This window comes from Aquarana catesbeiana, linkage group LG03, assembly GCF_042186555.1.
Source record: "Aquarana catesbeiana isolate 2022-GZ linkage group LG03, ASM4218655v1, whole genome shotgun sequence".
NCBI classification, from domain to species: domain Eukaryota; kingdom Metazoa; phylum Chordata; class Amphibia; order Anura; family Ranidae; genus Aquarana; species Aquarana catesbeiana.
Genome location: NC_133326.1, coordinates 657,965,186 through 658,026,133, shown reverse-complemented (window position 1 = coordinate 658,026,133; position 60,948 = coordinate 657,965,186). Strand labels below are relative to the sequence as shown.

The 60,948-nt window shown below is 42.1% G+C and overlaps 3 protein-coding genes across 4 annotated transcripts in view; all 3 read left to right on the top strand.

Annotated features, from left to right (window-relative positions):
* The first annotated feature begins 369 nt into the window (after positions 1-369).
* Positions 370-34,054, top strand: LOC141133403 (uncharacterized). The gene is made up of 3 exons (XM_073622778.1): positions 370-626; positions 711-1,326; positions 31,642-34,054. The coding sequence occupies exons 1-3, from the start codon at positions 435-437 to the stop codon at positions 32,310-32,312; spliced, it is 1,479 nt and encodes a 492-aa protein (XP_073478879.1). The 5' UTR covers positions 370-434; the 3' UTR covers positions 32,313-34,054.
* Positions 34,055-41,850: 7,796 nt separating this feature from the next.
* Positions 41,851-42,757, top strand: LOC141134059 (uncharacterized; the record flags this gene model as incomplete). Its single annotated transcript, XM_073623645.1, has 1 exon — positions 41,851-42,757. A coding segment is annotated over one exon (693 nt), but the record flags the coding sequence as incomplete, so codon positions are not given.
* A 5,552-nt stretch (positions 42,758-48,309) lies between these two features.
* LOC141133402 (uncharacterized) overlaps positions 48,310-60,948 on the top strand; it is a 218,714-nt gene continuing 206,075 nt past the window's right edge. For both annotated transcript variants that reach the window (XM_073622776.1, XM_073622775.1), the window contains exon 1: positions 48,310-48,525. The gene's annotated coding sequence lies outside the window, so the exon portion shown is untranslated. The remainder of the gene's footprint in view (positions 48,526-60,948) is intronic.

Here is a 60,948-nt window from a genome sequence, read left to right as displayed (position 1 = left end):
ACTGAGAAAGTCTAAACACCAATATATTTAGTGTAGACAAGCATATATTTATTGCATTTTAAGAATCATCTGTATCTGCTGTTAATGCTAATCTATAATTTACTAATTTTCTTTTTTCTTTCAAACATTTACCATAATTATCACATTTTCCATTTGCAGTCTGAAAACATATTTCAGCTAAGTAGATCTTCATCAACCCTCAATAAACCCTGTGGGAGACGAGCCATAATAATGCTTTCAGTGTGGAAAAACTTTTGATTCTAAGTCACATCCTACAGCTCAGCAGAAGATTCATACTGGACAGGAACCAATTTTTTGCTACATATGTGATTTCTTTAGTGTTCGATCACAGTTCATTACACATCAGTCAGTCAGTCATCATCAATTACATAGGAAAAGAACCATTTCAATGTATTGAATATAAAAAGTCCTTCATGCACAAGACAAATCTTACACGACACCAGAAGACTCCTACTGAAGAAACTCCATATATGTGTTCAGAATGTGATAAGTGCTTCTCAAAAAAGAGATATCTAACTCTCCACCAAAGGAGTCACACAGGACAGAAGCTTTATAAATGTTCAGAATGTGACCAATGTTTCACAGAAAAGAGAAATCTTACTAGACATGAGAGGACTCGCGCAAGAGAGGAGACATTTAGATGTTCAGAATGTGACAAGAGCTTCTCACTCAAGATCCAGCTTACACATCACCTGAGGATTCACACAGGAGTGAACCTGTATAAATGTTCAGAATGTGACAAGTGCTTCCCACAAAAGGCCGATCTTGCACGTCACCAGAGGATCCACACAGGAGAGAAGCCATATAAATGTTCAGAATGTGACAAGTGCTTCTCACAAAAAAGACTTCTTACTGAACACCTGAGGATTCACACAGGAGAGAAACCATATCAATGTTCAGAATGTCACAAATGCTTCTCACACACAGGATTTCTTACTGAGCACCAGAAGATTCATACAGGAGCAAAACCATATAAATGTTCAGAATGTGACAAATGTTTCTCACAAAAGGCACACCTTAATCGTCACCATAGGTTTCATACAGGAGAAAAACCACATTGGTGTTCAGAATGTGGCAAGCATTTCACAAGGAAGAGCCACCTTGAAAGGCACCAGAGGACTCACACAGGAGAAAAACCATTTAAATGCTCAGAATGTAACAAATGCTTCTCACGAAATAAATATCTAACTGATCACCAAAGGACTCACACTGGAGAGAAACCATTTAAATGTTTGGAATGTGACAAGTGCTTCAGACAAAAGACAAATCTTCTTTCACACCAGAAGATCCACACAAATACAAAGCTGTTTTGATGCTCTGAATGCTAGCATCCGCATGATTGGATGATGGCAGTGAACACCACTTAACGTCATTCACTAAGCAAAGTGAACATAGACTTTACAAAAACATGCTCTTTTACTTTAACCACTTGTCCTCTGGAAGGTCTTATGCCGTGTACACACGACCGGTCTTTCGGCAGACTGAACTCCGATGTACTTTTTGACGGACTTTCAACGGAGTTCCGACAGAGTTCCGACGAAACGGACTTGCCTACACACGATCATACCAAAGTCCGACGGATTCGAACATTATGACGTACGATCGGACTAAAATAAGGAAGTTCATAGCCAGTAGCCAATAGCTGCCCTTGCGTCGTCTTTCGTCCGTCAGACTAGCATACATTCGAACTGATTTTTCGACCGGACTCGAATCCGTCGGAAAGTTTTGAAACATGTTCCAAATCTAAAGTCCGTCTGATTTTCGACAGAAAAGGTTCGCTGAAGGTCCGATGAAGCCCACACATGGTCGGATTGTCCAACGGATGCGTTCCGTCAGACTAGTCCGGTCGTGTGTACACGGCATTACTCCTTTCATGACCAAAAGATTTTTGCCATTCAGCACTGTTACTTTAACTCGCAAACGTGCAGCCATGCAACACTGTACCCAAATAAAATTTGTATTTTTTTCACACAAATAGAGCTTTCTTTTGGTGGTATTTGATCACTGGGATTTTTTTTTGTTTTTTTGTTTTTTGCTATATAAACGAAAAAAAAATTTCAAATAAAAATTTTATATTTTCTACTTTTCGGTTATAAAATGTATCCAATAACCTCAACGTTCTTCATAAATTGGGCCAAAATGTATTCTGCTACACGACTTTGGTAAAAAAATATCCTAATAAGTTTATATTTCATTCTATTTTGTGTGAAAGTTATAGCGTCTACAAAGTATGGTATATATATTTGAAAATTTGATCAATCCTGATGTATTGACTGCCCTTTTCATTTCTTGAGACCAGTGCGCATGTGCCGGATGACGAACAGGTATGTCACCTGGCCTGCAGCTGCCGCCAGCAATAAATCTACTGTGGGCGGGCAGAAAGTGGTTAATCAACTCCAATTGTAGTGTACAGAGTTAATTTACGTATTAGATTTTCATGTATATTAAAATCCACTCCACTTTTAAACTTGACTAACCCTACACACAAAATCACCTCCATTGTATCTATCTTGGTGAAACTATTAGGATTTGGCTGGCAATATAATTTTAATTTAGTTACAGTGCCTTGAAAAAGTATTCATGCCCCTTGAAATTTTCCACATCGTCATGTTACAACCAAAAAAAGTAAATGTATTTTATTGGGATTTTATGTGATCGACCAAAATAAAGTGGCACATAATTGTGAAGTGGAAGGAAAATGCGAAGTGTTTTTTAATTATTTTTACAAATAAATATGTGAAAAGTGTGGCGTGCATTTGTATTCATTTGTATGGAGAGCATCTGTGAACAGCAACTTTCAAGTCATGCCACAGATTCCCAATTGGATTTATGTCTGGACTTTGACTGGGCCATTCTAACACACGAATATGCTTTGATCTAAACTATTCCATTGTAGCTCTGGCTGTATGTTTAGGGTCGTTGAAATGGCTGGAAGGTGAATCTCGTCCCCAGTCTTGTCTTTTGCACACTCTAACAGGTTTTCTTCTAAAATTGCCCTATATTTGGCTCCATCTATTCTCCCATCAGCTCTGACCAACCTCCCTTTCCCTGCTGAAGAAATAAAAAAAATAAATAAACTGCAGAGCTCTGAAAAATTGATCGATTGCAATCCAAAGTGATGCTATGTGCATAAATAAAATTTGCTACCAGTGAAATAAATGAATAGTGCTGTTTATTCCATAGGATTAATAAAAGTCAAAAGAAAAATATAACAATCAAATGACTGATGGTGGTAAACCTTACCAGTGACCTCCAGGATAGATAGTGGGGGAAACAATCATCCGGCAGGCTTGCTTGGGGGTGGTAAAGCACCAATCAGCATCCGGAGGAGTAGAGAGGAATTTTTCAGAGTGCTGCAGTTTGTTTTTTCTTTGACTATTTGCATTTTTCCATGCTGTGCTGGCTGCACTGACTTTGATCCATCCATTTGGCTACCTTCAATTAGATTAATTGATCTTTGCTGACCCCTAGACTTTCAACGCTTCAGGTTTTCTGTGTGAACCTGCTGAAAAAATGCTGCCACCACCATGTTTCACGGTGGGGATGGTGTGTTCGGGATGATGTGTAGTGTTAGTTTTCTGCCACTCAGTGTTTTGCTTTTAGGCCAAACAGTTTAATTTTGGTCTCCTTGACCAGAGCACTTTCTTCCACATGTTTTCTGTGTCCTCCACGTGGTTTCTCGCTAACTGCAAATGGGACTTCTTATGGCTTTCAACAATGACTTTCTTCTTGTCACTCTTCCGTAAAGGCCAGATTTGTAGAGTGCATGACTAATAGTTGTCCTCTGGACAGATTCTCCAACCTGAGCTGTGGATCTCTGCAGCTCCTCCAGAGTTACCATGAGCCTCTCGGCTGCTTCTCTGATTAATGCTCTCCTTGCCTGGCCTGTCAGTTTAAGGTTTGCAGTTGTGTGCCATACTCTTTTTTTTTTTTTTTTTTTTTTTTCCATTTTCGGATGATGGATTGAACAGTGCTCTGTGAGATGTTCAATGCTTGGGACATTTTTTTATAATCTAACCCTGCTTTAAACTTCTCCACCACTTTAATCCTGACCTGTCTGGTGTGTTTCTTGGCCTTCATGATGTTTGCTCACTAAGGTTCTCTAACAAACCTCTGAAGGCATTACCTAAGAGCTGTATTTTTACTGAGATTAAGTTATACACAGGTGGACTCTATTTACTAATTAGGTGACTTCTGAAGGCAATTGGTTCCACTAGATTTTAGTTAGGGCTATCAGAGTAAAGGGGGCTTAATACAAATGCATGCCACACTTTTCATATATTTATTTGTAAAAAAAATGTGAAAATCATTTTCCATCCACTTCACACTAATGTGCCACTTTGTTGGTTTATCACATAAAATCCCAATAAAATACATCTACGTTTTTGGTTGTAACATGACAAAATGTGGAAAACTTCAAGGGGTATGAATACTTTTTCAAGGCATGGTAACTTACTTTTGTATAGTGTTTATTTCATAAATAGGCGAGGCTGAAATGAACATGACAAAATTATAGTTGAATGTCTTTTTACAGTGTTTGAATAAAGTTTTCCTTGACATCAAGCATGTCTATGCAATATTTCCTTATCCCAACTGCATTTATTGTCATAGCAAACCAAACATAAGTTGGGGGGGGATGGTAAGTTTTTGGTACTGAAACCATGAAGATCAATGTAAATGATGAACATTGGTAAGCTTCACCCAGGGAGTATATTATCTAGTGGGCTAATCTTTCTACCCATGATCATTTTGTTTTCATGTCCCAGGCAGTAACATTGCAATGTGCCTGGTTGAGGTCAAGTTGATGACCACCTTTCCAATTCTTCTCTGGTCCATTCCAGTTCTTCTCTGGCCCAATACCCCCTGGAAGTGATAAAAAGATATAACAGGACAAGGAGTGGCATGGGTACCTGCAGAGGATCCAGACAGTCATAATTCAGTCTGGGATCTGCTCATATGCTGAACATGATGAAATCCACAGGTGCAGGCAGTAGCAGAGTCAAAGTCCAGGCCGTTGTCAATACCTGATGGGCAGCAAAAGCATAAAAGCAGCAGGCAGAAGATAGTCAGGACATTTCCCAAGGTCAGTAGTGGAAAAAGAGATTATCATTGGGTCAGGAGGCAAGATGGGTCAAACCCAGAATAGCGAAATGCCGATCAGGTCATGGGTTACAACAGTTGACAACCATGCAGATACTTCTCCTCCTGTGCTTTTAGGATGGTTGGCACCAAAGCCAATGTCATCCATGCATGCTCGCTCATGCTAACTCGCATTTAGCATGAGCATGCTCATTGCCATGACTTTGCTTGTTGGGCCACAGGCTCTGATATGCACATGAACCATGCACTCAGTCTTCCAGAAAACTATCCTGGTATCTAAAGAAGTAGAATGTAACCCAATCACCTAAACGTTATAAAAAAATGATCATACTTGTCTAGCAAACATGAACCCATCTCTCTGTAGCTATATTTTCTTTATCATACCTCACGGGACACAGAGCAGGCTTATAATCATGACCATCTGTGCCTGAGTTACATAGAGCGATGTAAGATGATTTTTACTGTAATCTGGAAATTATGGTTTGGAACATTTTTGATTTTACATGCTGCAATTATTATGAATAATTCTGAAAATATTAAACATTTTAGTAAATGTAGAAGTATAATAGTAAAGTTGCAAGTGTTTAAAATCAGAACATGAACAACTGTTATGGAAGATGAAAGATCTTGGACTCTCTGGAGGAATACATGAGCAATCTATAGGTGGGGGAGCTTACAGTCTATCAGGCATAACATTAACCATCTAGACATAACATAAAAAAAGTCTAGAATCTGAGAAAGATAACAATGCGTTCTGACATAACGGAGGGGTACAGAATATGAGAAAAATTACAATATACTAGATTATTTAGGAATTATGCAGAAAGTAGGAAACCTTACAGTCAATTGAAGGAGATCTAAAGCCTCAAAAATGCATTTAGTTTGCCAAAGTACTGTGTATCAAACACAATTACCATGTTTTAACTATAATAAAATACTGTTTATTGTTTTTCATTTGTGTTTTTACTTCCTCAGTGTTTCTGATTTCTTACTGCCTATTTTCAGCTTCTTTCTTTTTATAACATATGCAATACAGTGGAAGTTGCATGTAAGTGTTATGGGAATGCTGTATGATAGTGACAATGGAGAAATATGTCTTTACAACAGCTGTCAGCACAAAGTTGTCATTTATAGTCTCCACTGGAAATGTATGTGACAGGGTGACAATGCAGGAGAGCAACTGGGAGACAGGAACAAAGTGTTTTCATCCCATAAGACCAGGTTCTATTGTGTTGTTATAACACTTCATAAAGCAGAGTTCCACCCAAAAATTGAATTTCTGCTTTAAGTGATGGTGACCCCCTGACATGCCACATTTGGCATGTCATATTTTTTTTTTTTTTTTTTGGGAGGGGGTGTGGGTACCCAGTTTTTATGGGCACCCAGCTCCCACTTCCTCCGCAGCGCAGGAAGGAAGTTCGCCTCTCCCCCCCTCCCTCCCTGCAATCTTCTGGCACAAGTCACAGGTCCCAGGAGATTGCCCTGCCATTCGCAGCACGGCTCGTGCCCAGCTGTGAAGCCACAGCTGAGCGCCCACATTTAGAATGCTGGTGCCGTGGAGAGGAGGGGGAGAGGAGCGTGGCTTTGTGTGCCCGCATCGCTGGACCGTGGGACAGGTGAGTGTCTGATTATTAAAAGTCAGTAGCTACACTTTTTGTAGCTGCTGACTTTTAAAAGGGTGGAACTCCGCTTTAACAAGCATTATATTAGGGGGTTTGTTCACCTTTTTTATAGAAAAAAAAATTCAAAGGTAAACTAATACCGGATACCCACCCCGGGTCCCTTCTGTACTTACCTCCGGGGTTGCTGCACTGTCATCACCCCCACTGCTCGTCTCGCACTGCATGGATTTGAAATTCCCACTCTTCTCACTCTTCTTCAGGCCTTGCTTCTAGGTGGACCAGTTCAATTCTGATTGGCCAATATCAAGTTTTTTTTTTTCCTCTACTTGCTAAAAACATTTTAAGGACTGGTAAGCTGAAATATTTCATCTTTCTTTTTGGTGGGTCGGGGGAATTTAGTCATCTTTTAACCACTTGACCTCCAGAAGATTTATCTGCCTTCCTGACCAGGCCATTTTTTGCGATATGGCACTGCGTTACTTTAACTTGCGCGGTTGTTCAACGCTGTAGCCTAATAAAATGTATGTCCTTCTTTTCCCACAAATAGAGCTTTATTTTGGTGGTATTTGATCACCTCCTGTATTTTACATTTTTTTTTTTTTTTTTTTTTTTTTTTTTCTTTTTTTTGTGCTATAAACAAAAAATGACCGACCATTTTTGAAAAAAAAAATGTATACTTTTTGCTATAACACAAAACCTATCCAATAAAAAAAAGTAAACATTTTTCTTCATTTTAGGCCAATACGTATTCCGCTACATATTTTTGGTTAAAAAAAAATCCAGTAAGTGTATATTGATTGGTTTGCACAAGGTTATAGCGTTTACAAACTATGGCATATATTTTTGGAATTTTTTTTTTTTTTTTTTAAACTAGTAATGGCGGCAATCAGCAACTTATAGCGGGACTGCAGTGGACAAATCAGACACCGAACTGAAACTTTTTGGGTACCAGTGACACTAATACAGTGATCAGTGCTAAAAAATATGCACTGTCACTATACTAATGACACTGGCAAGGAAGGGATTCACATCAGGGGTGATCAAAGGGTTAAATGTGTTCCTAGGCAGTGCTTGCTAACTGTGGGATGGCATAGATCATCCGTGTTCTTAGCAGGAAGACAGGATTACAGCCTTCACTTGTCACAGAACGGCGATTTGCCTTGTTTACATTGGCAGATGGCTGCTCTGCCTGTCTCCCGAACGATCAGTGAGTCCTGGCGGATCCACTGATTGGCTTCCGCTGTGTCCAATCACAGCGAGAGCGGGTCGGCGGCGGTGCATGCCCCAGACCTGAAAGTGCAGAATAACGTACATAATGTATATGTTTTTTGAAGTATAACCAAAACACCATGTCTTCTCTATTGTGTAACTCTCTACTATTTTTAATCATGAGAACTATTTATAAAATTTGAAAAGTTTAAATAGATGTGACTTTTCATTTAAACCATTAAGGCTGGGTTCATACTGCAGATGGATGCGGCTGACGGCAGGGGTCTGCTGCGTCCCTGGTCTCCATTTTTCGGGGATGAATTGGGCCTGAATTTTGCCTGAATTTGGACCTGAAACAGAGCCAAAGACACACAGAACTCTGTTCAATCCGCTCCGGAGATATGTGAACCAGCTTCATAGAGAGCTGGTCACAGTCTCCTGTAAAGCGAATTGGATGCAGGAGAAACCCACATCCAATGTGCACTAGTGTGAACCCAGCTATAATCTTTTTGCTTTTCAGAGACCTTAACCACTTAGTGGTAGTCACCTCTTGGGGCTAACTGTGGTAGGTACTTCACATGTTCGTCACAGCAGTCTATTCTTCTGCAGCAAGATGCCATGCCTGTCCTCAGCACCTGAAAGGAGAACTGTCTAGGGCCCCTTGCACTCTCCCGGGCACCACCTGGGGCCTCTTGCAATGGAAATGCTTGACCTCTTGATTTTTAAAGCAGGACCAAATCTGAGGAAACACTCACTCTGCTTACCTCACTGCCACAATGTAGAGACGTCATATAAGGAATTCCCCACCACCTAGCTTCACTCCTGAAATTGGTTAGGGGGAGTCTGCAACTGGCTGCTCTATCTTCTATACGTTTTAATTCCAGGGCACAGGGGTCAAGAGCTTTACAGAAGCATTGGGCAAATCCCACTCACTACAAAATTGTACCCCTTTTTATGTTTAGGCTACATGCACATGGACATTTTAAAAAAACGGGCTGTAAAGCTAGTACAGACGCCAGGAAAAAAGCAGCGTTAAAAATGAGTTTTGTTTTTTTTTTTCCGCATTTTGCATTGAATTCAATGCGTCTTAAGCCGTGCTAGCTTTCAGCCGCGTTTCTCTGTCTCTATTCAAAAATCAATGGTTCCCTATGGGAGCCTATTGATTTGAATAGAGGTCGCACCAGAAGTCTGATCAAGATGATCCGACTTACAGTGCGATTTGTGTGCTGAGAATCTTGAAGGGGGAACCCCGCGAAAAATTTGCGTGAGGTTCCCCCCCAAGACGATACCAAACTGATACCAAATCCTATGGATCTTAAGGGGAACCCCCACACCAAAAAAATGGTGTGGGGGGTTCCCCCAAGATTCATACCAGACTCTTCTCCGAGCACGCAGCCCGGTAGGTCAGGAAAGGGGGTGCGAGCGAGCGCCCCCCCCCCCTCCTGGACCATACCAAGCCACATGCCCTCAATATGGGGGGAGGTTGGGGCAGAGGGGGCCCTGCGTCCCCCACCCCAAAGCACCTTGTCCCTATGTTGATGAGGACAAGGGCCTCTTCCCGACTGTGACGTCACCCGGTGACCACGCCCCATGCCTATATAAGTTGTTGCGCACTGCACACACGGCATTACAGCAGGAGAGAGCATCATGTCAACATCGGAGGAAGACCAGGGGGAAGAAGACGAAGGAGAAGACCGGGCCACCGCTAGCAAAAGAGCGGCAAAAGAGCAGAACATAGCGGAGGAGCCTGGCAGAAGACAGCGGGAGAAGAGGCTGGAAAGCACACAGAAGTCGGAAGAGACCCCCGGAGCTGCCTAATAAATTACTTTAAAAACCTTTGTAGTGTGTTTTTTTTAATTAACTTTTTCCCCCAGGTGAAAGGGTAGGGGTACGATGTACCCCATACTCATTCACAGAGGGTAGGGTGCCAGGATTCCGATACACCCCCCCGCCCGCAGACCTCGACAACCACCGGGCAAGGGTTGTCGAGAAGAGGCCCTTGTACTCATCAACATGGAGACAAGGTGCTTTGGGGTGGGGGCGCAGGGCCCCCCCTTGCCCCAAAGCAACAACCCCCCCTATGTTGAGGGCATGTGGCTTGGTATGGTCCAGGATGGGGGCAGGCCATAGATGGATCAAATCTTGCTCAGTTTAACAGGGAAAGCCTGAGATTCAATCCATCTATGGGCAGGTTGATTGTACCCAAGTTGATTCATTGATAGACTTGGGTACAACCAGCATGTCAGATTTTTAGCATGCGATTATTGCCAGCGGTTATAGTTGCTAGTAGGCCAGGAGAACACAATAGATCTGTGGAAGAGATTTTACCCACCTTTTCTAATGTAATCTGGATCACTATACTCCCTTTTTACCAACAAAAGACACTCACATGAGTGTAGACAAATGGGCTGCACACCCCACAAGATGCATAAAAATACTGCGAGAACCCCCTACCGGGGCTTTAAAGCAGCCAATGAAATACAATATAGATAGTCAAAAAGTTAATTTTATTGGTACAAAAAATAGTATAAAATAAATAAGTTCTGACTTGTGAAGTCAGGACATGAACTAAGTACAATATAAAAGTTACAACGGACAATGCCCGTGATTGGGAACAATATACAATACAGTGTGTTTAAGACCACAAGAATTTTAGGTATTGAATCCTTAAAAGTTACAACAGACAAAGCCCGTGATTGGGAACAATGTACAATACAGTGTGTTTAGGACAACAAGAATTATGGGTATTAAATCCTGACGCGTTTCGACCCTCACTGGGTCTTCTTCAGAGGATAGTTGTCAACTGTAGGGATGTTAGGATATATCAGACATAGCATAAAACTCAACAATAACAAACCTCTGTATATACAATGCAACATATCTGCATAAATTGTATAGATACCCATCACAGAGTTCCCGACAATTCAAAGTATTCAAGATGGTATGGTTCCTCCTATGTACTTTGTCTCCCCCGTACCGGGCCAACTCCCCAGAGCGCGGGTGATAGACCAGATATGCCTTACGAGGGATCACGCTTACACTGCCCCCCACAGGGGGGAAGGAAAGGGACAGCGGATGGCATACACTACACCCAGGTAAAGTAGCGGTGGTACTAAAAACAAGGTTAAAAGCAAGGAGTCAATTAGTTCCTCCAAAGGGCTGGCAATTCCCCTACTTGAGGGCAGTATACTCATATTGGGATATAGGTCCGTGGGTATGCAGGGAACAAAGAGTGCAAAGGGCAAAAGGAAAAAGGAAAGGGGAAGGAGGGGAGGGGGGGGAAGGAGGAAGGAGGGGGAGGGAGAGGAAGAGGGGGGAGGATAAAAAAAAAGCACCGCTCCATAGTGGGCTCTTTCCCCTGTGGACATTGTTCCTACTGCTCACTTATCAAAAAAGACAAAATCTTTGCTCTTCCTAACGGAAATACATTTACACCTACACAATTTGAATTGCCACACACGTGGAATAGTATATCTGATGGAATGCGAATGTGGCACTTACTACGTGGGGAAAACCAGGCAGGAATTTTGGAAACGCATTTCCCAACATGTTTACAGCATGCAGGTGGGGAACCCATATCTCCCTATTGGGAGGCATATCATTTCCACACACAACTACAGGGTTCCAAGAGTCACCTTTGTGGCCCTCTGTAGAATACAGATTCCAACCAGAGGTGGCGACTGGAACAAGTCTCTGCTACAAAAGGAGCAGAGATGGATATTCCAGTTACAGGCCACCTCTCCACCAGGCCTTAACGAATCGATCTAGTTCGCCCCCTTCCTGCAGGGGTTTTCATCTGGTAAGACACAGTGAATGTATGGGAGAGGATTTTTAACCCTGAACACTCTGCAGTCTCCTGCGGAGGTGCGCAAGGGATCATATTACCATCACATTTTTTCCCCCCTTTATTTAGACCTGGGGATAGCTTTTCACAACACATATAAAACCAACATTTCCACCTTTTGGCTTACTCCTGCCTGGTTTTCCCTGCGTTTAGTAATCTAACTATGACCATCTCTAATATTCTTTATTGTGTGATGTATAACTTTCCTGTCCAAAGTGTAATGTAAAAAAGTAGGTTTCATTTCCTGAAATATCCTACTCTCAGAGGGACTCAGCCTAAAAACAGTTCATAGTTCTTTTTATGTATAATTTTTTCTATGTATACTCTGGTATTATGTAATTCCTTATTTGTACAATATGTTATTTTATTTTGAAATTACAATAGGATGATGCTATTATAATCATAGAACCATCCTCAAGGTGATAATGGCATTGTACAGTACGATGTATAGATTATGGTCAACAAAGGGTCAATTAAGGGTCATGCAGACCCTATGTATAGTACCTAGTCAGTGTTTGACGAAGGCTGGTGAGGTTACATCTCTTCAACGTCACTTGACAATATGTATATCTAATTTGTTGCCTCGTTCTGTGTCTCTGGTTGTCTCCCCTTTGGTACCTGTGCTCTTCCTCTAGGGGGCAGGACTGCACCACTTATGCCTTCCTGGCAGGACAAGAGGGGTGATGCTTGGGCCCTGCGTCTCCTGTATGCGCCCACCAGGTGGCAGCACCTGGGTTCAGGCGCCTCTTGTCTGCCAGCGGCATCCCGGATCCCTTCCGGATGCCGTGCTCACGAGCGCGCGACCTAGTGCGCGTGACGTCACGGCGCCTGCGCAGTTGCGGCGGAAGCAACGGGGGACCCGAGAGACTATTCTCCTCTGGAACGCCGGGGGGGTCACGTGTGAACACACAGCTATGCCGCTCTCTCCCCCAATGGAGGGGGAGGAGGGAGGAGGGTATTTGAGCGTCTGCACCTGATGGGATTTAGTCGATTGACACTTCCTTTAAATGCACTAATTTCCAGGGGAGGCTTATTGATTCCCTCCTAACTCTGCGATACCTGGCTATGCAACCACCGATCTGAATGATTGGTAAGTACATCCAAAACGTCTTTAATGGTTTCTATTTAAGCGTGGTTTACACCACGATTCCCCAGTATCTCCTTTCTAGAAATCACATTATCCAGTGATGTCTGATTACCATACCTTAATCTTCCAGAACCCTGGGCATTTTGATCCAACCATTCCGGTTCTTTCGATTGGGTAATCAGCACTGTCGTCACCACATGCACTTTATTCCTAGTGTTGGTATCACGCACTGTTTGGTTTTGTGTACGGTTGTGTATTTTTGTTTTTTTTTCACTTCATGAGTCCTCTCACTCTCCTTTCCTTTCCTTTTCCCACTCACAGGCACCCCCTTCCATTCCCAACACTGCACTACCCCTCGTCCCCCCTTTTTTCCCGCCTATTCTTCTTCCCCCCCCCCTTTTTCTTCTGTCCCCTCCCTCTCTCCCCATTTTCTAGCTTTGGCTGGTCTTCTCTATCTCGTATTTGGTCACTTCACTGGTGAACGGCTAGTGCTTTTACTCCAATGCTTTTACTCCAATACCTTCACCGCTGCATGGCCCTGTATGGGCAGCAGGGCATTTGTTGTTTGTTGCTTGTTTGTTCTTGCAAGTCACTCACTTACTTTTTTCACCTTGTGGGTTTCACTGTTTCTTCCTGCGTTCGCACCCATTCAATTTCCCTCCTTTCTTTCTTCCCCCACATGTCCCTTCCTCCCTTCCCAGTTTTTCCTCCCCCCCTCCCTACCCCCTCTTCCTTCCCCCCTTTTTTTTTGTCCTTCCCCCCCCCCCTTTTCCTCTCCCTCCTTCCTCCTTTCCCCCCCTCCCCTCCTCCCCCTTTCCTTTTTCCTTTTGCCCTTTGCACTTTTTGTTCCCTGCATACCCACGGACCTATATCCCAATATGAGTATACTGCCCTCAAGTAGGGGAATTGCCAGCCCTTTGGAGGAACTAATTGACTCCTTGCTTTTAACCTTGTTTTTAGTACCACCGCTACTTTACCTGGGTGTAGTGTATGCCATCCGCTGCCCCTTTCCTTCCCCCCTGTGGGGGGCAGTGTAAGCGTGATCCCTCGTAAAGCATATCTGGTCTATCACCCGTGCTCTGGGGAGTTGGCCCGGTATGGGGGAGACAAAGGACATAGGAGGAACTATACCATCTTGAATACTTTGAATTGTCGGGAACTCTGTGATGGGTAACTATACAATTTATGCAGATATGTTGCATTGTATATACATAGGTTTGTTATTGTTGAGTTTTATGCTATGTCTGATATATGCTTACATCCCTACAGTTGACAACTATCCTCTGAAGAAGACCCAGTGAGGGTCAAAACGCGTCAGATTTAATACCCATAATTCTTGTTGTCCTAAACACACTGTATTGTACATTGTTCCCAATCACGGGCTTTGTCCGTTGTAACTTTTAAGGATTCAATACCTAAAATTCTTGCTGTCTTAAGCACACTGTATTGTACATTGTTCCCAATCACGGGCATTGTCCGTTGTAACTTTTATATTGTACTTAGTTCATGTCCTGACTTCACAAGTCAGAACTTATTTATTTTATACTATTTTTTGTACCAATAAAATTAACTTTTTGACTATCTATATTGTATTTCATTGGCTGCTTTAAAGCCCCGGTAGGGGGTTCTCGTAGTATTTTTATACTCCCTTTTTATTTTAATTTATCAACATCATCCAGGACCAAATTTTTGAAAACTTTGATGAATTATCCACTACTATTTGGAGGGATTGAAAACCGACTTATTCCTTAGTAATGTATGTGTGTTGTATTTTTGTTTTTTTAGTGTATCTCTAAGAAAAAAATGTTTTATTTAGTTTTGGATAGACAGGGGAAGGTTTAGACCCTCCACCAATGCTTCTGTGTTCCCAGTGGGGAGATCCACCCTCTCTATTTGTACTGGTAGTCATTGAGAGAAAAATTTGGGAAAATCCAGCATTTTTGAGTTATCCACAGAACAAGAGGTAATGGAAATTTTTACAATGGGGCCACCTATTCCCCGGACAACTTTCTAAGGCCCCTTTCACATGGTCGGTATTTTTAGGCGGACCTGAATGGACGCTCCATGCAGGTCTATGGAGCGATGGATGTCAGAGGTGACATGTCCGATGACATCTGATCCGCTAAATTAAGACGGATGGAATTCCTATTTTCCATCTGTCTGGCGGATTGAACTAAAATGGACAGACGGTCTGTTTTCATGAGATCCTGCATAGAGAGTGGAGCTCTGTCAGGTTCGTCTCTCCACAGTGTGTAGAGATGGACCTGTCATCCGCCTTCTCAGCGGGGATCAATGGAGCGATCCCCGCTGAGCAAAGCAGAGTCCGTACACGGACACGCCCATGTGAAAGGGGCCTTAGTGAGTAATTCCCCTGTGTTTTGGAGATTTCTGCTCACTTTGTCACATTTCTTGGACAGGAAAACGGAAAATTTATATCAAATACTTACTGTAATTCTCCTTTCCTGATGGACTCCATGGCAGCCTATGTATGGGTTAATCCCGCCTCTCATACATCATAGGACCCCACTCCCATAAATCTTTTCTTCAAGCCAGAGACCGTGTTCTGTAACTTAGCCTATTCCAGCAAATGGGAGGGAACTCCTGCTGCCATGGAGTCCATCAGGAAAGGAAAATTACGGTAAGTATTTGATAGAAATTTTCTGTTTTCCTGACAGACTCCATGGCAGCCTACATATGGCAAATAACTAGCCATACACACCCGGGTGGGCAATTGCTGGTTAAAGAGAAAAAGGTTTAATTGGCACCGTCAACAGATAAGACATGCAAACCAAAATTAAACGAAGACAAAGAAGCCAGTTCTATACAATAGTGGGTCATAAATGTGTTAATCGATGACCATGAGGATGCTTTACAAATTACTTCCGGGGATACATGTTGGGAGACTGCCCACGATATAGAAACACACCTGGTATAATGAGCGGTCACTGCCTCCGGAGGAGCCAGACCCTTAGCCTTATAAGCCCACTGAATGGCCTGAACAAGCCAGGCTGCGATGGTTCTGGAAGAAGCACGCAATCCTTTGTTTTTCCCATGGAACAAAATGAACAGATGCTCAGACTGGCGAAAAGAAGCTGTGGCTTCTAAATATTGCTTTAAAACTTCTCCAACATCTAAAGGATGAATACTAGAGTTCTCAGCTGACCGAAAGGTTGGAAGAACAATCTCCTGATTCTTGTAAAATACAGATGTTACTTTGGGATTTGATCCTAGCATAGGAATCAAGACTACTCGATCAGGGAAGAAAGTAAGGAATGGCTCCTTGAATCCTAGACAACCAATTTCGGAAACCCTCTTAGCCGATGTTATGGCCACCAGGAAGACAACTTTTGAGAGAAAGATTCCTTGATAGATAGCTGACCCATGTGTGGCATTTCTCTTCCTGAGAAGAAATCCAGGACAAGGGGAAGGTACCATTTGGAAAATCTTGGTTTTCTTTGAGGTCTGAGCCTTATTGCTCCTCTGCCTAATAAGAGTGTCTAGCCCAGGATATACCCATGAAGGCAGAGATTGCAGAAACCTGAACTCGCAAGGAGCTAACTGATAAGGACAAATCCAGGCCTGTTTGAAGAAAACCTAGGATATCCTGTATCTTTGGATCATTAGAAGAACTACCAGTGGTAGAAATGTAGTCTGCGAATTTTGACCAAATCCTTTAGTAGACTTTGGTACTTGCTCTCCTGGCATTCAGCAATGTAGAGATACCCCTGCTTGGGAAACCTTGTGCCTCCAGCCTTCCCCTCTCAAAAACCAAGTCGTTCCCTGCAACAGGAGATCTGGTCTGGATGGGAGAGGAACCATGGCCTGTTGGGCCAGTACAGGACTATCGCCGCTATTTCGGTCTCTTCCCACCTGAGTCTCGACAAAAACCGGAGAATGACAGGTACCGGGGGAAAAAAGCATAGGCCCTGTGGAACCTCCACTGATCCGTCAGGGCATCTACTCTGAAGGCCTGGGGACAACGACATCTCCTGTAGTACCTCTTCAGCTTAAAGTTGCACGGAGAGGCAAACAGGCCCACTTCTGGTACAATTCCCAGAGACAGGACCCAACTGAAGACCTTGGTGTGGAGAGATTATTCGTTGTTGTCCAGGGACACCCTTGAGAGAAAGTCTGCCTGAAAGTTCTGAGTTCCGGGGAGATAGACAGCTGTCAGATTTGTCAAATTCGTCTGAGCCCATGACATGATTGGCTCCACTTCCCTCAGCAGGGAGAGACTGTGAGTGCGTCCCTGTCTCTTGATGTATGAGACTGCTGATATGTTGTCCAGTCTTAGGAGAACTGAGGCACCCCTTGTCAAGTAAAGAAATGCTTGTAGAGCACAGAAGGCTGCTCAGCGCTCTAGAACATTCAATACTATCCTTCCGGATGGGAAGTCCCATTTCTCCTGAGCTACCTCCGTCAGGCAAAGAGCGCCCCAGCCTCTGTCACTGGCATCCGTTGTGATCGTGATCCAGGAGATGGGTGCTATGGAATGGCAATTGAGGAGATTCTTCCATAGTAGCTACCAGGTAAGGCTCTCTCGCATGGATGGGGTTAACCGGAAGAAATGATTTTGAGACCCCGGATCCCACTGCTGGAGGAAACCCCTTTGAAAGGGCTGCATCTTCCATTGTGCCCATTTCACCATGGGGGCTGTGGTTACCATGGTGCCTATTGTCTTGAGACACTGTGAGGCCCTGAGTAGAGGAGAAGCCATTGCAAGACGAATTCTGTCCCGAATCACTGGAATTTTCTCTAGGGGCAAGGAGATGGTACTCTTTAGTGTATTGACTTGAGCACTGAGGAATATCAGGGACTGTGTAGGCTCTAGATGGCTCTTTTTCTCTGTTCAACAGTCAACCGAACTCAGTCAGAGTGGAGATGACCTGAGATCGATGTATTAACAGCTGCTCCTTGTCTCAAGAGAGTAACAGCAGATCGTCCAGATAGTGATGTAACCGGATACCACTGGTCCTGATTAGTGCCATGATAGCCAGTAAGAGCTTCGAAAATACCCGAGGCGATGTTGTAAGCCCGAACGGGAGACATGTAAATTGGAGGTTTGCTTGGTCTACTGCAAATAGAAGATACTCCTAGAACTCCTCTGCTATCGGGACATGGAAATAGGCATCCTTCAGATCTATGGATACAAGCGAGTGCGTCCCTGTCTCTTAATGTATGAGACTGCTGATATGTTGTCCAGTCTTAGGAGAACTGAGGCACCCCTTGTCAAGTAAAGAAATGCTTGTAGAGCACAGAAGGCTCTACTGCAAATCGAAGATACTCCTAGAACTCCTCTGCTATCGGGACATGGAAATAGGCATCCTTCAGATCTATGGATACAAGCCGTCATCTGAGTAAATTGTCTGACGTATTGTGAGCAGCGACTCCATCTTGAAATTTTCCTTTTTGATAAAAGAATTCAAGTGGGTCAAGTCTATGACTGGCCTCTAGGAGTCGTTCTTTTTCAGAACCATGAAAAGGGGTGAGTAAATCCCTTAAAGTCTTTCACCTGTTAGAACTTGTATGGCGGTGTCCTCAGCCACAAGAGAGTCTGCATATGATAGAAGGACTTGCTTTTTTTTTTAAGCAAGGCAAGACTGTGGGTACAAACTGAAGTGTGGGTGAACTGACAAACATCCAAGAATTACCTGAGGAGACCGTTTTGACAGTCCATAAATCCTTTATCGAGGCTGCCCAGACGTGTTGGAACTGAAGTAACCAAGCCCCAACCTGCTCCATCTGGGCCGACCCTATATCAAAAAGACTTGGAAGCCTCACGTCCACCAGAAGATGCTCCCTTTGAGGATTTCAAGTCAGAAGGCTAGTTTCTCTTCCAGTTCTTCCTGAACCCGCCACCAGGCTTATAACGACGAGCATCTCTTGCACGATCCTGATCTTGCCTAGGTTGAGCTCTTCTTTGACCTAGAAGGGGACGATCCTGGGGAAGGAACCCTGGCTTACCCATGTGGCATGGGTGATAGCACTGTCAAGCTTGTTCCCAAAGAGGGAGGAGCCCTCAAAGGGAATCCTGCACCATTCCTGTTTAGAGGCAGGATAAGCTACCCAAGGGCGCAGCCACAAGGCACGTTTAGCTGTGACGGAAGACAGCATGACGCGTGCTACTGGGCAAATAATGTCAAGGAAGGCTTCTCCCAAAAAGACTGATGCCATCCTTAGTTCATGTATCGGTATGCTCCTGGCCATCTCCTCAGACGCTTCCAAAGGTAGAATCCACTTCATCTGTCCAGGCCTCTATCGCTTTGGACAGGGCTGCAAGGGCCAGAGCTGGCTTACAGGCCATACCTGCTGTAAAATATATATATATATATATATATATATATATATATACACGTTTGAGGTCCGTATCTATCTTCCTCTCCAAGGTGTCCTTAAAGGAAACAGTGTCTTCCAGAGGGAGTGTGACGTGCCTCACCAACCTTATTAAGGCTGCGTCGATGAGAGGTGCCGACTCTAGATGTTTCACATCCTTTTGAATGGGTACATTTTTGCTATTTTAGATAGTAGCGAGTTTTTTTTTCTCTACATGCCACCCCATTCATCTGTAATGATTTCACCAAGTTCACCCAAAAAGGGGAAGTTTGTGCGCTCCTTCTTGAGGCGTTTGAAATACACAGGCTCTACCCACCTCAAAGTTTCTTTAACTGCCTTGACCAATTGTGGTACTAGAGAAAAATCAAAACCCGTGCCAGGGTTAACGCCTTCCACCTCACTGTCTGAGGCTTCACTTAAGGAGCGGTTATGCTGAGAGGGACCCGGAGCCTCAAGGTCATCCTGCACAAGGACTGGTGCTGGGTCAACAGGAGGAATGATGGTAGGGCTGGAGTCAGATCTGCTCAGGGATTGCTGGACCCTCTTCCTGACCAGGGCCTACACTTGATGGTTTCCACCTCCTCTTCCCCTTACGGCTCGGGAATAACATGGCTCACAGAAGGATTTACCTTCCGGGACCTGAGCCCTACATCCCCAGCAAACTATTCTTCCAGAGTGGCTGAAATGGTGGTGAGAATGGTGCCCAGATCCAGATTTGGGCTCTTTACTATGACGTCTAGAAGATGATCTAGGACGCCTAGAACTTGATGAGGAATAATGGAATGTTGTGATCTAGAATGGTTATTATATTCGCGTGCCGAATCCCGATGTTCAGACCTAGAGGGGCTGAGGGAAAGAAAAAAGGGAATAAACAGGCTCCAGGTGAATAACCCAAACAGACAAGCAGAAGGAAAAGATTCCTATCTGCAGCATAAGGGTTGGCCACTGGGGGGGCGGTGACACATCCATAGCAAAATCTTGGTAATTGAAAACATCAAACCTATAATCAATACAGGTAACACAAGCCATAGCAAGTCATCATCAGCCAGCAGCATAGCTTCCTACCTTAGTAACTTCAAACAAGTGCACCAGGAAGCCGCCGCCTGAGCCCGCAGGACATTTCAAGTAACAGCTGTATCTGACAGCCATTTAAACTTGGCGCCAACGATGACATCACCGCTCCCCTGGTGCTCCTATGATGGGGCCGTCGTCACCCAGCGGAGCTCGCATGCTTGCGCGACCGCCGCCATCTTACCGGGACTGTGCATGCGCGAACCAAGCCTCGATCTCAGATGAGGCTCGCAGATGCGCAGACAACCCGGAAGAAGAGGCGACTGGAACGCAGATGTGGTGTAAGCCGCATCCAATTCGCATAGGTGTGAACCCAGCCTAACGATTTTTTTTAGCTAAAGTCTGGTGTCTCTTTTGCAGACTTTTGGATAGAAGTAACAGGTGCAGAAAAATTGGTCCTTGGTTGTTGGTATTGCCTTTACATCGTTATCACAGTTATCCTTGGCAAATGCAGGATTGGACCAATAATAATCCTTAAAAACTAGGAATAAATAGAAATAAATCTATGAATTATATGGCTATAATAGACTACACATATAAAGTCCTTTTTTAGTGTCCAAAAAAGTTCACTCCCTTATCAACCTTCTTTCTAAAGTGCTCCGTGCTCATAAATTATTCAAAAGATGCTTGAGTGCTCAAAAACATCATAAAAGTGAAGTGTGGCCCACACCGCTCTCATATCCTTACTCACCAGATGAAATGGATCACCAGCCAGTAGTCTTGAGAGTCTAACATGCTTGTTCTAGTGAGGAGGTGATTCTTTCCTCCTAGATATCCAGCGGACCAAAGTAATGGAATATGCAGCTAGCCCATAGTGATGTCCAACCAGGATCAATAGAGGGGAAAAAGTTCTCAGTGTAGTAATTTTGTTTATTGTGATAAAAAGAATAAAATGACACTTGCTAACTGGAATACATGTAATCGCTTTGAAAGGCACAAGGTGTTGGGCTGGCAGTGGTTAGTGTACGCCTTCCAGGAATGTCGTGGCTTCAGGTGCGCTCTGTGGGAAAGTGGACATGACTACACCAGGAAACAGAAATTCTATCAATGCATTTAACCCCTCCCGCAGGACATCTTCAAAGACTTTGACGATGCGTCATTTTCAGAGTGCGCTTTTTCCCTCCTATTGATCCTGGTTATAAGCGACGTCACTATTGGCTAGCTGCATATCCCACTACACCAGTCTGCAAGATATCCAGGTGGAAAGAATCGCCCCCTCATTGGAACAAGCGTATTAGACTCTCAAGCCTAATAGCTGGGGGTCCATTTCATCTGGTGAGTAAGGATATGAGAGGGGTATGGGACACACTTCGCTTTTACAATGTTTTTGAATAATTTATGAGCACGGAGGACTTTAGAAAGAGAAAAAGGTTTATAACGGAATGAACTTTTTTGGACACTAAAATGACTTTTATATGTGTGGCCTATTGAGGCCATATAATTCATAAATTTATTCCTATTTGTTTTGGTGTACACTGTAATACACTGTGTGCATTTATATTTTTTTCTACGGGCACCTTAAGCGGACCATAGATTGATCAAATCTCGGCTCATTCAGCAGGGATTTTTTTCAGCAGTAATAATTGTGTTCTGCCAGTAGGGACGGCTCCGCATTGGCAGAACATTATGCCACTGCGGGAGGGATTCCTCCATCAACACTGTCTGTGTTGATGAGGGGAATTTGAGAAATTTTCTGTCCTGCAATGCTGTCCTGCAAAAATTAGCAGCACTAATGCAAAAGACAATGTCCTTGATATAGATTAAATTAGAAAGTCTGCATAGAGTAGTCAGCTGTATCAAGATGACCCACACTGCCCGGGGAGGTGTTGGAAAAATATATTTTCAAAATATTTAATGACTGAATATCTTCATCCCTTCACCACACCACGTGGCACACTGCTCCCTTAGGATGTTAAACTCACCAGAAAACAGGTGAAAATCAGCCTTAAAGTCCACAAATTAGCAGATTTCCTCCTCTGATCGTCAGATCATGGTACAGACTACCTCTTTAGTTCCTGTTTCAAATACGCCAATAATGGATCTATGTGTACTAAAATAAGGGGGGTACTAATGCGCAAACCCCAAGATAAGAAAAAACTAAACAGTAGCTGCCAACATAAATGGTGTTCTCACACTAGATAAATTTGAAGGCAATAGGAATGTGGCACTTACTAAATCTAACAAATAATAATATTAAAGTGCATCCGATATGGATATGGATATGGATATAATGGATGCAATTTAATATAATTTGTTAGATTTAGTAAGTGCCACATTCCTATTGCCTTTGAATAGATCTATGTGGACTTATATACTCTCTTGAGTTCCAAGCTCCAATTCACAGGTATTAGATCTTAAAATACCGGTCTCCAATTCATTTCTAATCGATCCACAACTCGTCAGCGGTAATATCAAAGGAGTAAAAAAGCTCACATAGCGTAATTCTGTTTAAAAACAGCTTTAATACAAAACCTAATACCCCCCTTACATATTGCACTTACAGTGTAAAAATACAAAAGCGCATGTAACAGTCGCTTGCCTGCCTGGTGTCCCTCACCGCTACTTAGATTCCAAAGATTGCAGCGATGCCCGGGTTAAGTTCCACAAAGATGGACAAGCAGAGTGGCCGTGTAGCCCCGCTTTAACGCAGTTCATCATCAACACCTCCTTTTATCTTTGACCAGTTATATTGTCAGTAACTGCAGAAGATGTATTTTACCTTATTTAACCGTTATTAATTTCCACTGTAATTAACCATTAATGTTATTAATGGCAACCCAAGTATAACTTCTCAATACCTAGTACTGAATATTTTGCCCTTAGGAGTAATGCATCTACTAACATAAGGGGTTTTGGATATAATATGAGGTGTTAAATATAGATACGCTTTAAAGCACACAATGGTTATATCAGTGGTAAGATTAAAGGCAAAACATAGGGGCCATTAAAAGCAAAAACAATACAGATCAACATTTTCCAGGAAAGAGCAAAAGGGAGATGATAATAAAAACCATAGAAATTAATGAATAAATTTTAATAGGTCTGATTTAAAAAAAAATTAATATCAGTGGACATACAGTATTTCTGATGTTTTTATTGTAGTCTTTAGTAAACTACGCTTAATGACAGCTCAATGACATGGACCACTTGTATATAATAATATAGAAGTGGTATAGAGACTTGTATATAATAATATAGAGATCCATATAAATCTATACAAGAATAATAAATAATCCAAGGGGTTGTGTCATGGAATTAAAAATTCAGCTGGTTATTTAGTTAACATTTCCTGTTTTATTTCCAAAATATAAATTAGAGGGGTCTACTCTGTATTTTTATAACTACAACACTGTTGCAGAAGTTAAGAAAATGGCAAAAACTGTATAACAAAAGTTTGATTTCCATGATCCCAGTTGATTTGCCTACTCTTAGGAAGGAAGAATGTAAACACTGCAAGGGAATCAGCTGTAGTAAGAATAGAACTGAAAGCCTATATATTGCATAATGTGAAACCTGTATTAATAAATTATTATAGTTTCAAAAAGGGTTGGGATAAACTAAAAAATCTACCAAATATTTCAAGTTTATTGCATGCTCTGAAACCTTATACATAGATGAATGAACACCTGTATGTGACTGGTTACTTAAGCCATGTATAATTATGCAACAATATTCAAGTTAAACAATGGCCTATCTTCTAAAACAACCATAAAGTATGTTTTACATTTCTGTAGATGTTAAAATGAGGTCATCGCCTGCTGTTAGTATCTGTTGAGTGTTTTAAATTAAATCTCCTTCCTAAAATATTCCCTCCCAGTATTAAAATGGTAATGACTTACTTGGGCTGAGTGGAATCAAAGGATATTCACACTGTCCAATTATATTGTTGGAAACATGCCTTTTGTTAATTGGGTAAAACCTATTAGCAAGTCCAAAGTCACCCCATATTGGTGAGGGGTGGTAAATTGTATTTAAAGTGAGGCAGAGTTCAGTCAAGTACAAGAATCACAGACGAGTCAGGAGATCAAGGAGCTGCTGATATACTGTATCTGCACTAAACAATTCCAGGTACAGTTTCTATATACTTTTTATGATTGTAAACTTGATTTGGATGTTTGTGTTTGCTATGACAAGTATATTTTTGTTTGGTTACAATACAGTCTTTAAGCCCTGTACACACGATGAGATTATCGGATGAACGAGCATCTGTTTTGGTTTTTTTTGCACGCTAATCTCATATTAAAAATAAGAGGCCTCTAAAGTTATGAAAATTCCCTAACAACAGAATACAACTGATGTAATGTATTGTATTGTAATGTATTTTTTAGTTTCCAAGCATGCACGGTCTTGGTCTTCTGATTTTTTTTGGATTAATACTGTATTGATTAGCCACTTACCCACTGGGCACTTAAACCCCCTTCCCCTAGACCAATTTTCAGCTTTCGGTGCTCTCACATTTTGAATGACAATTACTCAGTCATGCAACACTGTACTCATATGAATTTTTTGTCCTTTTTTTCACAGAAATAGAGATTTCTTTTGGTGGTATTTAATCACCGCTGGGTTTTTTATTTTTTGCTCTAAAAAAGAAAAAAGACTGAAAATTCTTTAAAAAAATGCATTTTCTCAGTATCTGTTATAAAATTTTGCAAGTTAGTCATTTTTCTGCTACATATCTTTGGTAAAAATAACCCAAATTGGTGTATATTATTTGGTCTGAGTGAAAGTTAGAGTCCACAAGCTATGGTGCCAATCTCTCAAAATTGATCACACCTGAAGTACTGACAGCCTATCTCATTTCTTGAGACCCTAACAAGCCAGGAAAGTACAAATACCCCCCAAATGACCCCTTTTTGGAAAGTAGACATTCCAAGGTATTTAGTAAGAGGCATAGTGAGTTTTTTGAAGTTGTAATTTTCTCCCACAATTCTTTCCAAATTTAAGATTTTTTTTCTTTTTTTTTCACAAAATTGTCATATTAGCAGGTTATTTCTCACACACAGCATATGCATTCCACAAATTACACCCCAAAACACATTCTGCTACTCCTCCTGAGTACGGCAATACCACATGTGTGAGACTTTTACACAGCGTGGCCACATACAGAGGCCCAAAATTGAGGGAGCACCTTCAGGCACCTAGGAGCATAAATTACACATATAATTTCTTGACTACCTCTTACACTTTTGAACGCCCTGGAGAACCAGGACAATGGAAACACCCCAAAAATGACCCCATTTTGGAAAGAAAACACCCCAACGTATAATCTATATATAAAAAAACAAAACAGAATTCTAATGTCATAATATTGACAAATTTTAGGTGCGTACTTGGAATTATATATCCTATTACCTTAATTAAAGTTACTTTGTCACTCCATAAAATTCTTGTAAAGGATACCATTGTTATTTATTTGTCTGTGCCACTGATCTTTATTCCTGGGAAATCAGGTGTCCACTCTCCTACTAGATTCTTCTGTTTGCCATACATTGATCTAACATTTTCCAGTCCAGGAGGCCACATTTCAATCAGTGTGTGGCCTCCCCCACTCAACAGAAGTTGCTTATTTTTTGACTTATAATAAAGGCACATTTTGGAAAACTTTCTGTCGATCAGTAACACGTCTTATTTTACACTTTTGTTCATCTGTTATTGTGGCATTTCTTTTACATAGCAAACTATGTAGACATGAGCATACATGTTTATGTGCTTGTCAACTGTCTAGTAAATTCAGTGTTCAGGTCAGTTTCTAAACACTGAACACCTCCTTCTATCTTAGACCAGTTATATTGTCAGTAATTGCAGATGAATTTTGTCTTAAAAGCTTTATTCCACTCAGGGGCGTAACTAGAAATAGCAGGGCCCCATAGCAAAATGTTGTACGGGGCCCCCCTGCAAACAGCCCCCCCACAGCTGCCCTAGTGTCAATGCAGCGTGACCTGTGCCCAATGCAGCATGACCTGTGCCCCATACAGCGTGACCTGTGCCCCATACAGCGTGACCTGTGCCCCATGCAGCGTGACCTGTGCCCAATGAAGCGTGACCTATGCCCCATACAGCGTGACCTGTGCCCCATACAGCGTGACCTGTACCCCATACAGCGTGACCTGTACCCCATACAGTGTGACCTGTGCCCCATGCAGCGTGACCTGTGCCCCATGCAGCGTGACCTGTGCCCCATACAGCGTGACCTGTGCCCAATGCAGCGTGGCCTGTGCCCCATGCAACGTGACCTGTGCCCAATGCAACGTGACCTGTGCCCAATGCAGCATGACCTGTGCCCAATGAAGCGTGACCTGTGCCCCATACAGCGTGACCTGTGCCCCATACAGCATGACCTGTGCCCCATCATACAGCATGACCTGTGCCCCATGCAGCGTGACCTGTGCCCAATGAAGCGTGACCTATGCCCCATACAGCGTGACCTGTGCCCCATACAGCGTGACCTGTACCCCATACAGCGTGACCTGTACCCCATACAGTGTGACCTGTGCCCCATGCAGCGTGACCTGTGCCCCATGCAGCGTGACCTGTGCCCCATGCAGCGTGACCTGTGCCCCATGCAGCGTGACCTGTGCCCCATGCAACGTGACCTGGGACCCATACAACGTGACCTGGGACCCATACAATGTGACCTGTGCCCAATGCAGCATGACCTGCACCCCATGCAGCGTGACCTGTGCCCAATGCAGCGTGACCTGTGCCCCATGCAACGTGACCTGTGCCCAATGCAGCGTGACCTGTGCCCAATACAGCCCCACCTATGCAGAGGAAGAGGCAAGCCACCCGGATCACCAGAGAGCGGGATTGCCCACTGTAATAGATTTCATTTGAATTTCCTGTCTTCCCGGGGCTCATCGTCACATAGCCCCACCTCTTGGCCCGACGCCTTTGATGACGTCACATGTCCTGCATTGGATCGGCGTTCTGTCTATCAAAGGCGCCGGGCCAAGAGGTGGAGCTATGTGACGTGAGCCCCGGGAACACTGGAAGTTCAAATGAAAGCTCTTACATCAGGCAATTCAGCTCTCGGCTGATCCGGGGGGCTTGCCTCTTCCTCTGCATAGGTGGGGCTGTATGGGGCACAGGTCACGCTGCATTAGGCACAGGTCACAGCTCGCCTCTTCCTTTCCTCTCTCTTCCCCTGGCTGGGAGACTGTGCCGGCGGTGCTCTCATCCTCACTGGGCCCCACTGGGCTGCGGGCCCCATAGCGCCCGCATGGGTCGCTATGGTGGTAGTTACGCCCCTGATTCCACTGTAATTAACCATTAATGGTATTAATGTAAAGTATAAGTTCTCAATACCTAGTACTGAATATTTTGCCTTTAGGAGTAATGCATCCAATATTTTCCATGAAAAGCAAAAGGGAGATAATAATAAAAGGCATAGACATTAATAATAAATTTTGTGGTATCGTCATACTCAGGAGGAGTAGCAGAATGTATTTTGGGGTGTCATTTTTGCTACGTACATGCTATGTGTTGGAAATATCTTAAAAATTGACAACTTTGTGTAAAAAAAAAAAAAGTGCGTTTTCATTTTTTTTCCACATTTTCCAAAAACTTCTGGAAAAAAATGAAATGAAAAGACTCATTATGCCTCATAGATTATATATCGGGGTGTTTGCTTTCTAAAATGGGGTCATTTTGTGGGCGTTTCCATTGTCCTGGTGCTCCAGGGCCTTCAAAAATGTGATAGGTCGTCATGAAATTATACAGTATGTCCAATTTATGTCCCAAGAACACCTGATGGTGCTCCTTGCATGTTGAGCCTCTGTATATGGCCAGGCTGTGAAAAAGTCTCACACATGTGGTATCGTCATACTCAGGAGGAGTAGCAGAATGTGTTTTGAGGTGTAGTTGCAAGCATGCATATGCTGTTTGAGAGAGATAAACTGTTAATGACTATTTTGTAAAAGAAAAAAAAAACACATCTTCAGTTTGCAAAGAATTGTGGGAAAAAAATTACAACTTCAAAAAACTCACCAATTGACCTACTAAATACCTTGGGATGTCTACTTTCCAAAAAGGGGTCATTTGGGGGGTATTTATACTTTCCTGGCTTGTTAGGGTCTCAAGAAATGAGATCGGCCACCAGTACATCAGGTGTGATCAATTTTCACTGATTGGCGCTATAGCTTGTAGACTCTATAACTTTCACAAAGACCAAATAATATACACTAATTAAGGTTATTTTTACTGAAGATATGTAGCCGTATAAATTTTGGCCAAAATGTATGATGAAAAATTACTAATTTGCAAAATTCTATGACGAAAACAAAGAAAAAGGCATCTTTTTTTAACCAAATTTTCAGTCTTTTTTTATTTATAGCACAAAAAAATAAAAAAAAAACACTAGTTATTACCACCAAAAGAAAGCTCTATTTGTGTAAAAAATAAAAGGACACAAATTTCATATGGGTACAGTGTTGCATGACTGAGTAATTGTCATTCAAAGTATGAGAGCGCTGAAAGCTGAAAATTTGTCTGGGCAGGAAGGGGGTGAAAGTGCCCTGTAGGCAAGTGTTTAAGGACCAATTGAATAAATTTAAAGACACATGGGCAGGATTGCTGTACTATTCCTCAGAAATAGGGGCGGATTAAACCCTATGGGGGATAGTGCTGTGTTTTGGGTCGATAGTCTGTGGGATGCATCTGGGGAGTGGGTGGGTTTTTTTTGTTTTTTTTTTCCTTCTACTCTCTTCCCCCTGGGAGGCACAGTGGAGAGATGACTGATGTCATTAAAAGAGGAGGATAATTTTTTTTGTAGATTGTTTGATACACGTAATAAGGGTGCTGTAAAGCCTCCTTTTTAAATTATATTTTGAATAATGTGTTGCACGAAATGAGTTTTGGTTATGAATAGGTAAATGGGTGTGGGATCATTTTGTTTTTTTTTTCTCTCTTCTTCCTGAATACGATATGATTAGGGATCTGGTGTGTTTTCTCAAGCAGGGGGGTTACTGTGGTTTATGTTAATGAAAGGATTTATATAGCTACCTTGTGCAATGTGTACCTTTTTATGTTGTATGTTGGAATTTGTCTTAATAAAGAAAAAAGTAATTATAAAAAAAAAATCTCCTTCCTAAATTATTCCGACCAAGTATTAACATGGTAATGACTTGGGCTGAATGGAAACAAAGGATAGTCACACTGTCCAATAATATTGTTGGAAAAATACAATTTGTAAGTAAATAAAGCTTATTAGCAAATCTAAAGCCACCCCATGTTGGTGAGAGGGGGTAAATTGTATTTAAGGTAAGGCAAAGCTCAGTCAGTTACAAGAAACACAGACAGATGAGGAGAGCAAGGAGCTGCTGATATATCTACACTAAACAATTCCAGGTACTGTATATTTATACTTTTTACCATTGTAAAACTTTATTAGACGTTTATATGTATTTGCTATTGCAAAAAAAAATTTAGTTTGGCCACAATACAGTCTTTAAGCCTTGTACACATGATGAGAACATCGGATGAACATTGGATGAATGATTGTCCATTTTTAATTTTTTTTGCATGCTAGTCTCATATCGAAAATGAAGAGGTTACTAAAATTACAAACATTCTTGTACAACAGAATACAAATAATGTAATGTGTTGTATTGTATTGCAGTACAATCTTTAATTTCCGACTATACGTGGTCTTGGTCTTCCGATTTTTTTTCAGACGAATATTATACTGATTAAATGAAAATCATTCATTCTGGTATCATACGAGAACATTTTTTGTGTTTTTGTGTTTTTTTTTTTTTTTTTTGCCTTCCTTTTGGATAATTTTGCATGAACTGTCATGATCGGCTCTCGAAAGCTGTGTACAAACGATCACTCATAAAATGGTATTTTTCGTCCGATTTTCTGATCATGTGTACCAGGCATTGGTGATGGTGACTTGCAACTTACTGAACTAAAAGACCAGAAAAAAATTTTTTGTGATGGATTGTTACGCAGTTGGTAAGGACCCTCGTTTCTAGTTATTGCTAAATCAAAACAGATTTCTAATGTCACAATATTGAGAAATTTTAAGGTGCATACTTGGAATTATTTATCCTATTACCTTAATTAAAGTTACTCTGTCACGCCATACAATTCAACACAAATGTTCTTGTAAAGGACACCATTATTATTCATTTGTCTGTGCCTCTGATCTTCATTCCTGGGAATTCAGATGCCCACTCTCCTGCTCACCAGATTCTTCTGTTTGCCATACATTGATCTAAAAAATTTCCAGTCCAGCAGGCACTGGCCACATTTCAATCAGTGTGTGGCTTCCCCCCTCAACAGAAGTTGCTTATTTATATTCTATTGAAAGAACATTTTGGAAACTTTTCCATCGATAAGTGACTGCAGTCAATCAGCTGTGAGTGCTGCTATCAGAATAAAGTGTCCCAGTTGGGGGGATTCATTCACCTCATTTGTGTGGTTGGAGGAATCTGGTAAGCAGGCAATAGATTTTTTTTTCATCACGGGCAAACAAAATCAAGTTGCTTGTTTCCTCTATTAACACCCTCAGTGAGGGGAATCCCTCCCACGGTGCTATTGTTCTCCCAGCAGGCAGCCCTCCCTGCTTGAAGCTGATTGTTCTACGCAAGTTGATCTATAGATAGCTTTTTTTTTTTTGTTCAACCCACTGGCTGAACATAAAAAAAAGACTGGGTATGGCCAGTCACTACTGTGTCCTGTAGCAATGAATGGATTAGTGGACTATGGAATGCAAATGAAGACCAGGTAACCAACGCTATTGTATGTGGCAGGTGTTGAAAATTCTTCAGGCAGCAATATCTTTTCAACAAAATAGCATTGTTAGGTAGTTTTTGATTTTTCTACCTTGGCCAAGATGTTAATGTTTTGATTTTATGGCTTATTGACCAATAAAGTGTATTTTTTATCATTATTATTTATACCTATCCTAGTATGTTGCATTGAGACTATTTGATAATTAATTCATAGGGGTTGTAGTCATAGCCAGGAGTCTTTATTAAAGGATTTATTGCATCTTTTGTTCTGGTGACTCCCCCTTGTGCATGAGGCATTTACTTTAGATCTTTGAGGATATTCTTTTATTGGGTTTTCAACAAAATGAACATAAATGCAGAACAGGTGAGTATTAATCGTGTTCTTTATCAGGGACTTTTTGTCATGCTACAAAACTGATTTAATAAACTATAGTTACACCCTATCAAAATAATGTATCTACTGTAGGCAATCAATAAACATTTTAATTGAAACATTGCATTTTTTTTACTTTGATCTGTTGTTAATATTAAGATCCAAAATAAACATTTCTTTTTTTTTTCCATATAGGTGACTTAAATATCTTCATCAGTACATGATGAGTCGAGTAGGAGACACGTCCTATCAATGCTCTGAGTGCCAGAAGAATTTTACTATGAAGTCAAGCCTCAAAACTCACCAGAGAATTCACACAGGAGAGAAACCATTTAAATGTTCAGAATGTGACAAGTGTTTCTCGAGAGTTCATCATCTTGCCCGACACAAAATGATTCACACAGGAGAGAAGCCGTTTTCTTGTTCTGAATGTGGACATGTTTTTGCACACAAGGAACAACTAATCAGACACGAGAAGACTCACACGGGGGAGAAGCCTTTTAGATGTTCAGAATGTGACAAGAGCTTTACTCTTTTTGCTAATCTTGCTGCACATCAAAGGATTCATACAGGAGAGAAGCCATTTAAATGTTCAGAGTGTGACAAATCCTTCACAGAAATTGGCCATCTTGCTCGGCATCAGAAGGTCCACACAGGAGAGAAGTCATTTAATTGTCCAGAGTGTGACCAGGCATTTGCACACAAAGCACATCTTGCTGTACATCAGAGAATTCACACAGGCGCAAAACCATTTAAGTGTTTGGAATGCAACAAGTGCTTCTCACACAAACAATCTCTTGTTTTGCACCACAGATTTCACACAGGAGAGAAGCCATATGCATGTTCTGAATGTAATAAATGTTTTACCTCCAGACCATCTCTGATCCAGCATCAGAAGCTTCACATCAGCATTTGAAACTGAACAAGTGTTTAATAAGTCCATGCTACTACATTCAATCTCACCAGAAGATTCATGAGAGAGTCATTTTGCAAGTTATACACTAATGCTGATTTCTGGAAAGGCCAGGAAGACCTCATTCTGGGACTTTCTAGCTTCAATTTGTTCCTTGGAACACAGATTTTTTTTGTTGAATAATTTTCTTAAACCAATAAAAATTGATTTAATTGTTGAACATTCCAATTGTTTTGTGAAAACTTATTTAAGTTCTAGGGAGAATAAAAAAGTTTTATGCACTCATCAGTCATTATTTAGAAAAGTGCATCTTGTAAATATTAAAATTATTTTGTACTAAGATTTTTAAGATTCACAATTTTTTATGCATATAGGTCAACAACAAATATTTTTTATTTATCAAAAAATTTAAAAATGATAAGTCATTTAAAGAAAACAAAACAAAAAAAAAACACTTCTTTCTGCGATGACACGTTTTGCAGTCAAGGAATCTGCTTATAGTCAAATATTAACAATTAAACATTTGTATATACATCAAAGAAAAAAGTGTATTGCATAAGAGAAACAAGGTGAGTCACACTTCAGTTTCCACAGCAGGTGCAATGCAATCAGTCCCTCCCGAAGGCCATATATGGAGTAATTCTATATTGCAGCACTTCAAATTTATTTATAAAAAATAAACTAAATACTTTCAAAATGTTTCATTCCAAAAAACATTTTGGTCAAGGTTACATAATGTGTACAAAAAAGGTGTAGAAATTGCGCCAGCTCCTAAGGAAAACAAAATGAAGCAGCCAACACAGCAATCTGACCGTTGCAAATGTAAAAATAATAATAAAAAAGTGGTCTCTATAGAGGAGTGTTAAAACTTGAAGTGTAAACTTATTAAGTGAATGGTAATTGTTTTATAAAACATCCCAAAAAGAAAAAAATATATAACAATATATAATAATAGTGAGTGCTCAGATATGTAAGGGAGTGAATACTCAATAACAACCTGTAGGTTAATTAAGGAACAATTGTGCATACAATACCATATTAAAAAAAAAAAAAAAAAAAAAAAAACAGCAAAATAATAATACAAGGTATCTCAATGTACTGAGTGTGCAGCTCAGAAAAAATAGTGTTCGTTTGGGCAAAAGCCAAGAGAAAGGATGTCCAAATCCCTAAAAAGGGTAAACATATATGGATACTGGAAGTCTATTAATGGGTAGGAGGGGTATTCTTAGTTAACCCCACAGCCATCTGGGCGTAGGCCGTCTTCATAAGAGGTGATTAAGGGCTGTTTTAAAGAAATCCTTAGATACAGGTAGATTCTTCACTCATGTGGGTGGTCTCAACATAGAGAAAGAAAAGCAAAAGGATGCCCTTACCAGATAAGGTGGACTCACAGGCCGTTGGCGGTGAGTCAAACGAGCTTGTACCGTCAAGCGGTATGCGGTGACGATCTGTAGGAAGACTTGTGTAGAATCTTGTCAGAAGTCCTCAGATGGTGTACCAATTTGGGATCGGAAGCCTCCAGGATTCGGCTTCAGTCGCCGAATGATCGTTTCCTCAATAGCCCATCATATGAACGAATAAACAAAGAAAAGAAAAAAACTTCCACATAGTGTAAATCCTGATTTGTAAAAAGCGTATTAGCACTTTATTAAGGAGTACACTCCAAAAAAGTTACAAGTGAGGGCAGTAAAAACTCGGCTCAAAATAAAAAATGATATCAAAAGGCATAAAAAGTAGTATAAAAACAGCGCAGTGGGTAGTGGTGGGGTGTAATCATAGAGACCCGACGCGTTTCGCCTCCAAAGGCTTCTGCTGGGGTATGAAGGTTACATAATGCCCTTCATCAGGCAGGAACATCTTAGTATATCCCACATACTGCACTAACTACCGCACTTACACTACAGCATCTGTTTTTAAATGAATCCTTGGGGTTTCTCATATATCCACTCTCAAGTGTTACCCCTATGATTCTGCAGAAAAGCTAGGGGACAAACAGACAATAGGGTCAGCCAAATTCAGGGTGGAAGCACTCCATTCCATAATTCCTACTGGGGTATTCTGTTTTTCACCAATATATGGTAGACCCCACTATTTATATTATATATTGTGGCATACAAATCAGACACCTAACTGACACTACATTTTTTGGGGACCAGTGACACTGAGGCTAGGTTGATATTATCTTCGCATGCGGCTCACAGCAGGGGTCCGGTGCGTCCCCGTTCACCGTTTCAGGTCCGATGTTTCAGGTCCGATTTCAGCCCAAATTTTTGGCTGAGTTTGAACCTGAAATGGACCAAAAGACACACAGGACTCCTGTGCATATTCACACAGCAGAGATATGTGAACCGGTTCCATAGAGAGGCAGTCAAAATGTCCTACTACTGCGAATTGGATGCTGAGAACCTGCATCCATATCACAATAGTGTGATCACAGACTGATACAGTGATCATTGCTAAAAAATATGCACTGTCACTGTACTAGTGACACTGGCAGGGAAGGGGTTAACATCAGGGGCGATCAAAAGGTCAAATGTGTTCCTAGGGAGTGCTTTCTAACTGTGTGGGGAGTGAGTGTACTGTGGAAAGGCAGAGATCCGTGTTTCTGCTTAGCAGAAACAAAAAATCACTGCCTTCCCTTGTCACAAAACAGCGATCTGTCTTGTTTACATAGGCAGATCGTCATTCTGCCTGTACCTCGAATGATCGGCGGGTCCCGATGCAACCAAACATAGCAAGAGTGGGTCACCGGCGGCAAACATGTGCGCCCCAGACCCAGAAGTGCAGAATCACATACAGTGGCTGCCCTGTCGCAGTAAATGTGTGTGAGGCGGTCAGCATCAGGTTAATGTTTTTTTGAAACCTTGTTTAGCTAGTGTTCATATTCATTTGTACCTGTACTGTGTATTGATTGTAACTAATTCAATGTTTTTTTTTTTTTTATATCCGTGGTGTTTTTTATGTAGCAAAGTCTCCTAAAGAAGCCATAGTCTGGCAAAACATGTAGAGATCCAGTTATTGCATCATCACTGTAGAAGCTGTATGGATATGTTGATGTTAATATAATATAATGGTTTTATATGAAATTTTTACTGTTTTAATTGTTTCTAATAAAATATGCTATTTTATACATTCTTGTGTAAATTATCAATCTGTGCAATCCAATAATATGTCAATGAAATTAATTCAAAAGGTTGCTAGCCAACACCCATAAGCGATTCAAACCTTGATGAGCTAATATATACATAACATACATAATCCAATGTAAGTCCAAAAATATCAAAGAAACGATAAAAGTGCAAACAATTGTGCACAAAATATTTGTATACAAAAAAATAGTTCCATGTATATCCAAAAATATCCAAAGAAAAGAAAACGATATCCAATTTGAATCCACTCCAATCACCAATGCCCCTACTGAGGAAGTCCCAAGGTTTGGACGTAACGTACATATAGGACGAGATTTGCACGTATATGACGTCATCCCGCGATCATCTCTGTATCTAAGGATCCTGTGATTGCACATGGTTAGCACTGCCTATAGTGCCATTTTTGTAAGTGCAATACTTTACCTTTTTCTAATGTGAAGTTTTAAACGGAGAGCACTAGATCTGTGTGCTTTTTCTTCCTGCATGTATGCTGTGGAGATTGAAAATCTATCCATCCATCCATAAGAGGCATTTGAAGCGGCAGCAGTTTGTCTTCATCCCCAGAGAGGGAAAAACATGTGGTGAGACCTACTGTTAATGCTGGGGTCATGGCAGTGAGGTAAGAGGCTAATCTACAAGGGTGGAGGATTCACACTTTGCATTACATGTCACATTGGTGACTTGAGTAGATTCAAATTTGATATCGTTTTCTTTTCCTTGGATATTTTTGGATATAACTGGGACTATTTTTTTGTATATACACATATATATTTTTTGCACAATTGTTTGCACTTTTATCGTTTCTTTCTTTGATATTTTTGGATATACATTGGATTATATATTTTTTTGTACACATTTTTTGCACAATTGTTGGCCCTTTTATTATATTGTGGTTATTTTTTGTAAGGTGTGCTACAGCATTCTGTTGTATATTTTATAGATTTAGTGTTTTGACACCTTTAAAATCCCATCTCCTGGATCAGGAGGGAGCTGCGTACCCCGTCCTCACCCTCTCCTGGATTCGCTGAACGCTGGGTCATTGTGTTGTCGTGTTTGGCCACCCGGGGATATCTCGGACCACCTTTCTCCTGGGTTCCACAGACTCCATGCTGAATGGGATCCTGGGGCCCATATGTTTCGCAACCACTTTCTGGTGCACAGATCCCGGTGACTCCCGACCTTTTCTACACCTTAACCCAGGACAAACAATTCCATGATGTACTGTTTGTTAATCTTTTCAATCCCATGTTTGTTCGGGACTCTGTCCATACACACCCTACGCTGCTATTTTTCGAGTCATTTTATGTTCTCTGTTCTTAATGTTTTTTGTCTTTGTTATAACTATCAATAAAAACGATTAAAAGTAAAATCCCATCTTCTGCTCCTTCTATACATTTTCAGTTTCAGGGACGTGTGTCAGGGAGTTTTAAGTCTTGTACACACGATCAGATTTTCGGATGTTTTTCATATCGGATGTATTTTCATATCGTGTGTACGGGCCATAACCACTTGCAAACCGCCGCACACACATATACGTTGGCAGAATGGCTCGTACAAGCAAATGGGCGTACCTGTACGTCCCTTTGAATTTGCCGCCTCGCGGCCACGACAGCTTCCTCGCCGCATGCTGCGGGTCCTGCAAACTCGATGTCCGCCGGTGGCCCGCGATCGAGAGATGGAGAGGCAGAACAGGGAGAGGCCTATGTAAACAAGATATTTCCCTGTTCTGCCTAGTGACATGACAGAGATCTACTGCTCCCTGTCATCAGGAGCAGTGATCGCTGTCATGTCAGTGGTAGCCCATCCCCCCCACAGTTAGAATCACTCCCTAGGACACACTTAACCCCTTGATCGCCCCCTAGTGTTTAACTCCTTCCCTGCCAGTGTCATTTATACAGTAATCAGTGGCTATTTATAGCACTGATCGCTCTATAAATGACAATGGTCCCAAAATAGTGTCAAAAGTGTCCGCCATAATGCCGCAGTCCCGATAAAAATCGCAGATCACCGCCATTACTAGTAAACAAAAAAAAAAATAGTAATAAAAATGCCATAAATGTATCCCCTATTTTGTAGATGCTATAACTTTTGTGCAAACAAATCAATATACGCTTTTTACCAAAAATATGTAGAAGAGTACATTTCGGCCTAAACTGAGGAAAACATTTTTTTTTTTTATATTTTGTATTAAAAAATATGGCTTCTTTTTCAAAATTGTCGCAATTTTTTTGTTTATAGCTCAAAAAATAAAAACAGGGGGTGATCAAATACCACCAAAAGAAAGCTCTATTTGTACGCAATTGTCAGCTAAAGCGACGCAGTCCTGAATCACAAAAAATGCTCTGGTTTAGGAAGGGGGTAAAACCTTTCCGTGGCTGAAGTGGTTCAGACACCAGACAGCTCTATCTGTTATATATACAGTATATATATATATATATATATATATATATATATATATATAACATAACTTTGATACACAGAGGTGGATTTACTAATGGAAAAGAGTGGAAAAAAGTGTATTCACTTTGCAAAAGGAATTTTTACTTAAACTACTGAAGAAGGTAAAGCTATAAATGTTGCTTTGCAAAGAATATCCAATATCTAGCCATGTGCAATGTAAATGAAAAAATAAAAGATTTTTGCTGGCACATGATTGTATGATTGATGTACCTTTATTCACATAAAAATTTGCTTTTGTGTCTATCTGTAATGTTCTTTTTTATTTTTACTTTCTAAGTAAAAACAAACAATCTTTACTGTGCATGTGCAAAGCTGAAAGGATGTTGTCACTCTTCCTAGGCTGCAGGAAGGAACACAGAATAGTGGAGGGCTGAATATACTGCTCCCCTCCCTCCAGCTACAGAGTGCGGACGTGTAAAGTGTGGAATGAAGACACTGGATATTGCATACAATGCTGTGTTCTCCCTTCATTCACTTCTACATTGATCTGCCTGTAGAAGCCGTACAGTGTCCAGGATAGTCCTCCTCCTCCTCAATGGTATGTAGATTTAATAATAGAATTTCTACAACCCAGCCAGCACTCTGACACTTAACTCTATATGCACTGCACAGCATTCATGTCTATGTGATACGTCCCAGCATATCTATCCTGCTAGATACAAGACATACTAGGAATTGTAGTTCTACAAAATGTTACATTTTAACAAAGGTTATGTTCCTAGGAGTTACACTATATTACCAAAAGTATTGGGACGCCTGCCTTTACACGCACATGCTCTTTAATGTCATCCCAGTCTTAATCCGTAGGGTTCAATATTAAGTTGGCCCACCCTTTGCAGCTATAACAGCTTCAACTCTTCTGGTAAGTCTGTCCAAAAGGTTTAGGAGTGTGTCTATGGGAATGTTTGACCATTCTTCCAGAAACGCATTTGTGAGGTCAGGCACTGATGTTGGACAAGAAGGCCTGGCTCGCAGTCTCCACTCTAATTCATCCCAAAGGTGTTCTATCAGGTTGAGGTCAGGAATCTGTGCAGAATAGTCAAGTTCCTCCACCCCAAACTCGCTCATCCATGTATTTATGGACCTTGCTTTGTGTACTGGTGTGCAGTCATGTTGGAACAGGAAGGGGCCATCCCCAAACTGTTCTCACAAAGTTGGGAGGATGAAACTGTCCAAAATATCTTGGTATGCTGACGCCTTAAGAGTTCCCTTCACTGGAACCCAAGCCCAACCTTTGAAAAACAACCCCACACCATAATCCCCCTCCACCAAATGATTTGGACCAGTGCACAACGCAAGGTCCATAGACATGAATGAGTGAGTTTGGTGTGGAGGAACTTGACTGGCCTGCACAGAGTCCTGAACTCAATCTGATAGAACACCTTTGGAATAAATTAGAGCAGAGACTGCGAACCAGGCCTTCTCGTCCACATCAGTGCTTGACCTTACAAATGCGCTTCTGGAAGAATGGTCAAACATTCCCATAGACACCTTGTGTTGTGGACGGCCTTCCCAGAAGATTTGAAGCCGTTATAGCTGCAAAAGGTGGGCCAAGTCAATAATGGACTAAGACTGGGATGCCATTAAAGTTCATGTGCTTGTAAAGGCAGGCGTCCCAATACTTTTGGTAATATAGTGTATGTAGGTCTGTAACTGCACTACAAGATTAATACATAATATTGTAATTACTAACTATCATATTACTACCAAACAATGGATTGATCAGGTTAACTCTATACTGATATGGGAAAAATTGACGTATCATCAAAGAAATGCACACCGTAAGTTCCACTCCCTATGGCAAACCCAGCTTGAAACACCAGGACTGACCCCTGTTACAAGTACGATCACTGGATATATTAATTGGATGTTTATATTTTGATGTTTGAGACTCACACTAATTGATGATATACATTTGTTAACTGCTTCACCCCAGGAAGGTTTCATGACCAGGTCATTTTTTGAGATACGGCACTGCGTTATGCGCGGTCATGCGACGCTGTACACAAATGAAATTGTTGTCCTTTTTTCCCACAAATAGAGCTTTCTTTTGGTGGTATTTGATAACCTCTGCAGTTTTTATTTTTTGCGCTATAAACAAGAAAATACCAAAAATTGTGAAAAAAAACAAACAATATTTTTCACTTTCTGCTATAGAACACATCCATTTAAAAAATGTAAAAATCTAATTTCTTCATCAGTTTAGGCCAATATGTATTCTGCTACATATTTTTGGTTTAAAAAATAATAAAAAATCAGAATAAGCGCATATTGATTGGTTTGCACTAAAGTTATAACTTCTACAAAGTATGGGATATACAGTATGTGTATGTGTGTGTATGTATATACAGTGGGGACGCAAAATATTCAGACCCCATTAAATTTTTCACTCTGTTATATTGCAGCCATTTGCTAAAATCATTTAAGTTCATTTTTTTCCTCATTAATGTACACACAGCACCCCATATTGACAGAAAAACACAGAATTGTTGACATTTTTGCAGATTTATTAAAAAAAAGGAAAACTGAAATATCACATGGTCCTAAGTATTCAGACCCTTTGCTGTGACACTCATATATTTAACTCAGGTGCTGTCCATTTCTTCTGATCATCCTTGAGATGGTTCTACACCTTCATTTGAGTCCAGCTGTGTTTGATCATACTGATTGGACTTGATTAGGAAAGCCACACACCTGTCTATATAAGACCTTGCAGCTCACAGTGCATGTCAGAGCAAATGAGAATCATGAGGTCATGATGAGGAACTGCCTGAAGAGCTCAGAGACAGAATTGTGGCAAGGCACAGATCTAGCCAAGGTTACAAAAACATTTCTGCTGCACTTAAGGTTCCTAAGAGCACAGTGGCCTCCATAATCCTTAAATGGAAGACGTTTGGGATGACCAGAACCCTTCCTAGAGCTGGCCGTCCGGCCAAACTGAGCTATCGGGGGAGAAGGGCCTTGATGAGAGAGGTAAAGAAGAACCCAAAGATCACTGTGGCTGAGCTCCAGAGATGCAGCCGGGAGATGGGAGAAAGTTGTAGAAAGTCAACCATCACTGCAGCCCTCCACCAGTCGGGGCTTTATGGCAGAGTGGCTCGACGGAAGCCTCTCCTCAGTGCAAGACACATGAAAGCCTGCATGGAGTTTGCTAAAAAACACCTGAAGGACTCCAAGATGGTGAGAAATAAGATTCTCTGGTCTGATGAGACCTACGTAAGTTGATCTATAGATAGCTTTTTTTTTGTTCAACCCACTGGCTGAACATAAAAAAAAGACTGGGTATGGCCAGTCACTACTGTGTCCTGTAGCAATGAATGGATTAGTGGACTACGGAATGCAAATGAAGACCAGGTAACCAACACTATTGTATGTGGCAGGTGTTGAAAATTCTTCAGGCAGAAATATATTTTCAACAAAATAGCATTGTTATGTAGCTTTTGATTTTTCTACCTTGGCCAAGAGGTTAACGTTTTGATTTTATGGCTTATTGACCAATAAAGTGTAATTTGTATCAGTATTATTTATACCTATCCTAGTGTGTTGCATTGAGACTATTTGATAATTAATTCATAGGGGTTGTAGTCATAGCCAGGAGTCTTTATTAAAGGATTTATTGCATCTTTTGTTCCGGTGACTCCCCCTTGTGCATGAGGCATTTACTTTGGATCTTTGAAGATATTCTTTTATTGGGTTTTCAACAAAATGAACATAAATGCAGAACAGGTGAGTATTAATCATGTTCTTTATCAGGGACTTTTTGTCATGCTACAAAACTGATTTAATAAACTATAGTTACACCCTATCAAAATAATTTATCTACTGTAGGCAATTAATAAACATTTTGATTGAAACATTGCATTTTTTTTAATTTGATCTGTTGTTAATATTAAGATCCAAAATAATTTTTTTTTTCCATATAGGTGACTTAAATATCTTCATCAGTACATGATGAGTCGAGTAGGAGACACGACCAGAAGAGTTTTACTAAGAAGTCAAGCCTCAAAACTCACCAGAAAATTCACACAGGAGAGAAACCATTTAAATGTTCAGAATGTGACAAGTGTTTCTCGAGAGTTCATCATCTTGCCCGACACAAAATGATTCACACAGGAGAGAAGCCATTTTCTTGCTCTAAATGTGGACATGTTTTTGCACACAAGGAACAACTAATCAGACACGAGAAGACTCACACGGGGGAGAAGCCTTTTAGATGTTCAGAATGTGACAAGAGCTTTACTCTATTTGCTAATCTTGCTGCACACCAAAGGATTCATACAGGAGAGAAGCCTTTTAAATGTTCAGAGTGTGACAAATCCTTCACAGAAATTGGCCATCTTGCTCGGCATCAGAAGGTCCACACAGGAGAGAAGCCATTTAAATGTCCAGAGTGTGACCAGGGATTTGCACACAAAGCACATCTTGCTGTACACCAGAGAATTCACACAGGTGCAAAACCATTCAAGTGTTTGGAATGCAACAAGTGCTTCTCACACAAACAATCTCTTGCTTTGCACCACAGATCTCACACAGGAGAGAAGCCATATGCATGTTCTGAATGTAATAAATGTTTTACCTCCAGACCATCTCTGGTCCAGCATCAAAAGCTTCACATCAACGTTTGAAACTGAACAAGTGTTTATTAAGTCCATGCTACTACATTCAATCTCACCAGAAAATTCACGAGAGAGTCATTTTGCAAGTTATACACTAATGCTGATTTCTGGAAAAGCAAGGACGATCTCATTCTGGGACTTTCTAGCTTCAATTTGTTCCTTGGAACACAGATTTCTTTTGTTGAATAATTTTCTTAAACCAATAAAAATTGTTTTAATTGTTTTTCTGTGAAAGCTTATTTAAGCTCTAGGGAGAAAAAAAAAGTTTTATGCACTGATCAGTCATTATTTAGAAAAGTTCATCTTGTAAATATTAAAATTATTTTGTACTGAGATTTTTAAGATTCACAATTTTTTTTATGCATATAGGTCAACAACAAATATTTTTTATTTATCAAAAAATTTAAAAATGATAAAACATTTAAAAAAAAAAAAGAAGACTTTCTGTGATGACACGTTTTGCAGTCTCTACATACAGGTTTCTTCTAGAAAAAGGAATATTAGGACAAGGAATCTGCTTATAGTCAAATATTAACAATTAAGCATTGTATATACATCAAAGAAAAAAGTATATTGCATAAGAGAAACAACATGAGTCACACTTCAGTTTCCACAGTAGGTGCAATGCAATCAGGCCCTCCCGAAGGCCATATATAGAGTAATCCTATATTGCTGCACTTCAAATTTATTTATAAAAAATAAACAAAATACTTTCAAAATGTTTCATTCCAAAAAACAATTTGATCAAGGTTAAATAATGCCCTTCATCAGGCAGGAACATCTTAGTATATCCCACATACTGCCATAACTACCGCACTTACATCTCAGTATCTGTTTTTAAATGAATCCTTGGGATTTCTCATATATCCACTCTCAAGTGTTTCCCCTATGATTCTGCAGAAAAGCTAGGGGACAAAACAGACAATAGGGTCAGCCAAATTCAGGGTGGAAGCACTCCATTTCATAATTCCTACTGGGGTATTCTGTTTTTCACCAATATATGGTAGACCCCACTAAAATAAATCCCAGTTACCTCTGCCTCTTCGATGGAAGTTGAATAAAGCTATATATTACCTTAAGTATCTGAGAGGAGAAGGAAGTAGAATCCTCTCCATGCTTCAAACGGCTGCCACATTTCTGCATGACTGAGAGGACGAAAGCAGGATAAAGATGGTATTACCTCATGCCTCAGCGATGGCACAACTGATATAAAGACATCCTTGCACCACCATGCGTCTGTACCCACTCATCACACATGCAGCAAATGTGCATATACAGTAAATAATTTCCTGCACACCAGAATGCAATGCAATGACACTGGTAAGGTCTCAAATGTTACCTTCTCAAAGCAGACATGCAGTATATTTTAAGTTAAGTCAAGCCCTCCCCTTTTTTTTTCTGTTTAAAAATAACAAACATGTTTTACTTACCTGCTCTGTGCAGTGATTTTCCCCCGAGAAGCTCAGATCCTCCTCTTCTCGGGTCCCTCTTTGGTGCTCCTGGCCCCTTCCTCCTGCTGAGTGACCCCACAGCAAGCAGCTTGCTATGGGGGCACCCGAGCCAGTCAGACACGGAGCCACTGCCCGTCCCCGTCCCCATCCCCGTCCCCTCTCTCTCCTCATTGGCTCACTTACTTTGACAGCAGTGGGAGCCAATGGCGCATATTTCTGTCTCAGCCAATCAGGAGGCAGAGCCCCAGACAGCCGAGTATCTCCATACTTTGGGTGGTCCATGTTTTTCCCTTCCTGTGGCTAACTGATGTCTCCTTTAATATCCTCCTGGTGCTTTATTCTTAGTGGGGGTTCAGATGAACTCCAGTGCTATGACGCAGTTGAGGGAGCCCATACCCCCCCCCCCCCCCAAATGATCTATTGATAAGTGCATTGTGTTTTACCACTTCAGCTCTGGAAGGGAACCCCCCCTTCATGACCAGGCCATTTTTTTTGCGATACGGCACTGCGTTACTTTAACTGACAATTGTGTGATCATGCGATGCTCTACCTAAATAAAATGTATGTCCTTTTTTCACACAAATAGAGTTTTCTTTTGGTGGTATTTGGTCACTTCTGCAGTTTCTACTTTTTGTGCTATAAACAAAAAAAGATAATTTTGAAAAAAAAAACAATATTTTTTACTTTCTGCTATAAAACATGCACAATAACATTTTTTAAAAAAATCAAATTTCTTCATCGATTTAGACCAATATGGATTCTGCTACATATTTTTTTTAAAATCCCAATAAGCGTATATTGATTAGTTTGCGCAAAAGTTATAGCGTCTACAAACTATGGGATTTTTGTAATTTTTTTTTTTTTTTTTTTGTAATGGCGCCGATCAGCGGACTGTAATCAGCGGTGTCTGATATATGACAAATCAGACACCTAACTGACATTACATTTTTGGGGACCAGTGACACTGAGGTTGGGTTCACACTATCTTCGCATGCGGCTCACAGCAGGGGTCTGGTGCGTCCCCATTCACTGTTTCAGGTCTGATGTTTCAGGTCCAATTTCAGCCCAAATTTTTCGCTGAATTTGGACCTGAAACAGACCAACAGACGTACAGGGCTCCTGTGCAAATTCACACCAGAGCCGCAGCGGAGATATGTGAACCGGTTCCATAAACAGCCAGTCATAATGTCCTACTATTGCGAATTGGATGCGGAGAACTCACATCCATATCACAATAGTGTGAATCCAGACTGATATAGTGATCAGTGCTAAAAAAATGCACTGTCACTGTACTAGTGACACTGGCAGGGAAGGGGTTACATCGGGGGCGATCAAAAGGTGAAATGTGTTCCTAGGGTGTGCTTTCTAACTGTGTGGGGAGTGGTTGTACTGTGGGAAGGCAGATATCCCTGTTTCTGCTTAGCAGAAACACAAAATCACTGCCTTCCCTTGCCACAAAACGGCGATCTGCCTTGTTTACATGGGCAGATCGTCGTTCTGCCTGTACCTTGAATGATCGGCGGGTCCCGCTACGTCCAAACATAGCAGGAGTGGGTCACTGGCAGTACGCATGTGCTCCCCAGACCCGGAAGTGCAGAATCACATACCTGTATGCGATTCTGCACAGAGCGGCCGCCCTGCCGCAGTAAATGTGCGCAGGATGGTCAGCATCAGGTTAATGTTTGTTTGAAACCTTGTTTAGCTAGTGTCCATATTCATTTGTACCTGTACTGTGTATTGATTGTAACTAATTCAATGTTTTTTTTTTTATATTTGTGGTGTTTTTTTATGTAGCAAAGTCTCCTAAGCCATAGTCTGGCAAAACATGTAGAGATCCAGTTATTGCATCATCACTGTAGAACCTGTATTGATATTTTTATGTTGGTTTTATACAAACTTTTCACTGTTTTAATTGTTTCTAATAAAATATGCTATTTTATACATTCTTGTGTAAATAATCAATCTGTGCAATCCAATAATATGTCAATGAAATTAATTAGAAAAGTTGCTAGCCAACACCCATAAGTGATTCAAACCTTGATGAGCTAATATATACACAACAGAATGCTGTAGCGCAACTTACAAAAAATAACCACAATATAATAAAAGTGCCAACAATTGTGCAAAAAATGTGTACAAAAACATATATAATCCAATGTATATCCAAAAATATCAAAGAAACGATAAAAGTGCAAACAATTGTGCACAAAATATATGTACACAAAAAAAATAGTTCCATGTATATCCAAAAATATCCAAAGAAAAGAAAACAATATCCAATTTGAATCCACTCCAATCACCAATGCCCCTACTGAGGAAGTCCAGAGGTTTGGACGTAACGTACGTATAGGACGAGGTTTGCGCATATAGGATGTCATCCCACGATCATCTCTGCATCTAAGGATCCTGTGATTGTACATGACAGTCATGCGATTCATGGTTAGAACTGCCTATAGTGCCATTTTTGTAAGTGCAATACTTTACCTTTTTTCTAAATAAATGTGAAGTTTTAAACGGAGAGCACTAGATCTGTTTGCTTTTTCTTCCTGCATGTATGCTGTGGAGATTGGAAATCTATTATTCCATCCATCCATCTGAGTAAGAGGCATTTTTGTTCGGGGCTTTGTCCATACACACCCTACATTGCTATTTTTCAAGTCATTTTATGTTCTCTGTTCTTAATGTTTTTCTTTGTCTTTGTGATAACTATCAAGAAAAATGATTGAAAGTAAAATCCCATTTCCTGCTCCACCGATACATTTTCAGTTTCAGGGATGTGGTGCAGGGGACTCTTAAGCCTCATACACACAATCCGATTTTCAGACGATCGTTCATCCATCTTTTGTTGTATGCTAGTCTTGCTCTTACGATTTTTTTCGGATGAAAACCATTCTAATTAAGCCCCGGCAGATTTGGCTGCTGAATGACCAGGCCATTTTTTGCGATTCGGCACTGCGTCACTTTAACTGACAATTGCGACATTGCACCCAGACAAAATTGACATCCTTTTTTTCCCACAAATAGAACTTTCTTTTGGTGGTATTTGATCATCTCTCTGCGTTTTTTTTTTTTTTTTGCTCTATAAACAAAAAAGAGCGACAATTTTGAAAAAAACCCACAATATTTTGTACTTTTTGCTATAATAAATATCCCCATTTTTTTTTTTTTTTAAAAAGCGAATTTTTTCTCAGTTTAGGCCGATATGTATTCTTCTACATAATTTTGGTAGTAAAAATCGCAATAAGCGTATATTGATTGGTTTGCGCAAAAGTTATAATGTCTACAAAATAGGGGATAGATTTATAGCATTTTTATTATTATTTATTTTTTTACTAGTAAAGGCGGCGATCTGCAATTTTTATTGTGACTGCGACATTATGGCGGACACATCGGACAATTTCGACACATTTTTGGGACCACTGGCATTTATACAGCGATCAGTGCTAAAAAAAATGCACTGATTACTGTAAAAATGTCACTGGCAGTGAAGGGGTTAACACTAGGGGGCGATCAAGGGGTTAACTGTGTTTCCTGCTACGTGTTCTAACTGAAGGGGGGATGGGACTTGCTAGGGGAAGAGATAGATCAGTGTTCATACTTTGTATGAACACACGATCAGTCTCTTCTCCCCTCTCTGTTTACACACAGAGATCCCGGTTCTCGCGTGTCATGAGCGATCGCGGGAGCCCAGCAGTCATCGCGACCGCCGGGCACTCGCATCGGGTCCAGGAGCGAGCAGCGAGCGTGCGTGCCTCCGGCAGCGCGTGCGCCCCTAGTGGCCACAATAAGAAGCGACGTAACATGGCGACGATTCGCGCAGCCATGCCGCCGCAGTAAAACTGCGGAGGCTGGTCGGCAAGCGGTTAAACGAAAATCAGACGTTGTGCTCATGTATGATTAAAATTTTATAGTCTGCACATCCAGCTTTTGTCATATGAAAAATCGGAATCGGCTGTCGAAAGCATCATACTAACGATCTGAAAATCGGCAGATCGTTCGTTGGACGACATTTTACTTCCGGTTTTCATATTATGTGTACGGGCCTTAAGACACCAGACAGCTCTGTCTGTTATATATAACATAACTTTGACACACAGAGGTGGATTTACTAATGGAAAAGAGCGTATTCACTTTGCAAAAGGGATTTTCACTTAAACTAGTGAAAGAGGTAAAGCTATAAATGTTGCTTTTTATTCACATAAAAATTTGCTTTTGTGTCTATCTGTAATGTTCTTTTTTATTTTTACTTTCTAAGTAAAAACAAACAAAAAACAAACAATCTTTACTGTGCATGTGCAAAGCTGAAAGGATGTTGTCACTCTTCCTAGTCTGCACAGGAAGGCTGCAGGAAGGAACACAGAATAGTGGAGGGCTGAATATACTGCTCCCCTCCCTCCAGCTACAGAGTGCAGACGTGTAAAGTGTGGAATGAAGACACTGGATATTGCATACAATGCTGTGTTCTCCCTTCATTCACTTCTACATTGATCTGCCTGTAGAAGCCGTACAGTGTCCAGGATAGTCCTCCTCCTCCTCGGTGGTATGTAGATTTAATAATAGAATTTCTACAACCCAGCCAGCACTCTGACACTTAACTCTATATGCACTGCACAGTATTCATGTCTATGTGATACGTCCCAGCATATCTATCCTGCTCGAAATAAGACCTACTAGGAATTGTAGTTCTACAAAATGTTACATTTTAACAAAGGTTATGTTCCTAGGAGCTACACTATATTACCAAAAGTATTGGTACTGGCTTTACATGCACATGAACTTTAATGTCACCCCAGTCTTAGTCCGTAGGGTTCAATATTGAGTTGGCCCACCCTTTGCAGCTATAACAGCTTTAACTCCTCTGGGAAGGCCGTCCACAAGGTTTAGGAGTGTGTCTATGGGAATGTTTGACCATTCTTCCAGAAATGCATTTGTGAGGTCAGGCACTGATGTTGGAGAGTAGGCCTGGCCCGCAGTCTTCACTCTAATTCATCCCAAAGATGTTCTGTCGGGTTGAGGCCAGTCAAGTTCCTCCACCCCAAACTCGCTCATCCGTGTCTTTATGGACCTTGCTTTGTGCACTGGTGTGCAGTAGGGTTGCCACATCATCCCTTTAATCCAGGACACATATAAATTACATGACAACCTGTGTAATTAATGTGTGTCCTGGATTAAAGGGATGAAATGGCAACCCTAGTGTGCAGTCATGATGGAACAGGAAGGGGCCATCCCCAAACTGTTCCCCAAAGTTGGGAGTAGGGATGAGCTTCGTGTTCGAGTCGAACCCATGTTCGACTCGAACATCGGCTGTTCGCCCGTTCGCCGAATTGCGAACGATATGGGCCGTTCGCGCTAAATTCGTGTGGCGCGTCACGGCCCATAATTCACTGCGGCATCGCAGTGCATTGCTGGCTGATGATTGGCCAAGCATGCACTATGACCCGCATGCTTGGCCAATCACAGCGCCGTCAGTAGAGAGAGCTGTAATTGGCCAAAGCCAGGGTGGCTTTGGCCAATTATGGCTCAGGGGATTTAGTACACACCCCACACTATATAAGGCCGCCTGCACGGCGGCCCTGTGTAGTGTGTGTTCCGGTGTGCTGAGAGATAGAGAGAGAGAGAGACAGTGTCATTTGATTTGAGTTAGATAGATTAGGCAGAACAGTCAGTCAGTTAGCTGCACTTACAGTGTATTGTGTATATATATGCATCCCAGGTGTTGCATATATATATATACACTGTATTCAGTTTAGCTAGATCCGTTCCTGTTATCTTCTATCTAGACTATTTACATTTAATGCAGTGCGTCCTGCTCACAGTGTTCAGCTAGATCCGTTCCTGCTATTTACATTTAGTGCAGTGCGTCCTGCTCACAGTGTTCAGCTAGATCCGTTCCTGTTATCTTCTAGACTATTTACATTTAGTGCAGTGCGTCCTGCTCACAGTGTTCAGCTAGATCCGTTCCTGCAATTTACATTTAGTGCAGTGCGTCCTGCTCACAGTGTTCAGCTAGATCCGTTCCTGCTATTTACATTTAGTGCAGTGCGTCCTGCTCACAGTGTTCAGCTAGATCCGTTCCTGCTATTTACATTTAGTGCAGTGCGTCCTGCTCACAGTGTTCAGCTAGATCCGTTCCTGTTATTTACATTTAGTGCAGTGCGTCCTGCTCACAGTGTTCAGCTAGATCCGTTCCTGCTATTTACATTTAGTGCAGTGCGTCCTGCTCACAGTGTTCAGCTAGATCCGTTCCTGCTATTTACATTTAGTGCAGTGCGTCCTGCTCACAGTGTTCAGCTAGATCCGTTCCTGCTATTTACATTTAGTGCAGTGCGTCCTGCTCACAGTGTTCAGCTAGATCCGTTCCTGTTATTTACATTTAGTGCAGTGCGTCCTGCTCACAGTGTTCAGCTAGATCCGTTCCTGCTATTTACATTTAGTGCAGTGCGTCCTGCTCACAGTGTTCAGCTAGATCCGTTCCTGCTATTTACATTTAGTGCAGTGCGTCCTGCTCACAGTGTTCAGCTAGATCCGTTCCTGTTATCTTCTAGACTATTTACATTTAGTGCAGTGCGTCCTGCTCACAGTGTTCAGCTAGATCCGTTCCTGTTATTTACATTTAGTGCAGTGCGTCCTGCTCACAGTGTTCAGTTAGATCCGTTCCTGCTATTTACATTTAGTGCAGTGCGTCCTGCTCACAGTGTTCAGCTAGATCCGTTCCTGTTATCTTCTAGACTATTTACATTTAGTGCAGTGCGTCCTGCTCACAGTGTTCAGCTAGATCCGTTCCTGTTATCTTCTAGACTATTTACATTTAGTGCAGTGCGTCCTGCTCACAGTGTTCAGCTAGATCCGTTCCTGTTATCTTCTAGACTATTTACATTTAGTGCAGTGCGTCCTGCTCACAGTGTTCAGCTAGATCCGTTCCTGTTATCTTCTAGACTATTTACATTTAGTGCAGTGCGTCCTGCTCACAGTGTTCAGCTAGATCCGTTCCTGTTATCTTCCTACTGACAGGCAGGCTTGTCTGGTTACAGTATATAAAGCTACCTGAAGAAAATTACAGGTGTTCTATTTGATCCTATTAGTACCACGGTCAGGCAGCTAGACTATTTACATTTAGTACAGTGCGTCCTGCTCACAGTGTTCAGCTAGATCCGTTCCTGTTATCTTCCTACTGACAGGCAGGCTTGTCTGGTTACAGTATATAAAGCTACCTGAAGAAAATTACAGGTGTTCTATCCCAGCTTAGTGCAGCTACAGGCCATTAGTATGTCTGGAAGGCCAAGAAGGAGAGGCAGACAGTCACAAGCCAATAAGAGAGGGCAAGCAGGCTCTGTGTCTAGTGCTGGTCGTGGAGACGGTGCATCCTCATCAGCACGTGGCCATGGGACACGCTTGGCCTTTTTTTCGGCAGCTGGCCGTGTTGAGCCGCAACATGCAGAAGACTTGGTCGAGTGGATGACCAAGCCGTCCTCATCCTCCTCATCCTCTCTCACCCATGCCCAGGGTGCTTTGTCTGGCAAAGCAGCGGCCTCTTCCCTCAGCTCAATGTCATCAGTGACTCCTTCCCTAGCTCCACCATGTCCTCATGAGGATTCCCTCGAACTGTTTGACCACAGTGTTGGGTACATGCTCCAGGAGGATGCCCAGCGTTTGGAAGGCTCTGATGACGATACTGAGCTCGATGAAGGCAGTAACATGAGCACGGACAGAGGGGGTGCCCAAGAAGGACAGCAATCTGGCAGTCATGCTCCCCCTGCTGCAGCATACTGCCAGGTTTGCTCCAGTGATGAGGAGGGAGGGGATGATGAGGTCACTGACTCAACGTGGGTGCCTGATAGGAGAGAGGAGGAGGAGGAGGAGGAGGAGGAGGAGGAGGAGGAGGCGGCGGCACATCACCAACGAGGCAGGATGCCCTCCAGGGGCCAGCCTAAGGGCAGCACATTGACTGCATCACACCCCAAAGCTCCACATGTGCAGGGCGCTGCAGTCTCTGCGCGTTATTCAAAAAGTTCTTTGGTGTGGGCCTTTTTTGAGTGCATCAGATCGCACCGCTGCTATTTGCAACATATGTCTCAAGCGTATCTCGCGTGGCCAAAACATCTCCCGCTTGGGTACCACATGCTTGACCAGACATATGTTGACCTGCCATGCAGTTCGTTGGCAAGCGTATCTAAAAGACCCACACCAAAGAACAAAGAGGATCTCTCCTTGCTCCTCATCAGCTGAGATTTCCAACCCCACTAGACCTTCAGTCCTCTCTGAGACCTGCAGTGAGAGGAATGAAGGTGTAGAATTAGGTGTGTCACAGCCAAGTACTTGTGGGCAATCTGCTTTTGGTACACCAACGTCAGATTGTACCAGGCAAATTTCCCTGCCCCAGCTGCTGCACCGCCGAAAGAAGTTTGCTCCCAGCCATCCACATGCCCAGCGGTTGAATGCTAGCTTGGCAAAATTGCTAGCACTTCAACTGCTGCCTTTTCAGTTGGTAGACTCTGCCCCCTTCCGTGAGTTTGTGGAATGTGCGGTTCCTCAGTGGCAGGTACCCAAACGCCACTTTTTCTCACGGAAGGCGATTCCGGCTCTCTACCGGCATGTGGAAGGCAATGTCCATGCCTCGCTGGACAGGGCGGTCAGCGGTAAGGTGCATATTACCGCTGACTCATGGTCCAGCAGGCATGGACAGGGACGTTACCTAAGTTTCACGGCGCATTGGGTGACTCTGCTGGCAGCTGGGAAGGATGCAGGACAAGGTGCAGTAGTGTTGGAGGTTGTTCCGCCACCACGCCTCCAAAATGCTGATTGTGACACACCTCTCTCCTCCACCCCCTCCTCTTCTTCTTCCTCCATGGCCTCTTCCTCGGAACCAGCGGTGCTCCGTAGGCGTTCAAGGGGCTACGCAAGTACGCAGGCCAAAAGATGCCATGCGGTGCTTGAGCTGGTGTGCTTGGGGGACAGGAGCCACACTGGGGCAGAGGTTCTGTCAGCTCTGCAGGGGCAGGTTCAGAGGTGGTTGACGCCACGCCAACTTAAGGCAGGAATGGTGGTTTGCGACAATGGCACCAACCTCCTCTCTGCCCTCCGACAGGGACAAATGACCCATGTGCCCTGTTTGGCTCACGTCCTTAACTTGGTGGTGCAGCGGTTCTTGGGCAGGTACCCGGGCTTACAGGATGTCCTGAGGCAGGCCAGGAAAGTCTGTGTGCATTTCCGCCGGTCATATAATGCCAGTGCTCGGCTGACGGACCTCCAAAAGGAGTTTAACCTGCCCAAGAACCGCCTAATCTGTGACATGCCCACCAGGTGGAACTCAACGTTGGCCATGCTGCAGCGGCTGCACACGCAGCAGAGGGCCATCAATGAGTACCTGTGCGACTATGGCACCAGGACAGGGTCAGGGGAGCTTGGTTTTTTTTCCCCACGCCAGTGGGCCATGATCAGGGATGCATGCACTGTCCTGTCACCATTCGAGGAGGCCACGAGGATGGTGAGCACTGACAGTGCATGCATCAGTGACACTGTCCCCCTTGTCCACCTGTTGGAGCACACGCTGCGTGGAATAATGGACAGGGCACTTGAGGCAGAACAGAGGCAGGAAGAGGAGGACTTCCTTAGCTCTCAAGGCCCCCTTTATCCAGACAGTGTTCCTGCGTGCCCGCCGATCACACAGGAAGAGGACAAGGAGGAGGAGGAGGAGGAGGAAGATTGTGTCAGTATGGAGGTGGAGCCTGGCACTCAGCATCAGCAGCAGTCTTTAAGGGATCAGTCCCAAGGAACACATGCTGATGCTGAGTGACTATCCCTGAGTAATTATCCTCTTCCTCCTCAATCATCACGCTGATAGCTTGTAAGAACATTTTTGGTTCTGGGCGCCACCACCAGTGCCTAAGGCACAATTTTTCAGCCCCTGTTTAACAGGGGCGTGTAATTACAATTTTTGATGTAATACTTTGCAGCAGGGCTCGTTCCTGCATTCCAACTAGAGTGTCTGTGAGGGGTTGCAGTGTTGTGGCACCAGCACCAGTGCCTAAGGCCCAATTTTTCTGCCCCTGTCTAACAGGGGCGTGTAATTACAATTTTTGATGCAATACTTTGCAGCAGGGCTCGTTCCTGCGTTCCAACTAGAGTGTCTGTGAGGGGTTGCAGTGTTGTGGCACCAGCACCAGTGCCTAAGGCCTAATTTTTCAGCTCCTGTTCAACAGGGGCATGTAATTACAATTCTTGATCTAATATTTCACAGCAGGGCCCTGTGAGGGCTTACAGTGTTGTGGCCACAGCAACACCTAAGGCCCAAATTTCTGCTGAGTATATAGGGCAGGACCCTACTTTCAAACATCTAACTTACAAACGACTCCTACTTGCAAACGGAAGGAGACAACAGGAAGTGAGATGAAATCTACCCCTAGGAAGGGAAATTCTCTCCTGTAAGAGTTAATATGGGAAAACAATTTCTCCTTTCCACTGATGCTTTCCAATCCTTGTTCCACAAAAAAACCCAAATTTTCAAAAAACATTTTTCATTGGGACAAAAAAGTGAGGTGAAATCTTCTGAAGAGGAGGAAAGACAGCAAAACAAATGTCACAGGGGTGATAACCCTTCCCTATGTTTTCCAAAAAGCTTAGAAAAGATTTTTTGGCTGGAGCTAAACACGTTAAAAATGTTCAAAATTACAAACAGATTCTACTTAACAACAAACCTACAGTCCCTGTCTTGTTTGCACCGCCTGTATACTGCTGTTCAGAGTATATAGGGCCTGGTGGCCCCACACCTTTCCTTATTTTAATTTGGGTGCGGGGTTCCCCTTAATATCCATACAAGACCCAAAGGGCCTGGTAATGGACTGGGGGGTACCCATGCCGTTTGTCTCACTGATTTTCATCCATATTGCCATGACCCGACATGACATTAAACCCGCAAGCAGTTTTAAATGAGATTTTTTCCTTTAAAAATGACATTTGGTGCAGGGACTGTTCTAAACATGGGAAACACGCGTCACTTTACAGGCATACTATAGACACCCCCCAGGTACGATATTTAAAGGAATATTTCACTTTTTTTTTTTTACTTTAAGCATCATTAAAATCACTGCTCCCGAAAAAACGGCCGTTTTTAAAAGTTTTTTTTGCATTGATACATGTCCCCTGGGGTAGGACCCGGGTCCCCAAACCCTTTTTAGGACAATACCATGCAAATTAGCCTTTAAAATGAGCACTTTTGATTTCGAACGTTCGAGTCCCATAGACGTCAATGGGGTTCTAACGTTCGTGCGAACTTTCGGTCCGTTCGCGGGTTCTGGTGCGAACCGAACCGGGGGGTGTTCGGCTCATCCCTAGTTGGGAGGATGAAATTGTCCAAAATGTCTTGGTATGCTGACGCCTTAAGAGTTCCCTTCACTGGAACCCAAGCCCAACCTTTGAAAAACAACCCCACACCATAATCCCCCCCTCCACCAAATGATTTGGACCAGTGCACAGCGCAAGGTCCATAGACATGAATGAGTGAGTTTGGGGTGGAGGAACTTGACTGGCCTGCACAGAGTCCTGACCTCAATCTGATAGAACACCTTTGGAATGAATTAGAGCAGAGACTGAGAACCAGGCCTTCTCGTCCACATCAGTGCCTGACCTCACAAATGCGCTTCTGGAAGAATGGTCAAACATTCCCACAGAAACCTTGTGGACAGCCTTCCCAGAAAAGTTTAAGCTGTTATAGCTGCAACAGGTGGGCCGAGTCAATATTGAACCTTACGGACTAATGCCCCATACACACGGTCAGACTTTGTTCAGACATTCCGGCAACAAAATCCTAGGATTTTTTCCGACGGATGTTGGCTCAAACTTGTCTTGCATACACACGGTCACACAAAGTTGTCGGAAAATCCGATCGTTCTAAACGCGGTGACGTAAAACACGTACGTCGGGACTATAAACGGGGCAGTGGCCAATAGCTTTCATCTCTTTATTTATTCTGAGCATGCGTGGCACTTTGTCCGTCGGATTTGTGTACACACGATCGGAATTTCCGACAACGGATTTTGTTGTCGGAAAATTTTATATCCTGCTCTCAAACTTTGTGTGTTGGAAAATCCGATGGAAAATGTGTGATGGAGCCCACACATGGTCGGAATTTCTGACAACAAGGTCCTATCACACATTTTCCGTCGGAAAATCCAACTGTGTGTACAGGGCATAAGACTGGGATGCAATTAAAGTTCATGTGCTTGTAAAGGCAGGCGTCCCAATACTTTTGGTAATATAGTGTATGTAGGTCTGTAACTGCACTACAAGATTAATACATAATGTTATAATTACTAACTATCATATTACTACCAAACAATGGATTGATCAGGTTAACTCTATACTGATATGGGAAAAATTGACGTATCATCAAAGAAATGCACACCGTAAGTTCCACTCCCTATGGCAAACCCAGCTTGAAAAGCCAGGACTGGCCGATGTTACAGGTATGATGACTGAATATATTAATCGGATGTTTATATTTTGTTGTTTGAGACTCACACTAATTGTTGATATACATTTGTTATTACTTAACCACTTCACCCCAGGAAGGTTTCATGACCAGGTCATTTTTTGCGATACGGCACTGCGTTATGCGCGGTCATGCAACGCTGAACACAAATGAAATTGATGTCCTTTTTTTCCTACAAATAGAGCTTTCTTTTGGTGGTATTTGATAACCTCTGCAGTTTTTATTTTTTGCACTATAAACAAAAAAATACCTACAATTTTGAAAAAAAAAAACAATATTTTTCACTTTCTGCTATAAAACACATCCAATAAAAAAATGTAAAAGATCGAATTTCTTCATCAGTTTAGGCCAATATGTATTCTGCTACATAAAAAAAAAAAAAAAGAAAAAAAATGAGAATAAGCGTATATTGATTGGTTTGAGTTAAAGTTATAACTTCTACAAAGTATGGGATATATATATATATATATATATATATATATATATATATATATATATATATATATATATAAAATCTTTTTTTTTTTTTTTTTTTTACTAGAGCTGTCAGATCATGTGCCAATCACGGCAGTCACATAACCATAAGCCCCGACCCGCCTCCCAGCATTCTATGCGCTGGCTCTAAGGGGTTAAAATGTCAACCAGTCCCTTATCCAGGCATACACGCTGGGTGGCCAGAATAAGGAGGGCAATGAACCTGTTGGCTGCTGAATCTGAACCCAATTGAGGCCAAAGGGAGACAAATGTTACAAAAACAGCAATGTCCGTTTTCCAGGCTGATAGGCAAAGGATTGTCCCAGGGAACATCAACCAAAGCAAAAAAATAAATAAAAAATCATTTGGTGGGGAGCAGCAATTTAAAAAAATGACTTTTACAACATTAAAAAATAAAGCAGCTAGTGGCTCACTAGCAACTTGGTGTTGCATTCAGTGGTAGTTACAGCTGCTAAATGTATCACTTCCTGCTGAACCTCTGAACAGCCAAAATTCGAAGCAAACCAGGGTTCAGCGCAAACTGGCAGCTCGTCCCTAACAAACTGCTTTCTTTACAGTCAAGCAACTGGGGTTTTGGGCAGGTTAACCACTTGCCAGCCAGCCATTGTCATACTGCAGCAGGTCGGCTCATTCCGGCAAATCGTCGTAGCTATACGTCGGCCCTTTAACCACTTAAGCACCTGACCATTTGGCTGGCCAAAGACCAGAGCACTTTTTGCGATTCTTCACTGCGTCGCTTTAACTGACATTTGCGCGGTCGTGCAACGTGGCTCCCAAACAAAATTGACGTCTTTTTTTCCCCCCCACAAATAGAGCTTTCTTTTGGTGGTATTTGATCACCTCTGCAGTTTTTATTTTTTGCGCTATAAACAAAAAAATAGTGACAATTTTGAAAAAAGGGGTTAAGTGTGTCCTAGGGAGTGTTTCTAACTGTGGGGGGGGATCGGCTATGTGTGACACCACACTGATCACCGCTACCCGATTTACAGGGAGCTGTGATCAGTGTCCTGTCACTAGGCAGAACGGGGAAATGCTTGTTTGCATCAGCATTTCCCCGTTCTTCGTCTCCATGAGACGATCGCGGGTACCCCCGCGGACATCGAGTCCACGGGACCCACGATCACGCTCCCGCCGGGCAGGCGCGGGCCCGCAAGCCGCCTCTTAAAGGGCAACGTAAAGGTACGTGATTCTGCCTGTACGTGCCCTTCTGCCGCAGTATATCTGCGTAAGGCAGTCGGGAAGCTATAGCAGGCGAGCGGGGGACCTGATGCACGTGGCCGGAGGTCGCGATATCGCAGGCATGAGAGCCAGAATGGGGATATGTGTGTGTGTGTGTGTGTGTGTGTGTGTGTGTGTATATAAACACACAAATCCCTGTTCTGACAGAAGAGGAGAGGCAGTCTGTTCCTAGTAATTAGGAACAGCCATCTCTCTCCTCATCTAGTCAGTCCCATCCCCCCACAGTAAAGCCTCGTACACACGGTACGATTGTTGGCTGAGCATCTGATTTTTGTCAAAAGGTTGTGTGCCAGGATCTTGTCTTGCATACTAACGTTACACAATTGTCGTGCCACAAACAAGAACGTAGTGACGTACTACGAGGAATTTCAGTTCTTGGGCACCACCCTTTGGGCCCCTTCTGCTAATTTCGTGTTTGAGCATTGATTCGGAGCATGCGTCTTTGTACTTTCGACTTTTGTGTGATGGATTACTGACCAATACGAAACTCAGACGTGGAGCCATTGTCTGCCAAAAATGTACTAGCATGTCATCCAACATTTGTTGGCTGAAAATTGGAAACCAATTGTCTAAAGGAGCGTACTAACAGTAAGAATTTAGGACAACAGTCTGTCAACAGACAATCCCCTTCCAACAATCGAACCGTGTGCACGAGGCTTTAGAAACACACACAAGGGAACATATTTAACCCCTTTCCCTACCAATGACATTTACACAGTAATCAGTGCATTTTCATAGCACTGATCACTGTATAAATGTCAATGGTCCCACAAATGTGTCAAAAGTGTCTGATCTGTCCGCCGCAATGTCACAGTCCCGCTAAAAATCGCAGATCGCAGCCATTACTAATTAAAAAAAAAAAATAATTATAATAATGCCATAAATCTATTCCCTATTTTGTAGACGCTATAACTTTTGTGCAAACCAATCAATATATGCTTATTGCGATTTTTTTAAAACATTTTTTACCAAAAAAATGTAGAAGAATATATATCGGCCTAAACTGATGAAGAAATTTATTTTTTTAATTTTTTTGGGGGGGATTTTTATTATAGCAAAAGGTATAAAATACTGTTTTTTTTTTTTTTTTTTAAATGTCGCCCTTTTGTTGTTTATAGCGTAAAAAATTAAAACCGCAGAGGTGATCAAATACCACCAAAAGAAAACTCTATTTGCGGGGAAAAAAAGGTGTCAATGTTGTTTGGGTACAACGTCCCACGACCGCACGATTGTCAGTTAAAGCGATGCAGTGCCGTATTGCAAAAAAAGGCCTGGTCAATAAGGGGGCAAATCCTTCCTGTCTTTAGGTGGTTAACTGGCCAAGGAAGGCCAGTTTGGTGGTTCAACACCAAGAACAGGCTGGGTTCGAGTCAAACTCATGTTCAAATCCAAACCTGAAGCTCATCCTTGCTCACTAGAAGGAGACTAAAAGAAAACTTGAAGAAGCAGCTTAGAACTGCTGGGACATCGATCAAAGGTAGTATTACCACTGTTAAATGTATCGCTTCCTGCTGCTGCCGGTTGTTCAGCCCAGCCAGACAACCATTAAGTTTGTCTAATTCCAAACAACCGACCAGCCAAAATTCAGACCAAACTAGGGTTTAGACCAAACCGGCAACTCATCCCTACCTGACTGCTTTGTTTAATATCTGGCAATTGAGGCTTGGACGGGTTAGCTGGTCAAGTATGGCCAGTCTGTTCAGTGGTTCAATGAACCATAAACAGGCTGGACTCGGGTCAGACTCATGTTTGACCCAAACCTCATCACTAGAAAGAGACTAGATGGACAGTTGAAAAATCTGCTGGGACTTGTAGTTCTGTATTGGCTTGTGCTACTATTTGGACACTGGGACTTGTAGTTCAATTTCACCTGTGTGCTGCTATTTGAACACTTGGGAGTGCAGTTCCATTTTGTCTGTGTGATGCTATTTGTCCACTGGGACTTGTAGTTCCATTTTGTTTGTTTGATGCTGTCTGAACACTGATGCCCTGTACACACGATCGCACGTTCCGACAACAAAATCCATCGGATTTTTTCCGACGGATGTTGGCTCAAACTTGTCTTGCATACACACGGTCACACAAATGTTGTCGGAAATTCCGAACGGCAAGAACGCGGTGACGTACAACACGTAGGATGAGCCGAGACAAAATAAAGTTTAATAGCCAGTGCTGCTCTTCTGCTTGATTCCGAGCCAGCTCTCAAACTTTGTGTGTCGGAAATTCCGATGGAAAAAGTCCGATGGAGCCCACACACGGTCGGAATTTCCAACAACAAGCTCCGATCGCACATTTTCCGTCGGAAAGTCCGATCGTGTGTACAGGGCATGAGAGTAGCTGGGACTTGTAGTTCTGTATTGGAATGTGTGCTGCGTTCTAGAAACTGGGACTCATGGTACTACCCTGACATGAGTGTAATCATTGTTGGAGTTGGTTGCGCCCCTGTAATTTTTTTTTGTGTGAATCACCAACATTTTAACCCTCAACCAGGGTTCACACTTGTGTGATGCGGGAAACGCAGCAAATCCTGTGCATTTCCCGCACCGCATTGTACATGCGATCTGCTGCGGGGATGTCAATGTTATCTTAATGACACCCCAAAACAGATTACAAAATGCAATGTGACTGCCAGAATAGCATGACATGGGTGTTCACACCCATGCGATGCGATTCAGGTTAGGAGGGAAAAAAAGGGTCCTGTGCCATTTTGGTGTGGATGCGATGCAATTTCAGCCATACAAA

What these genes read in the sequence shown, in the direction of transcription:
- LOC141133403 (XM_073622778.1), top strand. Translation starts at nt 435, where the DNA reads ATGCACAAGACAAATCTTACACGACACCAGAAGACTCCTACTGAAGAA. An exon ending in AAAAGAGAAATCTTACTAGA is followed by an intron (nt 627 to 710) that starts CATGAGAGGACT and finishes CAGCTTACACAT; the next exon opens with CACCTGAGGATTCACACAGG. An exon ending in GATCCACACAAATACAAAGC is followed by an intron (nt 1,327 to 31,641) that starts TGTTTTGATGCT and finishes TAGGAGACACGT; the next exon opens with CCTATCAATGCTCTGAGTGC.